The 60,948-nt window shown below is 50.0% G+C and overlaps 1 long non-coding RNA gene across 1 annotated transcript; it reads right to left on the bottom strand.

Moving 5' to 3' along the window:
- Positions 1–2,181: 2,181 nt before the first annotated feature.
- On the bottom strand, positions 2,182–29,545 carry LOC140428742 (uncharacterized). Its single transcript, XR_011948849.1, has 3 exons — positions 29,383–29,545; positions 3,355–3,403; positions 2,182–2,553 (listed from the first exon to the last, which is right to left on the bottom strand). It is a non-coding gene; the product is annotated as an uncharacterized lncRNA (long non-coding RNA).
- Positions 29,546–60,948: the final 31,403 nt, after the last annotated feature.

Raw genomic sequence — 60,948 nt, 5'->3', positions numbered from 1 at the left:
ACTGTGCCATCCATTCATGTTCCTAAACCCGACTATGCTCCAGTACTGCAAAGGATGCGACAGCAGCATGCTCAGCAGAAACGCTCGTGTTGGGTGTTCCGATACACAAACATGACGCTCGGGCAACTGATCTTCCTGCCCTGACGCCTGGAGACAACGTCCGCATACACCTACCGGAGGGTGGCTGGTCGGCAACCGCCGAGGTTCTCTGCCGTGTGGCTCCCCGTTCGTTCCTGGTTCGCATGCCTGATGGCTCCAATCGCCGGCGTAATCGGTGGGCCCTTTGGCTGCTTCCGCGCTCGCTACGTGATCATGCACCGGTGCCACTCCCTCCTGTTGTCCCTGATGTCGACTTCGTTGAGCTTCCTGCCACTCTGCCTATTCCTCTCTCGCCCTTGGCCAGGCCCATTCCTCCGCCGGTGGATCCTGACCCACCCTTGAGGCGGTCAACCCGAATTCGTCGCCCACCTAATAGACTGGACTTATGAGCCTGTTTGCACATTGGACTCACTGAATTGTTGTGCAATAATGTTAACATGTTTCTTGTCGTTCCAGGAGTTCACTTTCGATATTTGATGATTGCACTTGTTTTGTTTGTGGTACAACCTCGTTGCTCTGTTGCACCTGACGCCTTCCTATGTATATAGTTTAGCCTCATGTACATGTTGTAAATATTGCACACACATACTCAGATGCACTCATTACACACCAATATTTATTACCATGTAGGCACATATCCTTGTGAAAAGGGGGGATGTCATGATATCCATATTAACATATTATGGTGCAATCACACACACACACTGATGGACAGGTAGATGGACCAATCAACACACACACAACATCACAACCAATCACCAGTGAGAGCACACGCACTATAAAACAAGGAACACCACAGTTCCTGCTCATTATACCAGGAGATAGCTCAGAGCACAGAGCTCACAGCATGCCACTCAGCCATACACCATGTGCTGAGTGCCTCACCAAGATAGTGCTAAGGCTGGGTCTTCAGGAAAGCTGGTGAAGTACGAACCACAGCCAGAAGTTAATAGTTATTATTGTACAGAATAATAAAACAGAATTGTACCATCTACAACCGTGTTGGTTCGTTTGTGTATCGGAACACCCAACACGACAAGGAACATGGCCCATCGGATGCGCAGCATCGGAGTGGGCCTCAGGTGATATCCTGAGGCCGTCCCGACGGCATGTGGCGTAATCTGCGAGTACGTCGTTTTCGATGGGGCGGAGCATCGCAAAAGCGAATGTGACTTCGGCATCCGAGACCAGAGAATCCCACCTTAGTCTCAGAAATGGAGAATCCAGCCCATTGTTGCCAAATTAAGGCATTCATGTCTGTTTTAAGAATGCGACAGGAAACAATAGAACAACGTTTTCCCTAAAAGCTCAGACAATATCCAAAAGGCTAATCGCCCTAACCACAAACTAAACTTTAATTTGTTATTAACATGAACGGCTTCAAATATATGGCAAAAGTATTCTGCAATGAATGCATCAGCTTTGAAATGTAATTTCCCCTGTGAGAGTGGCACAAACAGTGATGATGAATCTTCAGCAGTAGAACAATGAAACAGTCTGTTACTGGCCGGTTAAAGATATTGGGAGGCATTTTCTGAGCTTGTTCGCCATCGGCACAAATCCCATTATGGCCGCCTGCTCTCGCGAGAGGGCCGCAATGGGATTTGGGCCGCCAAGAACTCAGAATGCGATATTCCTGGGCACTCCCAGTCAACAGTCCACAACAACCCAACGAGGCTGTGAACGTGATTACCATAAATTAAAATGTATCTAAATATGCTTAAACGACTTAACGCCATTGCTTCCGGGGACATCAGATGGTGGGGGAGGGGGGCACTGAATCCCCGATGCCAGCGATGGTGCGGGCCTTTACTTTCACTTTGACATTGGGGGAGCACCTTTATCAATTCCAGTAGAGCCAGGCTTGCTGGCCTTAAGAAGCCACGCCCCACCAGAGTGTCTGTGCAAAACAAGCCCCCTGCTTTTTTTCGACAAAGTGCCACAAAACCTGGAGACAAAACTTGGCTGTTTCTCTGGGAGAAACACGCGGTTTTCAGTCAGAACTTGACACTGCCATTTTGGGGGGAAATCCCGCCCATTTTACTCGCGCAGGAAAATAAAAAAGACTCACAACACCGAGTACATGATTAACCAGGAGGAGAAATAACAGACATCTTGGCCTAAATTTAATGATTGTACCTGGCAGTTATTCAGCTAAAAAGTTGAAAATTTAGGAGAGCCTGTTCCTACAGCTGCATTGTACAGATCTAACGCTAAATTCAAACAAAAGAAAATAATATTCTTTGATTCCATTTCTTGGACAGATTGGGAAGTACCTTGAGTTACAGTCTCAAGAATTTGAATATGATATTCACAATATTCCACCCCTTTGATAATTTAACCATCCGTAGTGACAGTTGTCTGGAATCAGTAATCTGCTTTTACATGACAGGTTTGAACGGGGGAAACACAATTTCAGTCGCCAACATGTGCAGCTGATGTTCTTGCAGTGACCTGGAATGGAAGGGAAATCAATCATCAGTCTGCAACCTGAGAAAAACCAATAGAAACTCATAGCAGCAGTTATTGTCCTTAATAGAAACCATTCCTTAAGTGAAACTAAGCCTTGTTATCATTTTCAGCATTTAGGCCAACAAAAATATTCGATATGTAATGCATCCATATTCCTTGTCCAAATCTCCAACAGATTTCTTTCTGTAGACTGTTGAGCCTGGCAACCAGTGGCAGAACCTTTGAATATATATCGGGCAAATTGTATCAATAGAGGGAAATAAAATAAATGCAGCACATTTTTGTTTACCAATATTATTGTGTATGATACAAACTCCTTGCTGAATTTATTGTTTCCACTTCGAGGCCATCAAATTGTTGTGCTTGTTATCTGTGTGAGTGAGCTTCGGTGAGACAGATGCATGCAGTCTGGAACTAGTGCGACAGATAGCTCAGTGTCATAAACTAATGTTTTAGCATATGGAAGAGAACTGACACCAGCCATCCAATAGAAGGACATGTTGGATTCTGTCCCTGGTTCAGAGACAATGCAGGTTAGAATTTCTAGTAGCACAGAAGAGTTTGACTACAGAGCACTCTCATATTTAATGTGCCAAATATGCTGTTAAATTATGATTTGATAATCTTGAAAGGAGTTGAGTCTCTGTGACACATATGGCAGTGTTTGTCAAACTGTTTTTCCCAGGACCCACCTTTTCCAACCAGCTGACCTTCACGACCCATGTCGGCCAACCTTCAGGACCCACTCGATCGACCTTCGTGACTGATGCCACGTTTGCTTACCTTTAATTCGAAAGAGGAGATTGCTTGGCCCTCATGATCTGACTTGAATCTGGTTCAAAGGAGGAGAGAACAATGTGCATATCAGATACAAACTTCAGCCAGTTCCTTTGTGTCGTCTTCATCTTTGTGAAATGGGAAAATCCAACTTCGCAAATATAAGTTGTTGTGAAGGGCAATAGCAACAAAGCGTGTGTTTCAGTCAGCACTGGATACTCCTGGGAGATGCTACTCCGAATGCTAACAGCCTTTAGGTGTGTTTTTAATGTGCTGTCACAGGTCAGTTACATCAGCGTGATCTTTTAATTTGGAGCCAGCTCTAAGTTAATAACTGACTCTAGGGAGTCAACCTCAAAAAGAATTTTCCCCCACCATTTCTCTTTCAAAATCTGAACCTTCTCTCATTTGCCAGTCGGCATCAGAATGTGGCGACTATGGGCTTTTCGCAGTAACTTAATTGCAGTGTTAATATAAGCCTACTTGTGACAATTAAAGGTTACTTATTTATTTATTTACTTCCATGCATATAACACACATGGGATTTGCATCCTTATTTGCATTAACACAATTGACAAAACCATGGGTGTTCATATTTACAGTCCAGGGTAATTGTAACTGTTATTGGTTCACATGACTAAAGAGACACCTTATTACTTGTTGAATTTCAAAATGTTGGCTATTCTTAAAAGTGCGGCTGCAAAATTCCTGGATTGAAAGTTGGAAAACGATAGCTGTGCCAAGATCCTCCTGCTTTCTATCCTATTTAAAATTCATTATCAATTCCATCATTTTGAGGGCATATGCCCTTTCAACATCACAGCTGTGCAAATAATGAGCTTAGGATGTGATGACATCGCCTATGCAAAACTTCATCACTTTTGGCTTCTCATGAACTGTCCTAAATCAAGTGCATACCAATACTGTATCCGGCAGGTGCAATTGTCCGGAAGAACTCTGTAAGGAGGGCTTGGTTTGTTAAAATTAAATTGCTAATGTTCGAAGTGACCTGGTAGATTAACAAACATTCCTTTGGATTGATTAGATTCTTTTTAATAATCTAGTTCTGAGACTTTCATCTGCAATTGTTCTTACGTGGGGAGGAACGAAGCAGTATTTGTCTGAAATTGCAATACGGGCTTCCCATTGAAAATCCCACTGATTGAATTTACATTTTGGCGGGAGAATAGCAAAGAACAAAGAAAAGTACAGCACAGGAACAGGCCCTTCGGCCCTCCAAGCCCGTGCCGACCATGCTGCCCGACTAAACTACAATCTTCTACACTTCCTGGGTCCGTATCCCTCTATTCCCATCCTATTCATGTATTTGTCAAGATGCCCCTTAAATGTCACTATCGTCCCTGCTTCCACCACCTCCTCTGGCAGCGAGTTCCAGACACCCACTACCCTCTGTGTAAAAAAAGAACTTGCCTCGTACATCTACTCTAAACCTTGCCCCTCGCACCTTAAACCTATGCCCCCTAGTAATTGACCCCTCTACCCTTGGGAAAAGCCTCTGACTATCCACTCTGTCTATGCCCCTCATAATTTTGTATACCTCTATCAGGTCGCCCCTCAACCTCCGTCGTTCCAGTGAGAGTAAGGACGGAGAGATTCCAGTGAGAGTAAGGAGAGCAGCAGTAAGCTGTAAGGAGAGTGAGACTTACGAGGCAGCACACAAAGCAAAAAGCAGCCTGATCAACCCAGAAATATTCACCCAGCAGGAAATCATAGAATCCCTACAGTGCAGGAGGAGGCCATTTGGCCCATCGAGTCTACACCGAACCAAATATCAGCCAAACTGGTCATTCCGAGGTCTCTCTCATGAGTTTTACCTTAGTAAGGAGTCTTTAAACACCAGGTCAAAGTCCAACAGGTTTGTTTTGAATCACTAGCTTTCGGAGCACAGCTCCTTCCTCAGGTGAATGAGGCTAGTGATTCGAAAAAAACCTGTTGGACTTTAACCTGGTGTTGTAAGATTTCCTACTGTGCTCACCCCAGTCCAACGCCGGTAACTCCACATCATGAGTTTTATCTTGGGTAGCAACACTTCAGTGACAAAACTTTGGTAAGGGCTCTGTCCACTGCTGCTGCAAGCTCTTCAGACAAGATCAATGGCACAGAGAGTTTTCATGTGAAAGTTCCCTTCCACTGTGACCTTACATGAATACGGTCTAATTGGAATACTCTGGCTATTCTACTTTTCACTAAATATTAACAAGAGAATTGATTTTATAGATGCATTGAGAACCTTAATTACTTGCATTGTCCTGCACACTTGAGAACCTGGCAGCCATTGACCTTTCTAAATGGGCCACTTTGACGTGCAATCTATCACCCAGTGCCTCCGCATTGAATTGGCTGATTTTCCTTCCATATAATCTCTACAATGCAGAAGGAGGCCAGTCGGGTCTGCACCGACCCTCTGAAAGAGCACCCTACCTAAGTCCACTCCCCCACCCTATCCCCATAAACCTGTAACGCCACCTAGCCTTTGGACACTAAGGGGCAAACTAGCACAGCCAATCCACCTAACCTGCACATCTTTGGACTATGGATGGAAACCGGGGCACCCGGAGGACACCCATGTGGACATGGGGAGAACGTGCAAACTCCGCACGGACAGTCACCCAAGATTGAAATTGTACCTGGGTCCCAGGTGCTGTGAAGCAGCAGTGCTAACCACTGTGCCACCGCACCACTTGTTCTCTCATGATACAGGGGAGGATGTTCCTGTGTGCTTTCAATGTGGATCAAGGGGAGCACTCCTTTCATGATTGTCTGGGAAGACCTAGTTTTCCTGAGTGAACCAGTGTCAGCTCCATCAAAGCAAATAAAACCCTGCAGCGGAGGTCTCAACAATATGCTATTATGAGGCCCCAATCCACTTTCAGGCATGGGTACTGCAGACTGACTTTTGTGTCCTTTACCAATATGGCGGACAGCTTATTTTCAACTCATAGTGAGCATGCACTTTCTGCCTGCCACATTCTAGGCCTAGAAGGCCATTTAGATCATGAAAAATGGATACTGTACAGTTGAATTACTCGAGCCCACACCCCAAGAGCTAGCAAGTTCTATTGACATGTCTATTAGTGAACCACTGAACCAGGAAGAAGTTAATGTCACAGTCCTTTCCCCAGTTGGACACACAAAGGAACACGTACACAGTGAATCCGGATTTTAAACATGCGTTTGTGAGCTTCATGCCTGAAGCAAAATGCGGCAGGTCTGTCTTTGCGTACAGATTATGTTAAAAGAAAAACAATTGTGTCAGCCCATTAAAGAAACTGAAGAAGTAGTTTATCATTATTTTCTTCGATTTTTTGAGGTGCATTTGTGAAATTTTTTTTGTCTGTTATTAAAATAAACCCAACTTAATCTGTGTCTGGCCTCGTCACATAAGTCCACCATTTAAATATTTGCAGAATGTAGACAAGGGCAGCATATCCAAATCAGGAAGGTACGAGATTTGCTTTTTTGGGTTACACTATCACAAAACTAGACAGTGTGCTGGTCAGGCATACCGCTGAATGTGAGCACTCTTGGGCAATTCCAGGAGTGGCTGGTGTCCACGCCCCAAAATAATATCTATTGCAGTCACAAGATTTGTAGCAGATTCTGCAAACTCTTTCCACAGGAAGAAAAATGTGAGAGGACTTTTTCTTTATTTTTTGCTGAATCAAAGTAATGGAGATTTAGCTGTCTACAATTTGAACATCGAGAGGTTATTACTCCTCCTTTAGATTAAACAAACCATCAATCTCTATGGAGACTAGTCTATTTATTTTTCTAAGTATGAAGCACTAACCTTGAACATTATAAATCGCTCATCGCCCTCACAAAGTCACATCCATTATTTTCTGAACCAAAACACTTGAGGAATGGAGGGTTGCAATGACAAGATTTATTAGAAATATTAATAATATATCCAAACTATTTTATGAGCGGCTGATTTGTCATGGTAGGATAATTAATTTGACTTGGAACCAGACTAGACACAAAAGAGGAGTCTACTGCTTTTTATCTCACCTGTTTCTTTACATCTTTTGTTAAGATTTTCACACAAAGAAAGATATACCCGCTAAATTGGTATTTTTGTTACATATTGAGTGTTTACCTGTTAAGTTAGATTTAAAGGGAAATGTTTCCTCAGTTATGTAGTTTATTCTCATTTCAGCTTGGTATTGCTCTTTTTATTCAATAATGAGGAATGAATAGCTGCATGAAAGCATTATGTGTTCTTCATCTGGAACCAGAAGGGGACACTCTTTTTGAACCAGACGATTAGTTGAAAATAATTCACAATTGTTTTGTCTCTCTCTACCATATTTAGGAAGAATAGATTCATAATTTTACTACCTCGAGAAGCTATCCCCAAAAATCTTAGAAATCCTTAGATAGGATGAGACTCAATGGGCCAAATGCCGACCTCCTGCACTGTAGTGATTCAAAGAGACCTGGGCATGTAGGTCCACAGGTCTTTGAAGGTGGCAACACAAGTGGACAAGGTAGTCAAGAAAGCATCCGGAATGCGTGCCTTCATTGGACAAGGCATCAAGAATAAAAACTGGCAAGTCATGCTACAGTTGTATAGAACCTTGGTAAGTCCGCATTTGGTATATTGCGCACAATTCTGGTCGCCACACTACCAGAGGATGTGGAAGCTTTGGAGAGGGTGGAGAGAAGGTTTGCCAGAATTTGCCTGGTCTGGAGAGTGTTAGCCATGTGGAGAGGCTGAATAGACTTGGACTGTTTTCATTAGAAGGACAGAGATTGAGGGCTGACCAAATAGAGGTCTACAAGATTATGAGGGGCATGGATAGAGTGGATGGGCAGGCACTCTTTCCCAGGGTGGAGATATCAGTCACCAGGGGGCATAGGTTTATGGTCCGTGGGGCAAAGTTTAGAGGAGATGTGCGAGGCAGATTTTTTACGCAGCGGGTGGTGAGGGCCTGGAACGCGTTGCCAGGGGAGGTTGTGGAAGTTGATACATGAACGGCGTTCAAAAGGCATCTTGACAAACACATGGATAAGATGGGTATAGAGGGATACGGCACCAGGAAGTGCTGAGGGTTTTGGCAAAGGGTGGTATCATGACCGGTACAGGCTTGAAGGGCCGAAGGGCATTTGCTTATTGTTCTTCGTTATTTGTTCTTTGACTCCATAAAGTTTCTAATCTTCGAAACGTCCCTGAGAAATTATGGGAGGAGTAAATGCTTCTTTGTGCTGCCCCGTTACGTACAGAAATCATTTCAGGGGCATGTCCAGAGGCTTTCTTGAATTCTGAATTCTGTCCAGACTTCCAGGTGTATGTCATGTTCTGAGCCTTAAGAGTCCCAGCTAAAAACAATAGCAATGGTGCGTATGGAGTGCACCAAGCTGTTGGCAATGGTGCCTATGGTGTACACAAAGCTGTTGGCAATGGTGCCTATAAGAGTACACCAAGCTGTTAGCAATGGTGCCTATATTAGTGCACCAAGCTGTTTGCAATGGTGCCTATATTAGTGCACCAAGCTGTTTGCAATGGTGTCTATATTAGTGCACCAAGCTGTTTGCAATGGTGTCTCTAGGAGTGCATCAAGCTGTTGGCAGTGGTGCCTATAGGAGTGCATCAAGCTGTTGGCAATGGTGTCTATAGGAGTGCATCAAGCTGTTGGCAATGGTGCCTATAAGAGTACACCAAGCTGTTTGCAATGGTGCCTATATTAGTGCACCAAGCTGTTTGCAATGGTGTCTATATTAGTGCACCAAGCTGTTTGCAATGGTGTCTATATTAGTGCACCAAGCTGTTTGCAATGGTGTCTATGTTAGTGCACTAAGCTGTTAGCAATGGTGCCTATATTAGTGCACCAAGCTGTTTGCAATGGTGTCTATATTAGTGCACCAAGCTGTTTGCAATGGTGCCTATATTAGTGCACCAAGCTGTTTGCAATGGTGCCTATATTAGTGCACCAAGCTGTTTGTAATGGTATCTATATTAGTGCACCAAGCTGTTTGCAATGGTGTCTATGTTAGTGCACCAAGCTGTTAGCAATGGTGCCTATATTAGTGCACCAAGCTGTTTGCAATGGTGTCTATGTTAGTGCACCAAGCTGTTAGCAATGGTGCCTATATTAGTGCACCAAGCTGTTTGCAATGGTGTCTATATTAGTGCACCAAGCTGTTTGCAATGGTGCCTATATTAGTGCACCAAGCTGTTTGCAATGGTGTCTATGTTAGTGCACCAAGCTGTTTGCAATGGTGTCTATATTAGTGCACCAAGCTGTTTGCAATGGTGTCTATATTTGTGCACCAAGCTGTTTGCAATGGTGTCTATAGGAGTGCATCAAGCTGTTGGCAATGGTGCCTATATTAGTGCACCAAGCTGTTTGCAATGGTGTCTATAGGAGTGCATCAAGCTGTTGGCAATGGTGCCTATATTAGTTCACCAAGCTGTTTGCAATGGTGTCTATATTAGTGCACCAAGCTGTTTGCAATGGTGTCTATAGGAGTGCATCAAGCTGTTGGCAATGGTGCCTATATTAGTGCACCAAGCTGTTTGCAATGGTGTCTATATTAGTGCACCAAGCTGTTTGCAATGGTGCCTATATTAGTGCACCAAGCTGTTTGCAATGGTGCCTATATTAGTGCACCAAGCTGTTTGTAATGGTATCTATATTAGTGCACCAAGCTGTTTGCAATGGTGTCTATGTTAGTGCACCAAGCTGTTAGCAATGGTGCCTATATTAGTGCACCAAGCTGTTTGCAATGGTGTCTATGTTAGTGCACCAAGCTGTTAGCAATGGTGCCTATATTAGTGCACCAAGCTGTTTGCAATGGTGTCTATATTAGTGCACCAAGCTGTTTGCAATGGTGCCTATATTAGTGCACCAAGCTGTTTGCAATGGTGTCTATGTTAGTGCACCAAGCTGTTTGCAATGGTGTCTATATTAGTGCACCAAGCTGTTTGCAATGGTGTCTATATTTGTTCACCAAGCTGTTTGCAATGGTGTCTATAGGAGTACATCAAGCTGTTGGCAATGGTGCCTATATTAGTGCACCAAGCTGTTTGCAATGGTGTCTATATTAGTGCACGAAGCTGTTTGCAATGGTGCCTATATTAGTGCACCAAGCTGTTTGCAATGGTGCCTATATTAGTGCACCAAGCTGTTTGTAATGGTATCTATGTTAGTGCACCAAGCTGTTTGCAATGGTGTCTATAGGAGTGCATCAAGCTGTTGGCAATGGTGCCTATAAGAGTACACCAAGCTGTTTGCAATGGTGCCTATATTAGTGCACCAAGCTGTTTGCAATGGTGTCTATATTAGTGCACCAAGCTGTTTGCAATGGTGTCTATATCAGTGCACCAAGCTGTTTGCAATGGTGTCTATGTTAGTGCACTAAGCTGTTAGCAATGGTGCCTATATTAGTGCACCAAGCTGTTTGCAATGGTGTCTATATTAGTGCACCAAGCTGTTTGCAATGGTGCCTATATTAGTGCACCAAGCTGTTTGCAATGGTGCCTATATTAGTGCACCAAGCTGTTTGTAATGGTATCTATATTAGTGCACCAAGCTGTTTGCAATGGTGTCTATGTTAGTGCACCAAGCTGTTAGCAATGGTGCCTATATTAGTGCACCAAGCTGTTTGCAATGGTGTCTATGTTAGTGCACCAAGCTGTTAGCAATGGTGCCTATATTAGTGCACCAAGCTGTTTGCAATGGTGTCTATATTAGTGCACCAAGCTGTTTGCAATGGTGCCTATATTAGTGCACCAAGCTGTTTGCAATGGTGTCTATGTTAGTGCACCAAGCTGTTTGCAATGGTGTCTATATTAGTGCACCAAGCTGTTTGCAATGGTGTCTATATTTGTGCACCAAGCTGTTTGCAATGGTGTCTATAGGAGTGCATCAAGCTGTTGGCAATGGTGCCTATATTAGTGCACCAAGCTGTTTGCAATGGTGTCTATATTAGTGCACCAAGCTGTTTGCAATGGTGCCTATATTAGTGCACCAAGCTGTTTGCAATGGTGCCTATATTAGTGCACCAAGCTGTTTGTAATGGTATCTATATTAGTGCACCAAGCTGTTTGCAATGGTGTCTATGTTAGTGCACCAAGCTGTTAGCAATGGTGCCTATATTAGTGCACCAAGCTGTTTGCAATGGTGTCTATGTTAGTGCACCAAGCTGTTAGCAATGGTGCCTATATTAGTGCACCAAGCTGTTTGCAATGGTGTCTATATTAGTGCACCAAGCTGTTTGCAATGGTGCCTATATTAGTGCACCAAGCTGTTTGCAATGGTGTCTATGTTAGTGCACCAAGCTGTTTGCAATGGTGTCTATATTAGTGCACCAAGCTGTTTGCAATGGTGTCTATATTTGTTCACCAAGCTGTTTGCAATGGTGTCTATAGGAGTACATCAAGCTGTTGGCAATGGTGCCTATATTAGTGCACCAAGCTGTTTGCAATGATGTCTATATTAGTGCACGAAGCTGTTTGCAATGGTGCCTATATTAGTGCACCAAGCTGTTTGCAATGGTGCCTATATTAGTGCACCAAGCTGTTTGTAATGGTATCTATGTTAGTGCACCAAGCTGTTTGCAATGGTGTCTATGTTAGTGCACCAAGCTGTTAGCAATGGTGCCTATATTAGTGCACCAAGCTGTTTGCAATGGTGTCTATGTTAGTGCACCAAGCTGTTAGCAATGGTGCCTATATTGGTGCACCAAGCTGTTTGCAATGGTGTCTATATTAGTGCACCAAGCTGTTTGCAATGGTGCCTATATTAGTGCACCAAGCTGTTTACAATGGTGTCTATGTTAGTGCACCAAGCTGTTTGCAATGGTGTCTATATTAGTGCACCAAGCTGTTTGCAATGGTGTCTATATTTGTGCACCAAGCTGTTTGCAATGGTGTCTATAGGAGTGCATCAAGCTGTTGGCAATGGTGCCTATATTAGTGCACCAAGCTGTTTGCAATGGTGTCTATAGGAGAGCATCAAGCTGTTGGCAATGGTGCCTATATTAGTGCACCAAGCTGTTTGCAATGGTGTCTATATTAGTGCACCAAGTTGTTTGCAATGGTGTCTATAGGAGTGCATCAAGCTGTTGGCAATGGTCCCTATAGGAGTGCATCAAGCTGTTTGCAATTGTGTCTATATTAGTGCACCAAGCTGTTTGCAGTGGTGTCTATAGGAGTGCATCAAGCTGTTGGCAATGGTGCCTATATTAGTGCACCAAGCTGTTTGCAATGGTGTCTATAGGAGTGCATCAAGCTGTTGGCAATGGTGCCTATATTAGTGCACCAAGCTGTTTGCAATGGTGTCTATATTAGTGCACCAAGCTGTTTGCAATGGTGCCTATATTAGTTCACCAAGCTGTTTGCAATGGTGTCTATAGGAGTACATCAAGCTGTTGGCAATGGTGCCTATAAAAGTACACCACGCTGTTCGCAATGGTGCCTATATTAGTGCACCAAGCTGTTTGCAATGGTGTCCTATAGGAGTGCATCAAGCTGTTGGCAATGGTGCCTATAGGAGTGCATCAAGCTGTTGGCAATAGTGCCTATATTAGTGCACCAAGCTGTTTGCAATGATGCCTATAGGAGTGCACCAAGCTGTTGGCAATGGTGCCTATATTAGTGCACCAAGCTGTTGGCAATGGTGCCTATAAAAGTACACCAAGCTGTTAGCAATGGTGCCTATATTAGTGCACCAAGCTGTTTGCAATGGTGCCTATAAAAGTACACCAAGCTGTTAGCAATGGTGCCTATATTAGTGCACCAAGCTGTTGGCAATGGTGCCTATAAAAGTACACCAAGCTGTTTGCAATGGTGTCTGTAGGAGTGCATCAAGCTGTTGGCAATGGTGCCTATATTAGTGCACCAAGCTGTTTGCAATGGTGTCTATATTAGTGCACCAAGCTGTTTGCAATGGTGCCTATATTAGTGCACCAAGCTGTTTGCAATGGTGTCTATGTTAGTGCACCAAGCTATTAGCAATGGTGCCTATATTAGTGCACCAAGCTGTTTGCAATGGTGTCTATGTTAGTGCACCAAGCTGTTAGCAATGGTGCCTATATTAGTGCACCAAGCTGTTTGCAATGGTGTCTATATTAGTGCACCAAGCTGTTTGCAATGGTGCCTATATTAGTGCACCAAGCTGTTTGCAATGGTGTCTATGTTAGTGCACCAAGCTGTTTGCAATGGTGTCTATATTAGTGCACCAAGCTGTTTGCAATGGTGTCTATAGGAGTGCATCAAGCTGTTGGCAATGGTGCCTATAGGAGTGCATCAAGCTGTTGGCAATAGTGCCTATATTAGTGCACCAAGCTGTTTGCAATGGTGCCTATAGGAGTGCACCAAGCTGTTGGCAATGGTGCCTATATTAGTGCACCAAGCTGTTGGCAATGGTGCCTATAAAAGTACACCAAGCTGTTAGCAATGGTGCCTATATTAGTGCACCAAGCTGTTTGCAATGGTGCCTATAAAAGTACACCAAGCTGTTAGCAATGGTGCCTATATTAGTGCACCAAGCTGTTGGCAATGGTGCCTATAAAAGTACACCAAGCTGTTTGCAATGGTGTCTGTAGGAGTGCATCAAGCTGTTGGCAATGGTGCCTATATTAGTGCACCAAGCTGTTTGCAATGGTGTCTATGTTAGTGCACCAAGCTATTAGCAATGGTGCCTATATTAGTGCACCAAGCTGTTTGCAATGGTGTCTATGTTAGTGCACCAAGCTGTTAGCAATGGTGCCTATATTAGTGCACCAAGCTGTTTGCAATGGTGTCTATATTAGTGCACCAAGCTGTTTGCAATGGTGCCTATATTAGTGCACCAAGCTGTTTGCAATGGTGTCTATGTTAGTGCACCAAGCTGTTTGCAATGGTGTCTATATTAGTGCACCAAGCTGTTTGCAATGGTGTCTATAGGAGTGCATCAAGCTGTTGGCAATGGTGCCTATAGGAGTGCATCAAGCTGTTTGCAATGGTGTCTATATTAGTGCACCAAGATGTTTGCAATGGTGTCTATAGGAGTGCATCAAGCTGTTGGCAATGGTGCCTATATTAGTGCACCAAGCTGTTTGCAATGGTGTCTATAGGAGTGCACCAAGCTGTTGGCAATGGTGCCTATATTAGTTCACCAAGCTGTTTGCAATGGTGTCTATAGGAGTGCATCAAGCTGTTGGCAATGGTGCCTATAAAAGTACACCAAGCTGTTCGCAATGGTGCCTATATTAGTGCACCAAGCTGTTTGCAATGGTGTCTATAGGAGTGCATCAAGCTGTTGGCAATGGTGTCTATAGGAATACCCCAAGCTGTTTGCAATGGTGTCGAAAGGAGTGCATCAAGCTGTTGGCAATGGTGCCTATAAGAGTACGCCAAGATGTTTGCAATAGTGCCTATATTAGTGCACCAAGCTGTTTGCAATGGTGGCTATATTAGTGCACCAAGCTGTTTGCATTGGTGCCTATAGGAGTGCATCAAGCTGTTGGCAATGGTGCCTATAGGAGTGCATCAAACTGTTTGCAATGGTGTCTATATTAGTGCACCAAGCTGTTTGCAATGGTGTCTATAGGAGTGCATCAAGCTGTTGGCAATGGTGCCTATATTAGTGCACCAAGCTGTTTGCAATGGTGTCTATAGGAGTGCATCAAGCTGTTGGCAATGGTGTCTATAGGAGTGCATCAAGCTGTTGGCAATGGTGCCTATATTAGTGCACCAAGCTGTTTGCAATGGTGTCTATAGGAGTGCACCAAGCTGTTGGCAATGGTGCCTATATTAGTGCACCAAGCTGTTGGCAATGGTGCCTATAAAAGTACACCAAGCTGTTAGCAATGGTGCCTATATTAGTGCACCAAGCTGTTTGCAATGGTGCCTATAAAAGTACACCAAGCTGTTAGCAATGGTGCCTATATTAGTGCACCAAGCTGTTGGCAATGGTGCCTATAAAAGTACACCAAGCTGTTTGCAATGGTGTCTATAGGAGTGCATGAAGCTGTTGGCAATGGTGTCTATAGGAATACCCCAAGCTGTTAGCAATGGTGTCTATAGGAGTAGACCAAGCTGTTGGTAAAGGTGCCTATAGGAGTACACCAAGCTGTTGTCAATTGTGCTTATAGGAGTACACAAGCTGTTGGCGATGGTGTCTATAGGTGTACACCAAGCTGTTTCAAAAAGTACTCCACTTCGTGGTAACATTGGTGGAGCTGAAGGCAAGAATCATCCTCTGCAGTAGATCACAAAGCAAAGGCAAAGGTAAAAGCCCTCTGGCGAATTATGGTTCTCTAAGGAGTACACACGTCCTGTTCTCAAAAGGTGGAAAGGTTACTATGATTGAGAATGATTCCAAGTCCATTGCAGAAATGCAAAGATACAAACTTAATGGTACAGTAATTCAGTGATCCGCGTTTTTCCAAATCCACAGTGACATTTGAACAAGCTATTACTTCCTACTCTAGAGGATTCACATGAATAAAAAAGCTTGTCCGGGACATATACTCCACAAAATCATAAAAGAGATTTATGTCCGCCTCAATAGGAAAATAGATTGTAAAACTTTCCCCACTCTGCCCTTTCAAACATTTAGCCTAAGGGAAATGTTACCCCTTTGTGATTAGAGGGCTGTCGGGACATGTGTGGGGAAGCTGATGGGCGCTTAAAATATAGCAGCTCCATTTTAACCCATCATATTTGGCAATTGATGAGGCTCTCCCAAGGATTTCAGTGGGAATATTATTATTAAACGCAAATCAAGTTGCCATGTTATTCAAGTTCACCAATGCTATTTTAAAGAGCTCCAAGTCTGGAGCCCACCCCATCTATCCCATCAAGTAAATTTACCAGGAAGCCACCAAGATAAGTTTATTAATCTAATCGACTTAGTGCAGTCAGGAGGACACGATGCCAGGCTCCTGTCCCCCATGGCCTCTATTCCCAGCCTCGAGACTGTCACAGGCGGACAGGCAAATATAGCAGGAAAAGTGCCAACTAAGTACAACTTTGTACATTTCTTTGTTCTTTTAGAAGATTGTAGTTTAGTCGGGCAGCATGGTCGGCATGGGCTTGGAGGGCCAAAGGGCCTGTTCCTGTGCTGTACATTTCTTTGTTCTTTGTTCTAAGGCCATCTTGTGAACCTGGAGCAGAGACCTGACAGAGGCAAGTCGGGGCATGTGGTGGTTGATCACTTTACCGATTCTGTATAAGAGAAGGGTTCTTGGTGATGCACTATCAATTACGACGAGACAAGAGTAGAGAGTAATCGAGGCTTTATTACGCAGAGATGTGTTGCCTCCTACAGCTGCTGCCGAAATGGCTGCAGTTCGGTGAGCACACACATTTATACTCCGCCTACTGGGTGGAGCCAGCAGGCAGGGATCTACCCCCGTACCTGTAGCACAGGGGCCTTACCGTATTACATCTCACATGTGTACTATATACAAACAGCGGTGACTACCACACTTGGAGCATGCAAAAAGCAAAAGGAAAATGTTCCAAGGGCAAGGGTGGGCCTGAAATCAAAGTTCTAAACTGGGGAAAGGCTGATTTTCATAAGATCAGATATGATTTGGCCAAAGTGGACTGGGAGCAGATACTTTGGGGTAAATCTGTGACAGAACACTGGGATGCATTCAAGAAAGAAATAGGGAGAGTATTAGGCCAACATGTTCTAATCAAGACAAAGGGTGGGATCAACCAATCTAGTGAAACCTGGATATTGAGGGATATACATCATTAGATAAGGGGGAAAAAGGGAGGCTTATGGCAGATAACAGCAGAAGCCCTAAAAGCACACAAAATATACATGAGGGAACTTAAAAAGAAATATGGAGAGCATAAAGGAGACATGAAAGGACAGTGGCAGATAAAATAAATGAAAATAAGTTGTTTTACAAGTACTTTAAGGGTAAAAGGATAACTAAAGAAAGAGTAGGGCCTATTTAGGATCACAGTGGTAATTTGTGTGTGGAGATGGAGGATGTAGGCAGGGTTCTAAATGAATACTTTGTGTTGGTGTTCACTCGTGAAGGGGCCGGTGTGGGTATATAAATCCGGGAGAATGACTGTGATAAAATTAAAGAAATTAACATAGACAGAGAGGAGGTTCTGAGTGGCCTGTCATGCTTAAAAGTAGACAAATTTCCAGGGCCAGATGAAATGGATCCCAAATGTTGAGTGAGTCAAGGGAGGAAGTAACAGGGGTGCTGGCAATAATTTAAAATTATTGGATGACTGAAAGATAGCCATTATTCAAAAAGGGAGGAATTTATAACTACAGATCAGTCAGTCTACCTGCGAGGTCGGGAAACTATTGGAAAAATCTCTGAGAAACAGAATTATTCTCCACTTGGAGAGGCAGGGATTAATCAAGAACAGTCAGCATGGTTTTGTTCAGGGGAGGTCATGTCTGACCAACCTGATTGAGGGCAATGCTTTTGACGTAGTGTGGTATTATCAGGTATTGCGGTACCTAAGAGGCTGATGACCATTGGTTAAACCTAGGAGTTTACCATTGGCTGTTGATACGTAGCTCCGCCCTGACAGGTGGAGTATAAGAACTGGTGCCGTCCCAGCAGCCTTCACTTTCTGTACCGAAGCTGCTAGAGAACAAGTTCTAGTCGATTAAAGGCTTCAGTTATGAAATCACTTCGTCTTGAGTGTAATTGATCGTGCATCAATTTAATCGACTAGACTTAAGCTGGAAGGATGGATCTCCGAATCAAACCGGAGTGCCTACAACTCAGCCCCCACGCGGAGAACCCGGCTGCAATATTTAAACACTGGCTGGCGTGCTTTAAAGGCTACCTCGAGACAGCCGGAGGCACACCCTCAGAAGGACAGAAAATGCATCTCCTGCGCTCGAGGGTCAGCCCTGGGATCTACCCCCTTATCGAGGAGGCGGAGGACTATGATGCCGCAATCGAACTGTTAAAAGGACATTATATCCGCCCTGTAAATCAGGTCTACGCCGTCACCTGCTTGCAACTAGATGGCAAAGGCCCAGGGAATTGTTGGAGGATTTCTACCGGGCGCTACTGGTGCTGGGCCGAAACTGTGGCTGCCCGCAGGTTTCGGGGAGCGAGCACACGGAACTTTTAATCAGGGAAGCCTTCGTAGCTGGTATGAGCTCCTCCGTGATCCGCCAAAGACTCCTAGAAAAGGACACCCTGGGACTTAGAGAGGCACGGGACCTGGCAGGGTCCATGGACGTAGTCTCACAAAACGCGCAGTCCTATGCGCCCGATCACGCAGCGGCCCCCTGGGCTGCGTGGCACCCCGCAGCGGCAGCCCCACAGACCTCCCCCCTGACCCGGCAGGCCAGCGCAGCGAGACGGCCCGCTAACGCCGCCGGGCCCCGCTGTTTCTTCTGCGGGCAGGCGAATCATCCCCGCCCGTGCTGCCCGGCCCGCACCGCCACCTGCAAAGGGTGCGGCAAGAACGGCCACTTTGTGGGGGTCTGCCAGATCCGCGCCATGGCCGCGGTCTCCAGCGACTCCGGACTGCCGCGGCAACACCCTTCAGGCCCCGACCGGCCAGCGCTCACCGCCACCCCCCCTATCCTAGGGCCACGTGCGAGCCACGGGCGCGGCCCCCTGGACACCACGCTGGATGGGTGGGCGCCGCCATTTTGTCCATCCCCGCCGCCATCTTGTCCATCCCCGGCCACCATGTGCGACCCATGGGAGACGCCATCTTGGATGGGGCCCCAGGCCCCCAGCACGGCCGACTACACGCTGCCTGATCAGAACTCGCAACTGCTTCATCTGGCCTCGGTGGCACTGGACCAAAGTCGACCTCGGACACTCACAACAGCTACAACGATGGTCTTCATCAACGGCCACGAGACGTCTTGCCTGATTGACTCTGGGAGCACGGAAAGCTTTGTTCACCCCGACACGGTTCACTTGTTACCCACCCTGTAAACCAAAGGATCTCCCTGGCCTCCGGGTCACACTCGGTGGAGTTAAAGGGGTTCTGCCTAGCGAACCTCACTGCCCAAGGCAGGAGATTCAATAATTTCCACCTTTATGTCCTGCCGCACCTCTGCGCGGCTACCCTCCTGGGCTTGTACTTCCAATGTAACTTGCAAAGCCTGACCTTTAAATTTGGCGGCCCTACACCCCCACTTACTGTCTGCGGCCTCGCGACCTTTAAGGTCGACCCGCCTTCCCTGTTTAAGAACCTCACCCCAGATTACAAACCCGTCGCCACCAGGAGCAGGCGGTACAGTGCCCAGGACCGGACCTTCATCAGGTCAGAGGTCCAAAGGCTGCTGAGGAAAGGGGTCATCGAAGCGAGCAACAGTCCCTGGAGAGCTCAAGTAGTGGTGGTAAAGACCGGGGAGGTACATAGGATGGTCACTGATTACAGTCAGACCATTAACAGGTTTACGCAGCTGGACGCGTACCCTCTCCCCCGTATAGCCGACCTGGTAAACAGGATCGTGCAATACAAGGTCTTCTCCACGGTGGATCTCAAGTCCGCCGACCACCAGCTACCCCTCCGTAATAGTGACCGCAAGTACACTGCCTTCGAAGCAGATGGGCGGCTCTATCAATTTTTAAGAGTTCCCTTTGGTGTCACTAATGGGGTCTCGGTCTTCCAGCGAGAGATGGACCGAATGGTTGACCGGTACGGCTTACGCGCAACGTTCCTGTATCTGGATAACGTCACCATCTGCGGCCATGACCAGCAGGACCACGACACCAACCTCCGCAAATTTCTCCAGACCGCGAAAATCCTTAACTTAACGTACAATAAGGATAAATGCGTATTTAGCACCGACCGTCTAGCCATTCTAGGCTACGTAGTGCGAAATGGAGTTATAGGCCCCAACCCCGAGCGCATGCGCCCCCTTATGGAGTTCCCCCCTCCCTCACTGCCCCAAGGCCCTGAAGCGCTGCCTCGGGTTTTTCAGTTATTACGCCCAGTGGGTCCCTCACTACGCAGACAAAGCCCGACCCCTGATCCAGTCCACAACCTTCCCCCTGTTGACGGAGGCCCGCCAGGCCTTCAGCCGCATCAAAGCAGACATTGCAAAGTCCACGATGCGCGCCATCGATGAGTCCCTCCCCTTCCAGGTCGAGAGTGATGCGTCCGACGCAGCTCTGGCGGCCACCCTCAACCAAGCGGGCAGGCCCGTGGCCTTCTTCTCCCGTACCCTCCATGCTTCCGAAATTCGCCATTCCTCGGTCGAAAAAGAGGCACAAGCCATAGTTGAAGCTGTGAGACATTGGAGGCATTACCAGGCCGGCAGGAGATTCACTCTCCTCACGGACCAACGGTCGGTTGCTTTCATGTTCAATAATGCACAGCGGGGCAAGATTAAAAATGACAAGATCTTGCGGTGGAGGATAGAACTCTCCACCTTCAACTACGAGATCTTGTACCGTCCGGGGAAGCAAAACGAGCCTCCTGATGCCCTGTCCCGCGGCACTTGTGCCACTGCACAAGTGGACCACCCGGGGGACACTCGTTTCTTCAACTTCATCAAGACCCGCAACCTGCCCTACTTCATCGAGGAGGTCAGGACAGTCACCAGGGACTGCCAAATCTGCACGGAGTGCAAACCACACTTCTACCGGCCAGAGAGACACCGGCACCTGATAAAGGCTTCCCATCCCTTTGAACGCCTCAGCATGGATTTCAAAGGCCCCCTCCCCTCCACCGACCGCAACACTTATTTCCTGAACGTGATTGACGAGTACTCCCGATTCCCATTCGCCATCCCATGTCCAGACATGACCGCAAACACCGTCATCAAGGCCCTCCAGGGTATCTTTACACTGTTCGGTTTCCCCGCGTACATACACAGTGATAGGGGGTCCTCTTTTATGAGCGACGAACTGCGTCAATTCCTGCTCAGCAGGGGCATTGCTTCAAGCAGGACGACCAGTTACAACCCCCGGGGGAACGGACAGGTGGAGAGGGAGAACGGAACGGTCTGGAAGACTGTTCTACTGGCCCTACGGTCCAGAAATCTCCCAGTCTTCCGCTGGCAAAAAGTCCTCCCGGTGGCCCTCCACGCCATCCGGTCGCTGCTCTGTACAACCACCAATCAGACGCCTCATGAACGTCTCCTTTGTTTCCCCAGGAAGTCCTCCTCCGGGACCTCGCTCCCAACCTGGCTAGCGACACCCGGATCCATCCTGCTTCGGAAGCATGTGCGGGCGCACAAGTCGGATCCGTTGGTCGAGCGGGTCCACCTGCTGCACGCTAACCCCCAGTACGCCTACATGGCGTTCCCTGACGGCCGGCAAGATATGGTCTCCCTACGGGACCTGGCGCCCGCCGGAACCCCACGCGCACCCGAACAATTACCCCCACCCCAACCCCACCCCATCCCCCCCACAGCACCTCACTGGAGGGTCAGTACTCCCGCTGCTCCTGCCTAGGCCCGCCCACCCATCGACGCCCCCTACAGGCGCCCCCCCCCACCCTCCCCCCGTGTCAACCGTTTGTACCAACAGCGCTGCCTAGAGGTGACGAAGCTGCCAGGGAGGCTGAAACCATGCTCCCGGAGTCGCAACCACCTGGACCCCCACCAGAATCACCACCAAAGCCCAGATGCTCCAGAAGGACGACCAGGTCACCCGATCGACTGATTGCTTCGCTGTGACTTTAACCGTGAACGAACACTTTGTAAATATTCTCGACAGCCCTGTAAGGAGGTATCACGGTACCTCCATAGCTGATCATACCATGTTAAAGGCGACTGTTACCACTGGCCACCACCCCCACCGGACTCTTTTTTTACAGGGGGTGTAAAAATGTGGTATTATCAGGTATTGTGGTACCTAAGAGGCTGATGACCATTGGTTATACCTAGGAGTTTACCATTGGCTGTTGATACGTAACTCCGCCTTCACAGGTGGAGTATAAAAACTGGTGCCGTCCCAGCAGCCTTCACTTTCTGTACCGAAGCTGCTGGAGAACAAGTTCTAGTCGATTAAAGCCTTCAGTTATGAAATCACTTTGTCTTGAGTGTAATTGATCGTGCATCACGTAGTCTACTTGGACTTCAGCAAGGCTTTTGATAAGGGCCCACATGGGAGACTGAGAGCAAAGGTAAGAGCCCATGGGATCCAAAGAAATCTGGAATATTGGATCCAAATTGGCTGATTGGCAAGAGCAGGTCGTGATGGTCGTGGGTGTTTTTCTGACTGGACGTTTGTGTTCAGCGTGGTCCTGCATGGATCAGTTTTGGGGCCCTTGTTCTTTGTGGTTATATAAATGATTTAGACATAAATGTAGGATGATTAGTAAGTTCACGAATGATACGAAAATTGGTGGAGTGGGAAACAGTGAGGAGAATAGACTTAGATTACAGGAGGATATAGGCGTGCTGGTCAGATGGGCTGATTAATGGCAAATGGAATTCAATCCGGATAAGTGTGAGGTGATGCACTTGGGCAGGACAAGCAAGGCAAGGCAATACATGCTAAATGGCAGGACCCTGGGAAGCACCGAGGATCAGAGGGACCTTGGTGTACATGTACACTGGTTCCTTAAGGTGGCAGGGCAGGTAGAAACGGTGGTTAGAAAGCATATGGTGTATTTGCCTTTCTTAGCTGAGGCCCGGAGTTTAAGGGCAGGAAGGTTATGCGGGAACTGTATAAAAATGTTGGTCAGGCCACAGCTAGAGTATTGAGTGCAGTCCTGGAATTCACATCATAGGAGGGATGTGATAGCACTGGAAATGGTGCAGAGGAGATTTACCAGGATGTTGCCTGGGCTGGAGAATTTTAGCTATGGGGAGAGATTGGATAGACTGTGGTTGTTTTCCTTGGTGCAGAGGAGACTGAGGAGGGTCATGTTTGAGATGTATAAAATGATGAGGGGTACAGATAGAGTAGACAGAAAGAAACCTTTCCCCTTGTTGGAGGGGTGAATGATCAAGGAGCATAGATTTAAGGCAAGGGGCAGGAGGTTTAGAGGGAATGTGAGGAAAATGTTTTTCCTCTCTGTACAATATTCGGAGAAATCGTAATAAAGCTAGCTCTTTTGAATAAAGTAAAGTTGTATTAAATTCATGTGCCTTCATTGTATCTACCTAAGCCGATCAAGCAGGGTCTTGGTCAACAAGACATTTGAGACATCCAACAATCAGACAATTGAACGTCAATAAGTGCTGACATACATTTGAACTGATCGGGAATAGTAATTATTGATTTGAATAGCTAGAGGAGAAACAATGGGAGCAATCTAAACAGAATAAGAAGTCTCATAACATCAGGGGCAGCACAGTAGCACAAGTGGATAGCACTGTGGCTTCACAATGCCAGGGCCCCAGGTTCGATTCCCTGCTGGGTCACTGTCTGTGTGGAGTTTGCACATTCTCCCCGTGTCTGCGTGGGTTTACTCCGGGTGCTCCGGTTTCCTCCCACAGTCCAAAGACGTGCAGGTTAGGTGGATTGGCCATGATAAATTGCCCTTAGTGACCATAAAAGGTTAGGAGGATGGAAGTGAGGGCTTAAATGGGTCGGTGCAGAGTCGATGGGCCGAATGGCCTCCTTCTGCACTGTATGTTCTATGTTCTATCAGGTTAAGTCCAACAGGTTTATTTGAAATCAGAAGCTTTTGGAGCGCTGCCCCTTCATCAGGTGAAGTGGAGGCAGGTTCACAAACAGAGCATATATAGGACAGACATAATTGCAAGATATTTACAAATTGGAATGTGAAGAATGGTTGGAATGTGAGTTTTACAGGTAAACAAGTCTTTACAGGTACAAACAGTGTAGTGGAGTGAGGGATAATCACAGGTAATCGAGGTGTGAATTGTCCCAAGCGAGGACAGTTAGTAGGATTCTGCAAAGCCGGGCAGCATACTGAAGGTTACATGTAATGTGGCATGAACCCGAGATCCAGGTTGAGGCCGTCCTCATGAGTGCAGAACTTGGCTGCCAGTTTCTGCTCGGTGATTTTGCGTTTTTGTGTGTCTCAAAGGGCACCTTGGAGAATATTTACCCGAAGATCAGAGGCTGATTGTCCTTGGCTGCTGAAGTGTTCCCCAACTGGAACGGAACACTCCTGCCTGGCAATTGTTGCGCTGTGTCGTAGTGTCTGCATGGTCTCGCTGATGTACCACACCTCGGGAAGTCCTTTCCTTCAGCGTATGAGGTAGACCACATTGGCCGAGTCGCATAAGACCATAAGACAGTGGAGCAGAATTAGGCCACTCGGCCCATCGAGTCTGCTCCGCCATTCAATCATGGCTGATGTTTTTCTCATCCCCATTCTCCTGCCTTCTCCCCATAATCGCTGATCCCCTTATTGAACAAAAATCTATCTATCTCTGTCTTACAGACACTCAGTGATTTGGCCTCCACAGCCTTCTGTGGCAAAAAGTTCCACAGATTCACCACCCTCTGGCTGAAGAAATTCCTCCTCATTTCTGTTTTAAAGGACCACACTTTCATCTGAGATTGTATCCTCTGCTTCTAGTTTTTCCTGCAAGTGGAAACATCCTCTCCACGTCCACTCTATCGAGGCCACGCAGTATCCTGTAAGTTTCAATAAGATCCCCCCTCATCCTTCTAAACTCCAACGAGTACAGGCCCAGAGTCCTCAAGCATTCCTCATACAACAAGCTGTTAATTCTAGGGATCATTCTTGTGAACCTCCTCTGGACCCTTTCCAAGGCCAGCACATCCTTCCTTAGATACAGGGCACAAAACTGCTCACAATACTCCAAATGGGGTCTGACCAGAGCCTTATACAACCTCAGAAGTACATCCCTGGTCTTGAATTCTAGCCCTCTCGACATGATTGCTAACATTGCATTTGCCTTTCTAACGGCCGACTGAACCTGCACGTTAAACTTAAGAGAATCGTGAACAAGGACTCCCAAGTCCCTTTGTGCTTCTGATTTCCTAAGCATCTTGCCATTCCATCTGCCACGTCTTTTCTCACTCTCCTAGCCTGTGCAAGTCCTTCTGCAGCCCGCCTGCTTCCTCAATACTACCTGCCTCTCTACAGATCTTTGTATCATCTGCAAACTTAGCAACAGTTCCTTCCTCCAGATCATTAATGTATATTGTGAAAAGTTGTGGTCCCAGCACCGACCCCTGAGGTACACCACTAGTCACCGGCTGCCATCCTGAAAAATACCCCTTTATACCCACTCTCTGCCTTCTGCCAGTCAGCCAATCCTCTATCCATGCCAGGATCTTATCCTTAACACCGTGGGCTCTTAACTTATTTAACAGTCTCCTATGCAACACCTTGTCAAAGGCCTTCTGGAAATCTAAATAAATCACATCCACTGGTTTTCCTTTGTCTAACTTCCTTGTTACTTCCTCAAGGAACTCTAACAGATTTGTCAGACATGACCTCCCCTTGACGAAACCATGCTGACTCAATCCTATTTTATCATGCACTTCCAAGTACTCCGCGATCTCATCTTTAATAATGGACTCTAAAATCTTATCAATGTCCAAAGTCAGGCTAACCGGCCTATAATTTCCCGTCTTCTGCTTCCCTCCCTTCTTAAACAGTGGTGTTACATTAGCCACTTTCCAGTCCTCTGAACCCTTCCTGCCTCCAGTCATTCCTGAAAGATCATCACCAATGCCTCCACAATCTCGGTGGTTTATCTTTTGGAACCCTGGGGTGTAGTCCATCCAGTCCAGGTGACTTATCCACCTTCAGACCTTTCTGTTTCCCCAGAACTTTCTCCTTAGTAATGGTCACTGCACTCACCTCTGCCCCCTGGTTCTCTTCGAGCTCTGGCATCCCACTGGTGTCTTCCAACGTGAAGACTGATGCAAAGTAACTATTCAGTTCGTCTGCCATTTCTTTGTTTCCGATTATTACTTCTCCAGCCACATTTTCCAGTGATCCAATGTCGATTTTTGCCTCTCTTACCTTTTATATATTGAAAAAATCTCTTCCTATCTTCCTTTATATTACTAGTTAGCTTGCACTCATACTTCATCTTCTCCCCCCGTATTGCTTTTTTAGTTGACCTCTGCTCACCTTTAAAGGCTTCCCAATCCTCTGGCTTCCCACTAATCCTCACCACTTTGTATGCTTTTTCTTTAGCTTTTATGCTGTCCTTGACTTCCTTAGTCAGCCATGGATGCCTTGTCCTCCCCTTAGTATGTTTCCTCCTCCTTGGGACGAGTTTCTGTTGTGCCTCCCTAATAACCCCCAGAAACTCCTGCCATTGCTGTTCCATTGTCTTTCCTGCTAGGCTCCTTCTCCAATCAGCTCTGGCCAGCTCCTTCCTCATGTCTTTGTAATTACCCTTATTTAATTGTAATACCGTTACATCTGATTGCAGCTTCTCCCTCTTAAACCGCAGGGTAAATTCTATCATATTGTGGTCACTGCACCCCAAGGGTTCCTTCACCTTAAGTTCCCGAATCAAGTCTGCCTCATTACACATCACCAAATCCAGAATTGCCTGTTCCCTAGTAGGCTCTGTCACAAGCTGCTCCAAAAAACCATCTCTTAGACATTCCATAAATTCCATTTCTTGGGATCCACTACCAACCTGATTTTCCCAGTCCATCTGCATATTGAAGTCCCCCATGATTATTGTAATATTGCCTTTTTTACATGCCCTTTCTATCTCCTGATTTATTTTCTGCCCCTTCATTCCTTACTAACAATGCAACCCCACCCCTTTGCCCTTCTGCCGACCTTTCAATAGGACACATATCCTTAGGTATTTAGATTCCAGCCCTGATGTCCTTGCAGCTACGTCTCTGTGATGCCCACAACATCGTACAGGCTAATTTCAGCGCAACAAGCTCATTTACCTTGTTCCGTATACTCCGCGCATTAAGGTACAACACCCTCAATCCTGCATTGACCACCTCCCTTTTCACACTTGTCATCTTTTTTGCTCTGCCTGAGGGTGATGTTGTTCTTTTATTTTGGTTCTCTATTTCCCCTTCAGTTATGACACCTTCTAAGCTAACATTCTGGTTCCCAGCCCCCTGCCATACTAGGTTAAATCCTCCCGACTGAATCTAACAAACCTCCCAGCCAGGATATCAGTGCCCCTCCAGTTTCGATGCAACCTGTCCTCCTTATACAGGTCGCAGCTGCCCCGGAAGAGATCCCAATGGTCCAAAAATCTGAAACCCTTCCTCCTACACCACCAGTTTAGCCACATGTTTAGCTGCACTATCCTCCTATTTCTTGCCTCACTGGCACGTGGCACAGTGAGTAATCGTGAGATTACAACCCTAGAGATCCTGCTTTTTAGCTTACTCCCTAACTCCTTCTGCAGGATCTCATCACTCTTCCTGCCTAAGTCGTTAGTACCTATGTGTACTATGACCTCTGGCTGTTTACCCTACCCCTTCAGGATGTCCTGTGTTCGTTCAGAGACATCCTTGACCCGCACACCAGGGAGTATGTACCGTGTACTGGTGGGTGGTGTTCTCACGTGTGATGGTAGTGTCCATTTTGATGATCCGGCATGTCATGCAGAGGTTGTCATGGCTGGGTTATGTGGTGTTGCGGTCACTGTTCTTCTGAAGGCTAACCTGGTGTGGTGAGACTTCTTACTGTGCCCACCCCAATCCAGCGCTGGCATCTCCACATCATAACTAATCAAAATAAATCAGAGTCCATTTTGGGTGGGATTAGCGGGGCCATTCCTGGCACTTGCAGCACTGGGAATGACCCTGCTATCTAACGGCACGCTGTCTTGTTTTCACACCGCAGTGGCTAATGCCCCCCGAGGCCGCACATAGCATAATTTCCTGCACTGAGGAGTTCCAATGAGTGGAGCTACTCAGTGCAGAAAGAGATCAGGATGACATTTTTAATGGTATCCGATTTCTCAACCCCCCGATGCTACCCTTGGACCCTCCCAATGACCCAACTCACCTGTTGGAGGGTCCTCAAGCTCCCCTGCATCCTACCACATACAAGCAGAGCACCCCTGAGCTTGATCCCCTGTGTGGGCACAATGCCATCTTGGCACCTTGACTCTGCCAGCCTTGCACCCTGGCAGTGCCACGCCAGTCTGACTGTGCCACCTGGGCACCCTGGAAGTGCTAGGCTGGCATCTGGGTAGCACTGCCAGGGTGTCCACATCACATTTCCAGGGGTCCAGGCTGGCAATGCCAAGATTCCCACAGGTTGAACCAGCAGTACCAGGGTGCCAGCCTGGCCAGAGGCCAACCAGCCGGTTCACCATCTTGAATTTTATCTGTGACAGTTTTGCCCATTCATCTAATCTATCAATGTTCCTTTACAACTTTCTGTTCTGGTCTGCACTACTTACATGCCATATTATTTATCATCTTGAGCAAACTTGAATATACGGCTCCCTATTCCTTAATCACAGACCACTTTGAGCCTCTGAATAAGATTGTACTGAGTTCAAGTCCATTTTGCTATTATTTTTCCCCTGGTTACTTATCAAAGCTTTTTCATCACAGTGGGAACTTTATATGAAATATACAACTTAGAATGAACCACGCAATGAGGGCTTAAACCTGAATTTGTTTATGACTGTTTGATGTAGCCTGCAAGTTAGATTTTCATATTATATATGATATACTTTATTGAAAAATAATCCCAGTTCTTAAAAATATCCTAATATAGTCAAATATTATCTGAAATAAAAAATGTAAACTGTTGCAATTTATCTTGGGAAGAATTTATATCAGTAAACATTCTATAAATTCAGCTATCAAGAGTTATAAAATGAGAGAGAAACATTGCATAGAAAGCTTCATTCAAATCACTTTACTCAGAATGCATGCCAAAATAGAAACATAATAGAGACCTTAAGCTCTAAATAGGTAATTATGCATTGGTCTGGCCCCAGAAATAAAACATAGCAAATGAGCAACAAGGGAAGTTAATTCTATGAAAGGGTATTTCTCACTGGAGCTCAGCTCCATTGAGTTGTCAACCTTTTCAGGGGAATGTTAATCTACCTTTGGGAGAAATGGGCTGTTTGCCCATACCATCATTGTACTGACTACATGCTAAACTGCTCTTTAGTACAGTGGGATTGCTGGGCCTAGCTTAAATATCAAGCTGAAAGAAAGGGCCCAAGTCCAGCTCCCAAACCACAAACTCACCAAGAAGCTGGCCCGGGGTGCGGATGGTAGACCCACGAATTGTGGGAAAAGGTCCTGGTATTCCCATTTCCTCCAACGATCAGGCTTTAATTAAACTCCAGCGGTCTGTGGATGGGCTCCAGTACTGAAAGACTGGAGAAGGGAAATGGAAAACAGATGTAAGTGAGAGGTGTCTTTAGGGTTTTATGATTTTTTTTTTCACAGTTGAAAGCTCATCATTAGTTTTGCAGCTGCTCTGTCATCCTGCCTTTCATTCATCAGCTCGCAGGGGCTTTAGATCTCATTAAAACACCAAATGGCCAGTCCGCAGCTGCTGTTGTGCATCTGGCATTCGCAGATATCTCTGTAGGTACAACCTAGCTCAATCCTACCTGTTTTGTACTAATTAGACTTGCAGCAGCTGCTCATAGTCCCAAATAAATTAAGGTTGTATCCATAGTACGGAATATGTGCAATGTAAGAGGGTCTTCAGTACATTGTTGTGTATATTTTGAGAGACAAAGAGAATGAATGGCAGATTAAAAATTCTGTTTACTACCACAAGGGGCATCACTTAACGATAATGAGAGAGTATAGACTGAATGTCGCCCTTTAAAAGGAGCATGCAACGAGTATGTTTGACTCCGTTTCTCATGATCCTTGGGAGCATTGATTTTACTGAAATAGCACCACCCTGTGATATTTTGTTCCCTGTCTAATTCAACTGTTACACAAATAAATAAAACCTCTGGAGAAATATTTCACTGAGGTTTTCTTGTCGGTGTAGAACATTGCAAAATCTAGTTCACTCCATCTAACTGTATGCCTAGTTGAGAGAAGGTTCCTTAAGCTGATTCTTGGGGTTGTCTTATGAGGAAAGTTTGAGTAGGTTAGGCGTAATTCATTGGAATTTAGAAGAATGAGAGATGATCTTATTAAAACATATAAGATTCAGGGGTTGAGGGAGAGGCATGACAGGTTGGGTGTTTCCTCTCGTGTGGAAATCTAGAACGAAGGAGCACAGTTTCAAAATAAACAGCCTTCGATTTAAGATGGAGATGCGAAGGAATTTCTTCTCTCAGATGGTCCATTAGTGTTTGGAATTCCTCTCCCGCAGTGAGCAAAGGGGGCTGGATGATTGACTGATTTTTGGTTCACAAGGGAGTCAATGGTTATTGGGGAGAAATGGGATCGTGGAGTTAAGGTCACAGTCAGGTCAGTCCTAATCGCATTGAATGGTGGAGCAGGGTCGAATGGTCAATTCATGCTCCTATTTGTGTTCTCATGACAGAAAAACGTTAGGTTGACAGGTGTGAATTTTCAGGGGTGCAACTCGTAGGCCTTTTGAATCTTACCTGAAATTGAACTTTCTCGAAGCAAAGCTGGACAGCCCACAAAAGGCATGTGGATCACGATGCGATATTACAACCTACGCCTGCTGCTTCTTTGTGCTAATTGCTTATTTAAACAATTGTCGCATGCAGCCCAGTTTTAAATACATTGTTGAATGGCTTCACACTTCACTGGTGTGTTCAAGTTCATGGCAGGCGAGCACCACTTTAAGCTTAAAAAGGAAGATACTTGGTGCCGAGCAAGTGCTGGAAGTTGCTGGAAAAGAGTGTCTGACCTTCAAGAAGAATGACTAATGGTGTAACGGGGGAGAGAGAGCATGCTCCAGATTCTCAAATGCTGCATTCGGAGCTGGAGGAGGGCAGCAAGAGACAGGTCCTATATCCACAAAAGACTAGGAGACTTTCCAGACAAACATTGTGAGGTAATGGGAGCAGATAGATGTTGGTGTCCATATTAGCAATGCCCCAAGAACCTGGATACAGTACTGAAATAATGTTCATGACCCTCATATGAGTGGTTAATGTTATGAATGTATATTCAAATGCAATATTTCACTAACTGTACCAATAGCTTCACACTCTGTTCAAACCATCGCTTACTCACTTCCCAATAATCTCTATCAACAGATCTGGCTGAAATTCTGTAGGATATTCAAGGATATGGAGAGGTCCAGCACCAAGATGACATCTTTATTATTGTCACAAGTAAGCTTACATGAACACTGCAATGAAGTTACTGGGAAAATCCCCTAGTCGCCACACTACGACGTCTGTTCGGGTACACAGAGGGAGAATTCAGAATGTCCAATCCACGTCTTTCAGGACTTGTGGGAGGAAACCGGAGCACCCAGAGAAAACCCACGCAGACACAGGGAGAATGTGCAGACTCTGCACAGACCGTGACACAAGCGGGAATTGAAACTGGGACCCTGGTGCTGTGAAGCAACAGTGCTAACCACTGTGCTACTGTGCCAGACATGGGGCTTTGTGTAGAGCTCGGAGTCCAACCTCTCTGGTGAGGAATGGTTCTCAACATCTTGAGATCACTTGCGGACTCAAGTGTGATGAAGCATCTAATGGTTGATGTTGTGTTATGCTGCTTCAGATAACACAGGCTGCTACTTGATGCAGTCTTAACTAAAGGATGCTCCAGACTATTAACACAGTTCTCAAATGAGTTTGACTCTCTGCTAATCTAACTGTAGTAACTCAGTCTATCTGTACCAGCTTGCTCTAAGCCACGTGCTGGGGTGTGATGCTGCTGATCAACACTGTCTACCTCTCTAGATGTCTGACTGTGGAAAGAGGCAGGGTGTGAGTGTTTCATCCCTTTTATAGTGTATATGTCATGCCCCCTTGTGGTGATGCCACCTCTTGAGTGTCCTGACTGCCCATTGGTTGTGTCCTATTCTGAGTGTTCATTGGTTGCATGTTTGCATATCATGACAGTTGATGTCTCAGCTTCCATTGCAACACAGGCAGTAGCCATTCCATATCTGAGTGCTGCATTGGAAGCTCGGATGAGGTAATAACCCTTAGCTTGTTGCCACACAAGCTCAGATTGCTGCAATCATGCCTTTCAGATACTAGTGTGCAAAGAGGCTTGCAGGATATCATAGCAATCCAGATGTGCTGAGGTGCCACTACAAGAATGGCAGTTGCATTATGTTGCATGAACCTGCATTCCTCTCTGAAGGTAGCAACACTCATCCCCTCACTACTGCCAATCTGTCCATGACATTGCTGTTGCTTGTCAGCCGGCCAATGGGATTTTCTAATGTGGGCATCCCCAAGCCGTCGGGGAATCCGTGGGTATGAGTGCGCTGTCGGTGAAATGGAGGATCCCGGCTACGAAGAATCCAGCCCTTCCATCGTTCTCGGGTACATCTCAGAACTGTCAAGTGGTGTGGTCATAAAGTGGCATGTCTACAATCAGTGGCATCCTCCACCAAACAAAAAATGTATTCCTGGAAAAGCTATGTGGTCACCCCTTCTGTATCTCCTGAGAAAGGCTGAATGAAATGTATTCAGCTCTCTCTGTATAAACAGCCTCAGTGACCTCCCTAGTGTGACAGTGGACAACAAATTGGGCAATGCTGCATGTAGGATCTGCTCCACAGTCACATTCACAGTCACTGGCAGTGCAGTCCTCGCCCAGCACTGAGGTTGCAGGTTTGCTTTGAACAGGTGGCATATTCCAATGAGAAACTCTTTCGTGAAGCAGAGATACCAGCTGCTCATTGAAGTCGATGCAGGAGAATTGCTCACTGAAGCAGCTGAGCTTTTCGACATCTCCTCCTCACCTGCACTCTTCCATGGTCCTATCCTCCTCTGTTTCGTCTCTGCTCATTCTCACTCATGCGAGGGGAATGGTAATTATTGCGTCGCTGTTTGGGAACAAGTCTTTGCAGAGGACAGCTTGCTGGACGGCTGTGATATACTGCAAGCTCTTTTGCACATTTTTAACCATAGGCATAATCGCAGGAAGAACTTACATGACAGCAAGCTGACCATGCATGACAGCAATGTGAGGTTCCACTCAGTCATTGGCTGGGTGCAACCTGTACTACAATATAAGCTGCAACCTTAACCATCAGACCTAACCAAGGTTGGCCACAACATCCATGCTAGAAAGGCTGGGCTTCAAGCTCTGCACATTGCTCTGTGCCAAGTTGATGTGTGACTCCTACATACTCTTTCCTATTGACAGCAGGGACTTTTGGTAGGCTTTCCAAAGCACCAAATGTTTTGTTGTGTACACACATCAACTTACCCCCATCAAAGTGATCAGCCAAGTCCTTTAATAATAATAATCTTTATTGTCACAAGTAGGCTTACATTAACACTGCAATTAAGTTACTGTGAAAAGCCACTAGTCGCCACACTCTGGCACCTGTTGGGGTACATGGAGGGAGAATTCAGAATGTCCAAATTACCTAACAGCACGGGCGAAATTCTCCGTTATCGGCGGAAAGTCCGCCGATCGGCGCAAAAAACGGCGCAAATCCGACTTGCGTCACGTCGGAAAAATGGGTCGATAGTCTCCGGCCCGAAATGGGCTAGCAGCGACGTAACGGGATTCGCGCTTGCGCAGTGGTTCACGCCGTGCAGCGTCATACGCGCTGCACGGCGTGACGGCTCAGAAGGCTGCGCTGCTCCCCCCACCCGACCGGAACACCCGACCGCAACACCCGACTGGATGGCTGGCCGTCGCTCAGCCCCGAGGTTCGAGTCACGGGATGTGGAGGCGCTCCTGGACGCGGTGGAGCAGAGGAGGGACGCCCTGTATCCCGGGCACGGCCGCAGAGTTGCCCCACGCCACAGCCGGCGTCTGTGGAGGGAAGTGGCAGAGGCCCTGACACCACGGACAGGCACCCAGTGCCACAAGAAGGTGAGCGACCTCGTCAGAGCAGGCAGGGTGAGCCTCCCCCATATCCCCCATATCACCCCCTCCCCCATATCCCCCCTCCCCATATCCCCATATCCCCCCTCCCCCATATCCCCCCTCCCCCATATCCCCCCTCCCCCATATCCCCCATATCCCCCCTCCCCCATATCCCCCCTCCCCCATATCCCCCCTCCCCCATATCCCCCCCTCCCCCATTTCCCCCCTCCCCCATATCCCCCCTCCCCCATATCTCCCATATCCCCCCTCCCCCATATCCCCCATATCCCCCCTCCCCCATATCCCCCATATCCCCCCTCCCCATATCCCCCCTCCCCCATATCCCCCATATCCCCCTCCCATATCCCCCCTCCCACATATCCCCCCTCCCCATATCCCCCATATCCCCCCTCCCCCATATCCCCCCTCCCCCATATCCCCCATATCCCCATATCCCCCATATCCCCCCTCCCCCATATCCCCCCTCCCCCATATCCCCCATATCTCCCCTCCCCCATATCCCCATATCCCCCCTCCCCCATATCCCCCCTCCCCCATATCCCCCATATCCCCCCTCCCCCATATCCCCCATATCCCCCCTCCCCCATATCCCCCCTCCCCCATATCCCCCCTCCTCCATATCCCCCCTCCCCCATATCCCTCATATCCCCCCTCCCCATATCCCCCATATCCCCCATATGCCCTCTCCCCCATATCCCCCCTCCCCCATATCCCCCATATCCCCAAGTGAATCCAGCCCTAACCGTAACCTCTGCAATGCACGCGCAACCGATGGCGTGCATTCATATACCTGCCTAACACTGTTGCCTTTTACCCCTGCCCCCCCACCCACAGGAGAAGCGCGCACACAACAATAGGGAGCATGTGAGGACTGGAGGAGGGGTCGCTGATGAGAGGCCACTGACCGTACACGAGGAAAGGGACCTGGAACTGGCTGGCGGACCTGAGGACCGGGAGGTTGCTGATGCAGAGGTCGGGGGCGTACTAGCGAGTGAGCCACCGACAGCCCGTCCCCATATCCCCCCTCCCCTATATCCCCCTCCCCCGTATCACCTGATCACTGCCTGATGTCTAACCATGCATGCTTCATTGTGTATTGCAGGACCAAACGTCCAGGCACCCATCCCCGCAGATGCAGACCGCCCGCAGGATGCCCCTCGGAGACCACGGGAGACGGAGAGACCCGGACCCTCCAGCATGCGACGCCCGCAGGATGCCCCTCGCACACCACGGGAGACGGAGAGACCCCGACCCTCCAGCATGCGACGCCCGCAGGACGCCCCTCGCACACCACGGGAGACGGAGAGACCCGGACCCTCCAGCATGCGACGCCCGCAGCATGCCCCTCGGAGACCACGGGAGACGGAGAGACCCACACCCTCCAGCATGCGACGCCCGCAGGATGCCCCTCGGAGACCACGGGAGACGGAGAGACCCGCACCCTCCAGCATGCGACGCCCGCAGGATGCCCCTCGGAGACCACGGGAGATGGAGAGACCCGCACCCTCCAGCATGCGACGCCCGCAGGATGCCCCTCGGAGACCACGGGAGACGGAGAGACCTGGAGCAACAGGGAGACGACACCCCCGTCACGTGCGGGAGCGACCACCCAGCGACGAGGGGGGCAGCCACAGGCCCCCGTCACATCCGAGCCAGGACACCACTACCCAGGACACCACTACCCAGGACACCCCTACCCAGGACACCCCTACCCGGGACACCCCTACCCGGGACAGCACTACCCAGGACACCCCTACCCGGGACAGCTCTACCCAGGAAGATGAAATACCGGACAGTGACTCAGAGTGGATGGGTGGAGACGAACCCCCACCCCAAAGTGCCATGGACTCAGAGTGGGACGAAGAGCACGACACAACGCCACTGCTGTCACCAACACCCTCCACCATCGCAGAAACACTCACCACGGTTGGGCACTTTAGTGATGAGGCGTCTGGTACACTCACTGGTGCGCACAACACAGCCGTCCCGGTACAGCAGATGGAGGTAGGAGTAGCAGAGGGACCGGGCGGTCGGAGGGCAGCCCAGCCCAAGCGAACATCTGCCGCACAGGTGGATCCCGGGTTCCTGCAGTTACCACACCCACACATAGATCCGATGCAACCACCGACCCGGAGACGAGCGAAGAGAGTGACGGGCGGCTTGCGGCGGCTGCGGTTGCAGGTGGAGGAGTCCACCCGCGTCCAGGAGCTGGGAGTGGTGCCGATCATGCGTGCCACCCAGGCTGACACCGCACGGGTGGCGTCCGCGGTGGAGGCAATGGGTGCGACGGTGTCAGACATGGGGAACGGTTTGCGAGGCCTGGGGCCTTCCGTGCAGGCGGCGTCGGTGGCCCAGGAAATGGCTGCCCTCTCACAGGAGGCCATGAGCCAGTGCCAGTGCCAGATGGCAGAGGCGCTCAACGCCATAGCCCAGTCTCAGCAGGCCATGGCCCAGTCTCTGCAGGCCATGGCCCAGTCTCAGCAGGCCATGGCCCAGTCTCAGCAGGCCATGGCCCAGTCTCTGCAGGCCATCGCTGAGGGCATCGGCGCCAGTGGCCATGTGCGAGCCGGCGTCGCACTGTCACAGACAGGGTTTGCCAACCCCCTGGGCTCCATGGCTGCAAACCTGCAGACCCCTGTCGATACCAGCACGGGCCTCCAGGACTGGCAGCGCCAGATGTCGGGGGGGCGTCGGATGGCCAGTCCGTTCGCATCCCCCACCCATGTAGAGGCCTGGGGGCCATCGGGCACCCCGAGGGAGGAGGAGGTGGTGTGGTCCGTCCCGGCTCCCTCTGTAGGGGAGGTCCCGGTACACCGCGGCACCTCGGACTCCCCCCCTTCCGTCCCAGGTGCATCGGGTGGGCAGCGGGCAGGACAGGCTGGCAGCTCGCCATCCCAGTCGCCCGGGCCGCAGCCTGGCACATCTAGGCCAGGACGCCCCAGGAAACGGCCGCCAAAGGGACCCAGTGTCAGAGGGCAGGAATCACAGGAGTCCACCTCCAGTTCTGCTGTACCGTCTGGGGAACCACGTAGACGTAGTCAAAGGGCCCGTAAGGCCAAACAATTAGACACTGAGTAAGTTGGCACGGGTGCAGGGCACAGATGAGTTTTAGGGGCTAGGGCACGTGCATGAACTCCTTTCGTTATTAAAGTCAATGTTACACCTACCAAAGCTGCCTTTGTGCTCTGTCCAAAGTGTGCGGGGGTGTCATGTACATTGAGCGCAAGTGTGTGTGTGAGGGGTGGTCTTACCTCAGCCCCAGGTGAGTCTGCCCCCTTCCCCCTGGGCCGCCATCAACATCCCCCGGGCAGAGGACGGGACCGTGCGCTGCAGTGTCACAGCCGCATGCAGGGATGGTCCGGGTGGATGGTGGTACTGTGGCCTTGGGTCAGACATAGTCCAACGATGTAGAGCCAGGAGCTCATCGCAGGGCGGGTTGTCATCATCCTCCATGGCCTGCGATAGACACGCGTCCACCCGCAACTGTGTGAGCCCGGCCCGTTGTGCCGCAGGTGGATCGGCAATGGGGAGGGGTGTTGTGCATGCGGGTGGGGTGGGTGGGGTTGGGGAGGGGGGTGAGGGTGCTGGGTGGGTGGATGGGTGGGGGGTGTGGGTGGTCGGCTGTTGCCATGGTGTGCGGTCTGTGGCCATACTACCCGATTCCCACGCCCATCTAGTCAGTGAAGCGGGCGTCTATCAGTCTGTCCCGTGCCCGCTGGGCCAGCCGGTAACGGTGGACAGCCACCCGCCTGTGTCTACCCCATCTGCCCTGACCATTACCCCCATCCCCCTCATCTGGGGAGGACTGGGCCTCTTCCTGCTGCTCCTCCACTCCGCCCTCCTCTGCCTGCGGCACATCGCCCCTCTGCTGGGCTATGTTGTGCAGGGCGCAGCACACCACTATGATGCGGCCGACCCTATCTGACCGATACTGGAGGGCGCCCCCAGAGAGGTCCAGGCACCTGAAACGCATCTTCAGCACGCCAAAGCACCTCTCGATCACTCCCCTTGTCGCTACATGGGCATCATTGTAGCGGTTCTCCGCCTCATTGCGTGGCCTCCGTATAGGCGTCATCAGCCACGATCGCAATGGGTAGCCCCTGTCGCCCAGCAACCAGCCCCTCAGCCGGGGATGGCGTCCCTCGTACATGCCGGGGATGGATGACCGCGACAACACGAATGAGTCGTGTACACTGCCTGGGTGACGGGCGCAGACATGCAGGATCATCATGCGTTGGTCGCAGACCACCTGTACGTTCATCGAATAGGTCCCCTTCCTATTAGTGAACACGGCCCTGTTATCTGCAGGTGGCCGCACGGCGACGTGCATCCCATCGATCGCGCCCTGGACCATGAGGAACCCGGCCACGGCAGAGAAGCCCACGGCCCGGGCATCTTGGCTGGCCCGGTCCACGGGGAAGCGGATGTAGCGGTGCGCCATGGCATATAGGGCATCTGTCACTGCCCGGATGCACCGGTGCACCGATGTCTGCGATATGCCGGACAGGTCCCCACTCGGTGCCTGGAATGACCCCGTTGCATAAAAGTTCAGGGCCACCGTAACCTTGACGGACACGGGGAGAGGGTGTCCCCCGCCAGTGCCACGCGGTGACAGGTGTGCCAGCAGGTGGCAGATGTGTGCCACAGTTTCCCGGCTCATCCGGAGTCTCCTCCTGCATTCCCGGTCCGTGAGGTCCTGGTATGACTGCCGAGGCCGGTACACACGGGGAGCCCTCGGGTGCCTCCGTTGCCGTGGGGCCGCGACGTCCTCCTCCCCCTCCTCGTCTGGTCGGTCAGGTGTCCCTCCAGCCTGGGCGGCTGCCGCCTGCCCCTCTGCGGCAGCCTGCGCCGCCTGTCTGGCACGCTCCTCCTCCTCCTCCTCATCCAGGGCAACATAGACATGAGCGGCTGCCACCACGGCGGCCAACATCGCTGGATGATCTGAAAGCATGACGGCCTGGTGGGGGGGAGGGGAACGACGACATGTCATCATTGCCTATATCCCCTCCTCCCCCCAGCCAGGTGGCATGGACCGCATGGGTCCAACTGTTGGACGCTGGCACCTGGCCAGGTGGACCAACTCACTTGCCCTCCCATCCCCGTCCTCGGCACAGACCCCCCCCCCCAACCCCCAACCTCCACCCCGCACGGACCCCCCCCCAACCTCCACCCCAGCACGGACCCCCCCCCAACCTCCACCCCAGCACGGAACCCCCCCAACCTCCACCCCGGCACGGCACGGACCCCCCCCCCAACCTCCACCCCGGCACAGACCCCCCCCCAACCTCCACCCCGGCACGGACCCCCCCCCAACCTCCACCCTGGCACGGCACGGAACCCCCCCCCAACCTCCACCCCAGCACGGACCCCCCCCCCAACCTCCACCCCGCACGGCACGGACCCCCCCCCAACCTCCACCCCAGCACGGACCCCCCCTCCAACCTCCACCCCTGCACGGCACGGACCCCCCCCCAACCTCCACCCCGGCACGGACCCCCCCCAACCTCCACCCCGGCACGGCACGGACCCCCCCCCCCAACCTCCACCCCGGCACGGACCCCCCCAACCTCCACCCCAGCACGGACCCCCCCCCAACCTCCACCCCAGCACGGACCCCCCACCCAACCTCCACCACGGCACGGCACGGACCCCCCCCAACCTCCACCCCAGCAGGGACCCTCCCCCAACCTCCACCCCGGCACGGCACGGACACCCCCCCCAAACTCCACCCCAGCACGGTCCCCCCCCCAACCTCCACCCCGGCACGGACCCCCCCCCCAACCTCCACCCCAGCACGGACCCCCCCGCCATCCTCCACCCCGGCACGGCACGGACCCCCCCCCAACCTCCACCCCAGCACGGACCCCCCCCCAACCTCCACCCCGGCATGGCACAGATCCCCCCCCAACCTCCACCCCAGCACGGACCCTCCCCCAACCTCCACCCCGGCACGGACCCCCCCCCAACCTCCACCCCAGCACGGACCCCCCCCAACCTCCACCCCGGCACGGCACGGACCCCCCCCCCAACCTCCACCCCAGCACGGACCCCCCCCCCAACCTCCACCCCAGCACGGACCCCCCCCCCAACCTCCACCCCGGCACGGCACGGACCCCCCCCAACCTCAACCCCGGCACGGACCCCCTCCCGGCACTCCCCCGGAGCCCAGCCTACTCTAACCACCCCCCCCCCCCGCCGCACACACACACACACACAACCCGAGACACACCTCTCCTCACGCAATCAGACTGCGGCCACGCCATTGCCTGCCCAGAGCCAACCCCCCAGGCCGTCACTCACCTCCACGCTGGTCGGCGTGAGCCTGGAGCACCGGGTCACGCCGATGAAAAGGAGGTTTGATTCATGTCGACGTGAACGGTCATCACGTCGACGGGACTTCGGCCCATCCGGAAGGGAAAATATCGGCAGGCCGAAAATCGGCTGCCTTGCGCAGACCCGTGACATTCTCCGCGGCAGCGGCGCCATTAACGCCCCGCCGACTTTTCTCCCTTCGGAGACTTCGGCAACCGGCGGGGGCGGGATTCACGGCGGCCAACGGCCATTCTCCAACCCGCTGGGGGGTTGGAGAATGACGCCCCACGTCTTTGAGGACTTGTGGGAGGAAACTGGAGCACTCGGAGGAAACCAACACAGACACAAGGAAAACGTGCAGACTCACACAGACAGTGACCCAAGCCGGGAATCGAACCTGGGACCCTGGCGCTGTGAAGCAACAGTGCTAACCACTGTGCTATTATGCAACTTCACCTTCTGGTGAGCTGACACCTACCTTTTCTTGTGCCTGCCCTCATTGCAGGTCAGGTATCATACCCAATGTCTGATCATATGCAGATACCACCTCTATGATAACCAAGCACAGAAGAAAAATCTGAATTGCTGGTGACTTGTGAAATTCAATCATGGTGAATTTTAATTTTTTAATTAATTTATGGGATGTGAGTGTCACTGGTTTGGCCAGCATTTATTCCCCATCCCTAGTTGCCCTCAGCAGGTGGTGATGAGTTGCCTTCTTGAACAGCTGCAGTCTCTGAGGTGTAGGTGCACCCATTGTGCTGTTAGGAAGGGAGTTCCAGAATTTTGATCTAATGACAGCGAAGGAATAGCGATATAAGTCAGGGTGGTGAGTGACGTGGGGGGGAACCTCCAGGTGGTGGGCATTCCAGGAATTTGCTGCCCTTGTCCTACTAGATGGCAGTGGCTGTGTGTTTGGAAGGTGCTGTCTGAGGAGCCTTGGTGAGTTCCTGCAGTGCATCTTGTAGATGGTACACGTGGCTGCCACTATTCGTCAGTGGTTGAGGGATTGAATGTTTGTAAAAGGGGTAACAATCAAGTGGGCTGCATTGTCCTGGGTGGTGTCGAGCTTCTTGAGTGTTGTTGGAGCTGGGCTCATCAAGGCAAATGGAGATATTCTATCACACTCCTGACTTGTGCCTTGTAGATGGTGGACAGGCTTTGGGGGGGGGTCAGGAGATGAGTTACCGTAGGATTCCTCAGCTTTGATCTGCTCTGGTAGCCATAGTATTAATATGGCTAGTTCAGTTCAGTTTCTGATCAATGGTAACCCCCAGGATGTTGAATGTGGAGGATTCAACAATGATAATGTCATTAAATGGCATAGCTAGATCTTCTCTTGTAGGAGATGTCATTGTGTGGCACTTGTATAGCGCAGATGTAACTTGCGACATGTCAGCCCAAGCCTGGATATTGTCCCGGTCTTATGCATTTGTACAGGGACTTCTTCACTGAAGAGTCGTGAATGGTGCTGAACATTGTGCAGTCATCTGCAAATATCCCCACTTCTGATCTTATGATGGAAGGTGGAAGGGAGGTCATTGATGAAGCAACTGAAGATGGTTCGGCTTAGGACACTACCCTGAGGAACTCCTGCAGTGAGTCCTGGAGTTGAGATGATTGGCCTCCAAACCAGAACCATGTTCCTTTGTGCCAGCTATGATTCCAATCAGCGGAGAGTTTTGCCCCTGATTGTCACTAACCCCAGTTTTACCAGGGCTCCTTGATGCCATACTCAGTCAAATGCTGCTTTGCTGTCAAGGGCAGTCACTCTCACCTCACCTCTGGCATTCAGCTCTTTTGCCCATGTTTGAACCAAGGCTGTAATGAGGTCAGGAGCTGAGTGACCCTGGCATAATCCAAACTGAGCACCCGTGAGCAGGTTACTGCTGAGTAAGTGCCGCTTGATAGCACTGTTGATGACTCCTTCCACCACTTTGCTGATGATGGAGAGTAGACTGATCGGGCGGTAATTGGCTCGGTTGGATTTGTCCTGTTTCTTGTGTACAGGACACACCTTGGAATTTTTGACATTGCTGGTAGATGCCAATGTTGTATCAGTGCAGTCTTCTTGGCATTTCTTCACTACCTGGCCAGATTGCACCTCGTTGGTTTCTAAAGGGTAAAGGCACAAGGTTAAGATCTTTTTGTGGGGAGAGAAGGGAAAATAACAGGTACATGCTGATCTACCATTAGTTGTAAATCTGAAGAGATTGTTCAATGAGGGACAGTTGGGATTTGAAGAAGAGGATTAGCCATGAAAACACCTTTATCTTCAACCGGTTTCAGCCCTGCCATTGGCCATTGCCTCAGGAATCAGTGTCACCACAGTGACCAGCACCATCTCTCCATGGTTATTGAGACATGTAATTGTGCCCATCCCACTGCTTTATGTTGTGTATCACCTTGCCCTAGAAGAGAGAGAGAAGTGTGCCAGTGGGTTTGGTGGAAAGTGTTAATGTTCTGTGGCTGCTGAGGTTGAATAGCTGACAGCATGCACATTCTGTGTGATGTGGATGTGAGGATGTGATGAAGCATATGAATGTCAGATATGAGTCCCGATTGTTAGATTGTTTGTCAACGGGGAGGTCATGTCCGACAAAGCTGTTCAGAGTTCTTTGAGGAGGGAACAAGGACGTTAGACAAAGGAGAACCAGTGGACGTGATTTATTTAGATTTCCAGAAGGCCTTTGACAAGATTGTTTAATAAGTTAAGAGCCCATGGTGTTAACCGTAAGATCCTGGCATGGATAGAGGGTTGGCTGACTGGCAGAAGGCAGAGAGTGGGGATAAAGGGGTCTTTTTCAGGATGGCAGCCGGTGACTAGTGGTGTACCTCAGGTGTCGGTGCTGGGACCACAACTTTCACATTATACATTAATGATCTGGAAGAAGGAACTGAAGGCACTGCTGCTAAGTTTGCAGATGTTACAAAGATCTGTAGAGGGACAGGTAGTATTGAGGAAGCAAGGGGGCTACAGAAGGACTTGGACAGGCTTGGAGAGTGGGCAAAGAAATCGCAGATGAAATACAATGTGAAAAAGTGTGAGATTATGTACTTTGGAAGGACAAATTTAGGCAGAGACTATTTTCTAAATGGGGAAATGCTTAGGAAATTAGATGCACAAAGGGACTTGGGAGTCCTTGTTCACGATTCTCTTAAGGTTAACGTGCAGGTTCAGTCGGCAGTTAGGAAGGCAAATGCAATGTTAGCATTCATGTCAAGAGGGCTAGAATACAAGACCAGGGATGTGCTTCTGAGGGTGTATAAGTCTCTGGTCAGGCCCTATTGGGAGTATTGTGAGCAGTTTTGGACCCTGTATCTAAGTAAGGATGTGCTGGTCATGGAAAGGTTCCAGAGGAGGTTCACAAGAATGATCCCTGGAATGAACAGCTTTTCGTATGAGGAACGGTTGAGTACTTTGGGTTAGTACTCGTTGGAGTTTAGAAGGATGAGGGGGGATCTTATTGAAACTTACAGGATACTGCGAGGCCTGGATAGAGTGGAAGTCGAGAGGATGTTTCCACTTGTAGGAAAAACTAGAACCAGAGGACGCAATCTCAGTCTAAAGGGACAATCCTTTAAAACAGAGATGAGGAGGAATTTCTTCAGCCAGAGGGTGGTGAATCTGTGGAACTCATTGCTGTGGAGGCCAAATCAGAGTGTCTTTAAGATAGAGATAGATAGATTCTTGATTAATAAGGGGATCGGGGTTAAGGGGAGAAGGCAGGAGAATGGGGATGAGAAAAATATCAGTCATGATTGAATGGCGGAGCAGACTCGATGGGCCGAGTGGCCTAATTCTGCTTCTATGTCTTATGGTCTTAGATGAGTGGGCAAGTGTGGAAAATTGAGAAATGCCTGAGGTTAGAGGTGCACAGTGGTTAGCACTGCTGCCTCACAAGGGACCTGGGTTCGCTTCCAACCTTGGGTGACTGTCTGTGTGGAGTTTGCATGTTCTCCTGATGTCCATGTGGGTTTTCTTCAGATGCTCCGGTTTCCTTCCACATTCCAAAGATGTGCAGGTTAGGTGGATTGGCCACGCTAAATTTCTCCTTCGTGTCCAAGGGTTAGATGGGGTGACGGGGTTAGGGTGGGAATGTGGACCTAGGTAGGGTGCACTTTCGGAGGGTCGGTGCAGACCTGATGGGCTGAATGGCCTCCTTCTGCACTGTAGGGATTCTATGATTAATTGGTGGGATATGATATTCAAAGATGTATTCATCCACTCAGGTGAGGATATTGAATTTCTTGCAGTAGTGATTCCAGGTCCTCAGGGCTATTGCCCCCCCAGGCTATCTCCTCCCATTGCTATGTGAGAGCTTGTCTGGTGGGTCCACAAGTAGATGCAGAATATTTCTCCTCCTTTCCATCTCCTCCACCAAGGCTCAGTGCGGCAGCTGAAAAGCTTGAAGCTTGGCCATCCCAAGTTGTGCAATTTGTCACTGTTTCCCAGGTTCAATTCAATTCCTGAACAACACCCAGCACCTGCTACAGCTACATTGTATTACCCCTTTACGAGGTGCAGGCCAGCTTTAACTGGTGCTAGCCACTCACAATATTGGATCCTTCTGATGTTCCCAGTTAATCAGCAATGTGGTTAGTACTGGCTGGATGCTGACGCTATTGTAATGGCAGCACAAGTTTGGCATGCTGCCTGCATCACAGTCAATGGGCACAGGTTTATCGCGCATTGCAATCTCATGCCAGTTTCCAGTGGCTATTGAATTTAGCCCCCGATGATATGAAATTTTTTAAAAACCACATAGCTTAACTTTGAAATGTGAACAATCTTTTTGGTGGATTTCATCCAATTAAGTTCTGACTACTTTTCTGGCAAATTGCGACAGAGCTGGAGTACACATGGGATTAATCTTCAATCTTTTCATAGAATTTCATAGAATTTACAGTGCAGTGCAGAAGGAGGCCATTCGGCCCATCGAGTCTGCACCGGCTCTTGGAAAGAGCACCCTACCCAAGGTCAACACCTCCACCCGATCCCCATAACCCAGTAACCCCACCCAACACGAAGGGCAATTTTGGACACTAAGGGCAATTTAGCATGGCCAATCCACCTAACCTGGACATCTTTGGACTGTGGGAGGAAACCAGAGCACCCGGAGGAAACCCACGCACACACAGGGAGGATGTGTGGAGCTGTGAAGCAATTGTGCTATCCACAAGGCTACCGTGCTGCCCTCTGGTTATTCATTTTAATTTTAGCTCAGTAAGCCATTATGGAGGAAGAATTTCTCTGTGTGCTTTGTGTAGCAAAACCACCATTGTTTTTATAAAGAACATGCTTAAGGTATTGCAACACAGAGAAGGGTGAAGACATCTTTCCCCCTCACACACTAGTCTATTAGCATTAATATATTGTTTATAGTCAATTCAAGAAAATCCCACCAATACTTCTGTCCCTTCTGTAATGTTTGAATAATCTTATGTTTTATAGTTACAATATGACATTCATTCCAGGAACAACATTAGCTAGCTTGGGTGTGATTAATAAGAGGACAAGATGGTGGTGGAATGCATTGGGCCTCCGATAGGTGTGATTCCAGCAGAGTGAACAAGTGGAGTCTTGTTCAGTTTAAGCAGCTGTGCAATCAGCAGGGAGTAGCCTGTCAAGCCAAAGTGAGAAGAACTATGACACTTCTGATTAAGACACTGTTTTGAATAATAATTCTGTCAGTAAAATGCCCTCCAATGGCCAATTGCTGTTAGAAGGGAGTGTTCCTAAACACAAAGCGTAATTTTACACAATCAAATTGCAACTGACTTCTTTGCGATCTCATTTTAAATTGCTATTATTATTCTGGAAACTTTCCCTCAACGGATAACTATCAGTAATTCTATTTTTTTAAAAACGCCATGAAAAGAGACACTGTCCCTTTGTATGTTTCACCAGGCTTACAGCACCTTATCAAAATAAATGACTGATGTCCGCATATGAAAGTAATCTAATTAAACAGGCATTTTTCTGTGTAAACAATATTAAGTAAGTACATAAATTAATTTGTATCAATGTCAATTTCCTACATGAAACAAATTACTGTCAGCTTACATCGAGATAAATCTATATCATAACATCAAATTTCATGATATTTTGACATTGACTAATTAAATGTCAGCCTTGGATCAGTGATAATATTCATACCGTTGAGTCAGAAGCTTGTAAATCCAAGCAGCACAGCACATGATCTAGGCTGGCACTTCAGTGCAACACTGAGGGAGTTTAACACTATCAGATGTTGCACCTCAAGCTCATTTGCCCTCTTGGGTGGATGGAGGAGATACAATAGCACTTTTCAAACAAGAACAGGGAAGTTCTCCTGGCCAACATTTATCCCTCAATCGTCTGGTTACTTCTATTGCTGACTGCGGGACTCTGTGTTTTGCGAATTAATGTTTTGTGTTAATTAAATGTTCTTTAATTTAACAATCTACCTCAAGAAAAGACATTTCATTCTACAGACAAACAAAAGAAAGTAAGGGAGAAATAAAGAAAGAAGGAAATAAAGAATAAAAGGAAGATTGAAAGAAGGAATTGCATTCATCTCGTGCCTTTCACAGTTTCAGGACGTCCCAAAGCATATGCATCTCACAGGTAGCCAATGCCAGGGGCGGGATTCTCCACTCCCACGACGAAGTGGCCGCGCCGTCGTGAACGCCGTCGAGGTTCACGACGGCGCGGAACGGCCCCGGTCCCGGCCGATTCAGGCCCTGACGCGCCAGGCCTTGTCACCCGCGTAAAAGCGGCGCCGCATAGATGACGCGGCCAGCGCCGCATAATGGACATCATCCGCGCATGCGCGGGTTGGCCGGCGGCAACCCGCACATGCGTGGTTGCCGTCCTCTCTAAGTCCGCCCCGCAAGAAGATGGGGGACGGATCTTGCGGGGCCGCGGAAGGAAGGAGGTCCTCCTTCAGAGAGGACGGCCCGACGATCGGTGGGCACCGATCGCAGGCCACCCCACATTCCAGGTGAAGCCTGGTGCAGGATCCCCCCTCACCGCCCCACAGGCCGCCCCCCCCCCAGCAATCACGCACCGGCCACGACTGCAGCGACCAGGTATGGACGGCGCCGGGGGGAACCCGTCGTTTTGGCCTGGCCATCCGGGCCTCAGAATAGCGGGGGTGCCGGAGAATCGCCATTTTCGGTGTCTCCTGCGATTCTCCGGCCTGCGGCCCGCGAAACCCGACCGGGCCGTTCCAGCCGCTTGGGAGAATCGCGGGAGGGCGTCGGACCGGCGTCCCCGGAAATTTTGGCGCCCCAGGCGATTCTCCCAACCGGCGTGGGAGTGGGGAATCGCGCCCCATGTTTTCCAGGGTTGGGAATTATGTGGACTTTGCATTCAGAATGAGTATACGCTCAGCTTTGCACTCAGCCTGACTTTCCACAGGCCAGGAAGTCACTGACTGCACACATGTGACAACCAAGGCATTGTCAGATCAGGGAGTCTTTGTCACCAGCAAGGGCTTCCATTCCATCAATAGGAAGCTAGGGCGAAATTCTCCGGAAACGGCGCGATGTCCGCCGACTGGCGCCCAAAACGGCGCAAATCAGACGGGCATCGCGCCGCCCCAAAGGTGCGGAATGCTCCGCATCTTTGGGGGCCGAGCCCCAACCTTAAGGGGCTAGGTCGGCGCCGGACGAATTTCCGCCCCGCCAGCTGGCGGAAAAGGCCTTTGGTGCCCCGCCAGCTGGAGCGGAAATGACATCTCCGGGCGGCGCATGCGCAGGAGTGTCAGCGGCCGCTGACGGCATTCCTGTGCATGCGCAGTGGAGGGAGACTCTTCCGCCTCCGCATGGTGGAGACCGTGGCGGAGGCGGAAGGGAAAGAGTGCCCCCATGGCACAGGTCCGCCCGCGGATCGGTGGGCCCCGATCGCGGGCCAGGCCACCGTGGGGGCACCCCCCGGGGCCAGATCGCCCCGCGCCCCCCCCAGGACCCCGGAGCCCACCCGCGCCGCCTTGTCCCGCCGGTAAGGTAGGTGGTTTAATTTACGTCAGTGGGACAGGCATTTTAGTGGCGGGACTTCTGCCCATACGGGCTGGAGAATCGAGCGGGGGGGGCCCGCCAACCGGCGCGGCGCGATTCCCACCCCCGCCGAATATCCGGTGCCGGAGACTTCGGCAACCGGCGGGGGCGGGATTCACGCCAGCCCCCGGCGATTCTCCGACCCGGCGGGGGGTTGGAGAATCTCGCCCCTATTGTGTACAAACACCAAAAGATCATCTTGCATCTTTGTGCAAGATTCTCAGGGAGCTGCCATGATACTTTCATCCTGTATCAGGCTAACTTCGCTGAGCTCTTCACACCACAAAAAAAGTTAGTGGCTGTTTTCTTGAAGTCAAGGTACCAACTGAAGACCTGGCTGCTAATATGGGTAAGGAGCCCAGTCAATGATGTTCAAGAGAGATACGAACCAACTGATCACCAGAGATTTTTTTAATTTTTATTTTGAGTACCCAATTCATTTTTTCCAATTAAGTGACAATTTTGCGTGGCCAATCCACCTAGCCTGCACATCTTTGGGTTGTGGGTGTGAAACCCAAGCAAACACAGGGAGAATGTGCAAACTCCATACGCACAGTGACCCAGAGCCGGGATCGAACCTGGGACCTCAGCGCCATGAGGCTGCATGGCGAACCCACTGCACCACCGTGCTGCCCTATGATCACCAGAGTTGCTATCGAGCAGGCAATCAGAATTGTGATAGCTTCAGCTCCAGGAGGGAGAAGGTGCTGTGCAACTGGCCTTCCACAGGAGGCTGTCATGATATTCAAACACACACATCATGATGGACACACTAACAGGCAAATCAGAGTACACAACACCACAACCAATCACAGACAAGAACACCAACCACATGAAAAGCACGAGCACGACACCTGGTGGTCAGTAGGTCTGGGGAGAAGGGAACAAGAAAGAGCTGTTGAAACACCACAAGCAGGGAGCCCCCCACGTGCAGAGTGCAAAGACCAAACTGTAAATAGTGAGTTCGAATAAAGAAGCGTTGTACCATATGCAACTGTGTTGGCTTATCTGTGTGTCAGAACACCCAACACCACATGGTACAGGAGTGGATCGATACCTGCCTACTAACCTGCCATTCTGGACATGGACCACACCGGCAAACCGCAGCCGATGCAAGTCACGGGGAACCTAGGCACCAACTGGAAGCTTTACAGGCAGCGATTTGACCTGTACATCCGTGCCACCGAAAAACAGAATGTCTCGGATGATTCGAAGATTGCAATGCTCCTCTTCTACGCAGGCCCGCACCCAACCGATGTCTTTAACTCACTGGTGTTCGAAGAAGGCGAAAACCAGGCCAAATATGACACGGTCATCCTCAAACTGGACCAGCACTTTCAAGTTGAAGTAAACGAAAGTTTTGAAAGATACATCTTTCAGCAACGCCTGCAAGGTAAGGAGGAGCTTTTTCAACCCTTTTTGACGCACCTCCGGATTCTAGCGCAGTCCTGCGGTTACGGCACCACTACAGAGTCCATGATCAGGGACCAGATTGTTTTTGGCGTTGCCTCTAGTGGCCTACGCCAGCAGCTTCTTAAAATGAAAAGCCTCACCTTAGCGTCTGCTGTGGAAGCCTGTGTCCTCCATGAAAATGCTACCTGCCGTTTTGCCCGATTTCAGGCGTCCGAGTTGGCACGGAGGGGGTCCCCAGCCGTCGAATCGGCAAGCCAGGCCGCCCACGACGTCGAACGCATCCAGGCCGTCGATTTCTTCCCGCCCCACGGCCCGGACGACAGTGGCCGCTTCCCGCGCTTTTCGCGGTCTCCCGCGCAGGTGCGCGCCAAAAATAATGGCCACAACGAGGGACGCACTGCGCAGGCGCGCCCACCGCAAGATCGCACTGCGCATGCGCAGTGGCGCAACGAACACCGTGACGTCATGACGTGCAGCAATTGTGGAGGTCTACACTTAAAAGGGCAATGTCCTGCAAAAAACCGACAGTGCCACAGATGTGCCATGATGGGCCACTACGCAGCCCGCTGTCGTGCGGCTCAACCCATGGATCCGGCGCATCCTCGACAACCTCGCACACGAGTCAGGACCGTCCAGCCCGCGCATCAAGACTTCCAGTTAAGTGATGCAGATGACCAGGATGCCTTCCGAGTTGCCGTCATTGATGTCAACAAGGTCAATGCCATCAATCCAGCCGATGAGTGGTGTGCCACCCTGACGGTCAACCCGAATTCGTCGCAAACCCATTAGAATGGACTTATAATACAGTTCATATGTTTAATAAGTTGCACAATTTTACATGATAACCTGTTGCTGTTTATCGTTCCAGATGTCGTCTGACTGGACAACTGTTCAAGTTTTTTTTTTCTTCTTCTCTCGTTCGCATTTCTGTTATGTTATGGTACAACTGGATTCATGTGATGCACTCGACATCGCCCCATGTACATAGTTCCGTCATAGACACATGCTGCACATGACACGCACACACTCTTAGATGCACTCACGTCACGATCATATTTAATACCACGTAGGCACATATCTTTGTAAAAAGGGGGGATGTCATGATATTCAAACACACACATCATGATGGACACACTAACAGGCAAATCAGAGTACACAACACCACAACCAATCACAGACAAGAACACCAACCACATAAAAAGCACGAGCACGACACCTGGTGGTCAGTAGGTCTGGGGAGAAGGGAACAAGAAAGAGCTGTTGAAACACCACAAGCAGGGAGCCCCCCACGTGCAGAGTGCAAAGACCAAACTGTAAATAGTGAGTTCAAATAAAGAAGCGTTGTACCATATGCAACTGTGTTGGCTTATCTGTGTGTCAGAACACCCAACACCACAGAGGCCAGATCAGCAATGGAAGGAAGAGGGACTTGATGTCGCAAGGATACCAAAAGCAGCACACATAGCTACCCAGGACGCCTGGGGTGGTCGAATTCTGTCATGGTTCAGTCAGACTGAAGTAGTGAACCCATTTGGCAGTCAAATCCTGAACTCATTCTGCAACACAAAGCAGATCTACATTGAACAAATTATCCCTGTTACAGCCACCTATTGCTCATCCTTATCTTTTGTTCTTCCAGTAATCACAAGGGAAAAGACCGTGTGCCAGGCAACAGGAAAAATGGCAAAATGGGAAATTGTGCAAACAAATAATTTAAATTTGACAAGTATTAAGCAGAAATGTCACAATATGGCATTGTGCTACACCCCGATGGACATATCATTGTGCAACTACTATTCTTTACCTCTTTTATCTACTATTCCTAGGAGGCACTTCCTCTATGGCTACAGGAGAAGTAAATGCAGTTTGCTTGTATCCCTGCTCTGACTGCTAATGTGCTCTTGGTCGATGTGCTTTGGAATTTGGAGCTCATGAGGTCCCCCCAAAGATTTTTCCACTTGTCCCTGCACAGTGGCAGACATGGTGCAACATGTGGACACTGGGTTGTGTGATTGATTGATTTGATTTATTGTCACATGTACCGAAGTACAGTGTAAAGTATTTTTCTGCGGCCGAGGGAATGTACACAGTACGTACATAGTAGACAAAAAGAATAATCAACAGAGTACATTGGCAAATGGTACATCGGCAAATAGTGATTGGTTACAGCGTGGAACAAGGGGCCGAACAAAGCAAATACATGAGCAAGAGCAGCATAGGGCGTCGTGAATAGTGTTCTTACAGGGAACAGTTAAGTCCGAGGGGGAGTCATTGAGGAGTCTTGTAGCTATGGGGAAGAAACTGTTCCTATGTCTGGATGTGCGAGTCTTCAGCATTCTGTACCTTCTGCCTGATGGAAGGGCCTGGAAGAAGGCAATGCCTGTGTGGGAGAGGTCTCTGATAATGCTGTCTGCCTTCCTGAGGCAGTGGGAGGTGTATATAGAATCAATGTGGGGGTGGCAATTGGCAAGAAATTGAAACACTTTGAGCAGATTCAGCAATTTTGGGGCTAGGTGATTACTATGTTGTAAACATTATTGTAGCCACTACAATGGATACCTGCATGTTTAGCATTGAAGCAATTTTCATGTAGTCCCCACCTCTCAAGGGTGTGGAGTGCGTTGGCTGGGAGGGAAACAGGTATTGAATAATGGCTTAGGAACTGAGAGAGGATGCACAGCTTCTTGGACAATGACCTGTAGATCCTGATGGAGGGGGACCACTGGAGGAGAGATGTCTTTAACCCCGCAATGGGGAAAGAAGCTGTCTAATACAGCTCATGTATGAAGAGATCACTGGGAGGTGACAGCCAGGAGCCAGATCCTCAGGATGTGGTTCTTGTACTGTAAGAAATGTAATGACCTGACATGAGTGGTGAAGGCAAGATCTCATATAGCTTTTCAACCACAAAAGGCATCATACATCCAGAAACACACCTATCAATACACATTTCACAATCACCATTCTCGCTTCTCCAGGAAAAGATAAAACATAATAAAGAATAGCAAGAGCTGACTTGGGGAGGGATGGGAAGCATGCCTGCAGAAACTCACTCCCTTTTAGGGGCTGTGCCGACTGTGGTTGGGAGATGAGTGGAGGCACTGTATCAGAGGAAGAGCAAGGGGCCTAGTGCCGAGAGCGATCTGGTCACTCCAGCTTTTCTGCAGTTGCCCAACTTAGTTTTGATCCCTAATCCCCTAAACCTCACTCACCACCAGCTCTATTATGATCTCAGCTCAAACATTCTTGGCCACACCCACTGCAACCTAACCTTTCGAGCATTATCATTGCAGTATCAAAGGAACAAGATACACCTTGCGGCTGGAGGTAGTGAAGAATGAGCAAAAGCAACCTTGACGCCCTCTGTTGCATCACCATCTGCCCCACCCTCTGAGGAATAGGAGGAAAGGCAGGAGAGCAAGGAAGAATAAACCACATCAAAATCTGCCATGTGGCAGGCACCAGCCAAGAGACTGGCATCATACATATCTTAGAGGTTTGGTGAGAAGAGAGAGTGGGCTGCAGCCACATCAGGGAGAAGGTGCCATTTCTTTGGGGTCAAGGTCACGTATTTGTTCTGCAGTTGAAGAGTCGATACAAACTTTGCAGGTGACTATAGAAGAAGGTTAATGCATGGCGGCTGGTATGAGTGCCGGCATGTGGTGCAGGGTGGCAGATTGGGGAGGGGGTCGGGTTACGGGTGTGTGGGACAGGGGTTAGCGCCAGGGGCACTGTGCTGGCTACTCACCCTGGCTGCCCTGAGGAGGTCATGCAGTTTTTTATGGCACTGCTGGCCGGTCCGGAGGGTATTGCCCACTGCGCCGACGACTCTGCCACCTGTGCCCAGGCACGGGGATTCTTGCTGTTGGAAGATGTTGCTAAGTGAGGAGCTGCCGCCAAAATATTATACATACAGTATGATTGTAATTGTACGTGATTGTACAGCTTCACACTTCCACCTACCCCCAATAATTTTTTAGTCCCTTGTTCATCACAAATCTATCTCGTTCAAACTTAAAAATATTCAAGTACTCTGCTTCCACGGCCTTTTGAAGAAGAATTGCACAGACTCACTACCCTCTGAGGGGAAATATTTCCCTTCATCGCTGTCTAAAACGGGCAACCCCTTTTCTTTAAACAGTCACCCCTAATTTCAGATTTCCCCTTGAGGAAACATTCCACATCCACCTTGTCAAGACCCTGAGTATCTTTGATGTTTTAAACTCCAGTGGATACAAGCTGTGCTAGTCTGTATTAGGGGCATTACGGTACCTAGATTGAGGCTGTAAGACCATTGGGGTGGGAGGTACCTGAGACATGAAGATCATTGGTGAAGCCTGCCTACTGGTTCCGCCCAGTAAGGCGGAGTATAAGAGTCCGTGTCTCCTTAGCAGCCGCATTCTGTACCTGTGCAGCTGGGGGAAATAGTCCAATAAAGCCTTCAATTGGCATCCAATCTCGCTTCTGGAGTTATTAATCGAGCATCAATTTATTGGACTAGATTTTTAAAAATGGAGCTCCGAATCAAGCCGGAATGTCTACAACTCGGCCCCCACGCGGCAAACTCAGTGGCAACCTTCAAACACTGGCTGGCGTGCTTCAAAGGGCACCTCAAGACGGCCACGACTGCACCCACGGAGGACCAGAAGCTGCAAATTCTCCACTCGATCTACACCCTCATCGAGGATGCGGACGATTTCGAGGCCGCGATGGCCCTGTTGAAAGGACACTACATTCGCCCAGTATACCAGATTTACGCCCGACATCTGCTAACGACAAGGCGATAACTCCCGGGGGAATCGCTGGACGAGTTCTACCGTGCGCTCCTGGTACTGGGTAGGAACTGTGACTGCCCGCAAGTTTCAGCCAGTGACCACACAGAACCTTTAATCCGGGACGCATTCATTGCAGGTATGCTGTCCTCCCAAATCCATCAGCGGCTGCTGGAGAAAGAGACACTAGGCCACAAGGAGGCACGGGCCCTTGCTAGCTCCCTGGATGTGGCCTCCCGAAACGCCCGCGCATACGTCCCCAACCGCGCGGCAGCCCCTTGGGCAGCGTGGAACCCACCCGCGGCCGACCCCAATGCATCCCCCATCCCCCCCACAAGCTTGTGCCGCGCAGCTACCAGGCAACCCCGGGGGGCCCTGCTGTTATTTCTGCAGGCAAGCCAAGCACCCCCGGCAGCGCTGCCCGGCCCGCTCCTCCGCCTGCAAAGGTTGTGGCAAAAAGGGCCATTTCGTGGCAGTATGCCAGGCCCGGGCGGTCGCCACTGTCTCCGGGGGCGAACCGGGGCCGCCACCACAACTCTCTCCAGGGGCCAAGTGCAGGCCGCGGGCGCCGCCATCTTCTTTTTTCCCAGCCATGTGCGGGCCCCGGGCGCTGCCATCTTGTTCCCCGGGGACCACGTGTGATGCGTGGGCGCCGCCATCTTGGCTGGAGTCTCAGGACCCCGTTTCGGATGACCACACACCGCCCAAGGAAAATCTCCAATTTGTACCACGACTCGCCTCGGTGACCCTGGACCAGTCTCTGCCCCGAACACTTGACCTCGACGAGGACCGTACTCATCAACGGGCGCAAAACATCCTGCCTGATCTACTCCGGGAGCACAGAGAGCTTCATACACCCCAACACGGTCAGGCGCTGTTCTCTTCCCATACACCCAGTTAACCAAAAGTCTCCCTGGCCTCCGGGTCTCACTCTGTGGAGATCAAGGAGTTCTGCGTCACGAACCTCACGGTCCAGGGAAGAGAATTTAAAATTTTCCGACTTTACATCCTCCCTCACCTCTGCGCTGCCACACTCCTGGGATTGGACTTCCAATGCAAACTTTAGAGTTTCACTTTTAAATTTGGCGGCCCTATAGCCCCCCCCCCCCCTCCCTTACTGTCTGCAGCCTCGCTACCCTCAAGGTCGACCCGCCTTCCCTTTTTGCGAACCTCACCCCGGATTGCAAACCCGTCTCCACCAGGAGCAGACGGTACAGTGCCCAGGAACGGACCTTCATTAGGTCGGAAGTCCAGCGGTTACTGAAGGAAGGTATTATTGAGGCTGGCAACAGCCTCTGGAGAGCTCAAGTAGTGGTTGTAAAGACCGGTGAGAAGCACAGGATGGTCATCGATTATAGTCAGACCATCAACAGGTATACGCAGCTCATCGCGTACCCTTTCCCCCGCATATCTGATTTGGTCAATCAGATTGCACAATACAAGGTCTTTTCCACGGTGGACCCCCACGCATGCACAGGTTGGCGCGGCCCAACTGCGCATGCGCAGGTTGGTCTGGCGCCCATTTGGCGCTGGGAAGGGAGGCTGGAGCGGCGTGAACCACTCCAGAGCCGTGCTGGCCACCTGTGGGGGACAGAATCGGTCGTCCCCGTGCCCATTTAGCGCCCTCGTGAAACGTAACGGCGTTCACGACGGCGCGAACACTGCGTCTCCACTTTGGAGAATCGCCCCCCTTACCTTCCTGAAATTTGCTCTTCAGCCCCTTGAGTGAGAAAAATATCCCCAACTGAGCAAAAAGGTTGAATAAACCTGGTTTAGAACCACTGGGACAGACAACGGCAGGCATTACGAGATTGCACAATAATTAATGGCTGTGTTTTCTTATGGCACATTTAAATGAAAATGAAAATCACTTATTGTCACAAGTAGGCTTCAAATGAAGTTACTGTGAAAAGCCCCTAGTCGCCACATTCCGGCGCCTGTTCGGGGAGGCTGGTACGGGAATTGAACCGTGCTGCTGGCCTGCCTTGGTCTGCTTTCAAAGCCAGCGATTTAACCCTGTGCTAGTTTTGTGAAACTTGTTCATTTTCCATTGAACTAGATATTAGCTTGCGGGTAAGAAGAGAAAGAAAATTGGCAGAAACAAAGTAACAAAGCAGTTGTCTTATGAGGAAAGGCTGGACAAGCAATGCTTATGATGCTCGATCAATAACTCCAGAAGCGAGATTGGATGACAATTGAAGGCTTTATTGGACTAGATGTTTCCCCCAGCAGCGCAAGTACAGAATGTGGCTGCTAAGGAGACACAGACTCTTATACTCCGCCTTACTGGGCGGAACCAGCAGGCAGGCTTCACCAATGATCTTCATGTCTCAGGTACCTCCCACCCCAATGGTCTTACAGCCTCAACCTAGGTACCGTAATGCCCCTAATACAGACTGCCACATTCACCCCCTGTTAAAAAAGAGTCTGGCGGCGGTGGTGGTCTCGCGTCATCCAGTGGTAGAGGTTATGGTGATACCTGGTGGTACAGTGTTTTGCCTTATTACATGTCACAACTATTTACAGTATTCATTTGACATATACATATCAGACTGAAGCCATTAGTCGATCGGGGGCCCTGGTCGTCCTTGGTGATCGTCGCAGTTTCGGCGGTGACGCAGGCACCGGCTTGGGCCTCCGTGACTCCGGGAGAGTGACTTTGGCTTCTTCGGTAGCTTCATCGTCCCTGGGTGGGACCAGTGGAAGAACCGATCCACCTGGAAAAGGGGCAGCCGTGGGGTGCGCCGGTGGGAGGGAGGTTGGGTTTGGTGGGGGGGGGGGGATCCAACGGGCGCCAGGTCCCGTAGGGAGACCGTATCCTGCCGGCCATCGGGGTAGGTACTGACGGTTAGCATGAAGGAGGTGGACCATCTCTACCAATGGGTCTGACTTGTGCACCCGCACGTGTTTGCGGAGCAGAATGGGTCCAGGAGCTGCCAGCCATGTTGGGAGCGAGGTCCCGGAGGAGGACTTCCTAGGGAAGATAAGGAGCCGTTCATGAGGTGTTTCGTTTGTCGTGGTACATAGCAGTGATCGGATGGAGTGGAGAGCGTTGGGAAGGACCTCCTGCCAGCGGGAGACTGGGAGATTCCTGGACCGTAGGGCCAGGAGGACGGTCTTCCAGACAGTTCCTTTCTCCCTCTCTACCTGTCCGTTTCCCCGGGGGTTGTAACTGATCGTCCTGCTCGAGGCAATGCCCTTGCTGAGCAGGAATTGACGCAGTTCGTCACTCATGAAGGAGGATCCCTTGTATGTAGGCGAGGAAACCGAACAGGGTAAGGATACTGTGGAGGGCTTTTATGACGGTGGCTGCGGTCATGTCGGGGGGACTCCTTCAGCATGCCGGCCCCGACGCAACATGGTGTGGGGGTACAGGGGCCGGCCGTGCAACAAGGTAGGCCTGGGGAGGGGAGAGAGGCCAGCCCGCCGATCGGTGGGCCCCGATCATGGGCGAGACCCCATTGGAGGTCCCCCCCCCGGTGAAGGAGCGCTTTTCCCCGCCCCACAGGACGCACCCCGACCCTTCGCGGATACGACAGAGTCCCGCAAGCGGCGTTCACCCCTGGTCGCTGCCAGCAGGACTCTAACGTATCCGCGCGGCCGCTCGGCCCATCCGGGCCGGAGAAACGGCGGCCCCGCCGATTTCAGCGGCCTATGGCCGGCGCCGCGTCAAACGCACCGGCGCAAATGGCGGTGATTCTCCGCACCTCGGAGAATGGCGCGCCAGTGTCGGGGCGCGGTTGCGGCGATTCTCCGGCCCGGCACGGGCCTCGGAGAATGGCCCTCATGGTTTGGCACAAACATGAACTGAATTTTAACAAAGTTGAGGTTTGAAGGACAGAAACATCTGCTGAGCAGAAGTACAGCAATGTCATAATAATAAACTGTTAAGTTAAAAAAGAGTAAGTAATAAAAATCAACAGGATGTGACAGGGTCAGTGTATGTGGTGGTGGGTGGTGGGAAGACCGAATGAGAAACCCTGAGACAGGGAGTAAGCAGACTGATGCTCACTCCCCTCACTCACTCAGCCTCTCACTCACTCAGCCTCTTGCACCCATCCATCAACTCAGTTAGTCTCTCACTTGCGCACCATGACCGGTTCCGACTCACTCACTCCCATCAATTAACTCATGCCCACACAACCAATCACTCACTCACAAACACATTTGCACTTACTAACTCCCACTTACGGACACTCACTCACCCCATCTCAATCGCAGCCTCCGGGGCCCTGATTTGAACTCGCTCTCCTGGGCCCCAACTCAACCTCAATGACTGGAACTCTCCATCCCTGAGCTTTGGACCAGATGTACCTGACACCCTGGGCTCCAACCTTGCTGTTGTTTTGCTCCCTTCGGCCCAGCAGCCCTCAGGACACTCACCAATGTTGTGTTCCTTCTCCTCCAATCAGAAACTGTTTCACTCCCTCAGTTGCTTCTGAGAGGCTGACTAGTGTGCCTGTCAGAAACAAAAGTGGGCAAGACCGAGGATGGCATTGGAACAGCTCCAGTAGAATGTGTTTTGGACTGCAACACCTCAGCATTGGTGGCCACAGTCTGGGCACTGGACATGAAAACAGCACATCTCGCCCTGTTGACAATGCAAAGTCCACCATTTTAGGGCTTGCGCCAAAATTGGGAGAGCTGTCCCAGAGACTAGCTAAACAATAGCCTAACATAGTCATACACACTGAATCATACCGTATAGATAATTCCCCAGACACCACCTTCACCATCCCTGGTGTGTCCTGTCCTGCTGGCAGGAAAGACCAGGCAGCTGTGGTGGCACAGTGGTATACGGTCGGGAGGGAGTTGCTCTGACAGTCCTGGGCTGGTTTAGCACAGGGCTAAATCGCTGGCTTTGAAAGCAGACCAAGGCAGGCCAGCAGCACGGTTCAATTCCCGTACCAGCCTCCCCAAACAGGCGCCAGAATGTGGCGACTAGGGGCTTTTCTGTAGCCACCTGGGTTGGCCACTTCCCGACTTAAAATGGAGATCCGCAAAGACTGCAGGGAAATTCAGCCAAGCCAGGAAAAACTAGCAAGTGCAAAATCTCCTGTGTATTAGAACTTGCAGAAGCCCAGTCAGCACTGAAACTCACAGCCATCTGCATACTAATGAGCGATCCCCGGGAACAATTGAAACATGTAAGGTGAATAAGGCCAAGCCAGACTCCTCGGCGCCAGCAGGAGCCAAGACAAGGGAAGACCAATGGACACCTAGGGACTGCCCAGCGATCAGGGAATGGCTCCAGTATTGGAGAAATCGATCCAAGTGATCGGAACGTAGTCCAATCATTTGGAACCAGATACGGGGTCTGCCCCGAACGGCGCGAAGCCCCTGGGGACTATAAAGTAGAGTCCCCAAGTTCAATTCGGTCTTCTTGGCAGGGTCACTCAGCAGTGAACCAACCCTTGACAGTGAACTGCCTAACTGCCGCATCAACCAAGTAAGTCTCCAGTCAACGCTACCCCAAGACAACATGGCCAAATGGACCCGCACCCTTATCTCCCATGCCACTGAGGCAGGACAAAAAGCCTGCACCAATTATGACCCCTCGGAAGAAGTGCACAATGAAAAATGGGTTTTAAAAAGATTGTCCCGTGCCTGGGAGCAATCTGTCCAAAACAAACCAGCAATTAGGAAACCCGAAGAACAGCAGGCAGAGGCAGATATCCAAGCAGTGAAAGCGCACCAGAACCCCGCATGGGTGAACGAAGGCAGGAACAGCCCCCCACAGAAACCACAGGAGTGTTACAACTGTGGACAATTAGGACACTTTGCACAAGAGTGCAATGCCCCACGAAAGCCGCAGAGAGCCCAGCAAGCAGGCACTCTGAATAATAACAAGACTAAGCCCATACATAGTGTAAGCACCCGTTCAGACCAGACAGACCTGAACGGAACTGGCTGACGCTGTTCGGGCTCCCCCAGTTGGGTCTGCGACACTCTTTGTGATAGGTCCGGCCGACCAGTCGTTGCAGCAAAAATATGGGGTCAGCCCATCGAATTTCTCTGGGACACAGGAGGGTCCCGCACCACAATTAATTCCTCCACCATGTTCCAAAAAGACACGTCACCCACTACAGCCACAATCACCCTCAGCGGCTTCACAGGCCACTCACAACAGGGACACATCACAGCCCCTGTACCCATTCAAATTGGCAATATTACAACAAGACACCCCATAGTTTTGGTCGATCTGGACCACACAGCAGAACACATTTTGGGCATCGATTTCATAAACTCCCACAACCTTTCCATTTGACCCAGTAAATCAATGTGTCTG

This window comes from Scyliorhinus torazame, chromosome 8 (assembly GCF_047496885.1).
Source record: "Scyliorhinus torazame isolate Kashiwa2021f chromosome 8, sScyTor2.1, whole genome shotgun sequence".
Taxonomy (NCBI): domain Eukaryota; kingdom Metazoa; phylum Chordata; class Chondrichthyes; order Carcharhiniformes; family Scyliorhinidae; genus Scyliorhinus; species Scyliorhinus torazame.
This window is presented reverse-complemented; position numbering and strand designations above follow the sequence as displayed.